The sequence below is a fragment of the Pipistrellus hanaki genome, assembly GCF_964339955.1.
Source record: "Pipistrellus hanaki genome assembly, chromosome: 2".
Lineage (NCBI taxonomy): Eukaryota > Metazoa > Chordata > Mammalia > Chiroptera > Vespertilionidae > Pipistrellus > Pipistrellus hanaki.
In genome coordinates, this window is record NC_140504.1 from 112852043 (window position 1) to 112924131 (window position 72089).

General features: G+C 41.0%; 1 protein-coding gene across 1 annotated transcript; it reads right to left on the reverse strand.

Annotated features, from left to right (window-relative positions):
• Nucleotides 1-12419: 12419 nt before the first annotated feature.
• LOC311615460 (uncharacterized protein) lies at nt 12420-40198 on the reverse strand. The gene is given in 18 exon segments (XM_084870849.1): nt 12420-13299; nt 13303-13707; nt 15424-15591; nt 15678-15820; nt 17549-17666; nt 18221-18358; nt 20030-20204; nt 20761-20831; nt 21355-21405; nt 30445-30606; nt 30610-31008; nt 32911-33078; nt 33165-33307; nt 36027-36144; nt 36702-36839; nt 38744-38918; nt 39484-39554; nt 40052-40198. Coding segments are annotated over 16 exon segments (2730 nt in total). The 5' UTR covers nt 38912-38918; nt 39484-39554; nt 40052-40198; the 3' UTR covers nt 12420-13134.
• Between the last annotated feature and the right edge of the window lie 31891 nt (nt 40199-72089).

Genomic DNA, 72089 nt, shown 5'->3' on the forward strand with positions numbered 1-72089 from the left:
ATCTTACATTTAAGTCCTTGATCCATTTTGAGTTTGTTTTTGTGTATGGTGTAAGTTAGTGGTCTAGTTTCATTTTATTTTTTATTTTTTTTGCATATATCTGTCCAATTTTCTCAACACTATTTATTAAAGAGACTGTCTTGACTTCATTGTATGTTCTTGCCTCCTTTGTCAAATATTAATTGAGCATAGTGGTTTGGGTCGATTTCTGTGTTCTCTATTCTATTCCATTGGTCTATGTGTTTGTTCTTGTGCCAATACCAGGTTGCTTTGAGAACAGTGGCTTTGTAATACAGCTTGATATCTGGTATTGAGATCTCACCTATGTTGCTCTTCTTTCTAGGATTGCTATGGCTATTGAGGACCTTTTTTTATTTCCAGATGAATTTTTGGAGAGTTCATTCTAGGTCTGTGAAATATTCCATTGGAATTTTAATGGGGAGTGCATTGAGTCTATAGATTGCTTTGGGTAGTATGGACATTTTAATAATGTTGATTCTACCAATCCATGAACATGGTATGCTCTCCCATCTATTTATGTCTTTATCTCTCTCTCTCTCTTTTTTTTTTTTTTTTTTTTTTTTTTTTTTTTTTTGGTATCCCATAGTTTTCTGAGTAGAGGTCTTTAACATTAGTAGTTAAGTTTATTCCGTGGTATCTTAAATTTTTTTTTTGGGGGGGGGGGTGGTGCGATGGTAAATGAGATTGTTTTCTTAGTCTCTATTTCTGTAAATTCACTTATAAGAATTTGGGAGAAATGCCATAGATTTCTTGGCATTAATTTTGTATCCTGCTACATTACCAAATTATTTATTAAGTCTAATAATTTTTTTATGGAATCTTTAGGGTTTTTCTAGGTACAGTATAATGTCATCTGCAAATAATGACATTTTTACTTCTTCTTTTCCAATTTGGATGCCCTTTATTTCTTCTTGTCTGATTGCTGTGGCTAGCACTTCCAATGCTATGTTTAACAGAAGTGGTGAAAGCAGGCAGCCCTGTCTTGTTCCTGTTCTTAGTGGAAATGATTTTTAGTTTTTGTCCATTGAGTATGATGTTGGCTGTAGGTTTGTCATATAAGACTTTTATTATGTTGAGGTATGATACTTTGTAGGTTTGTCATATAAGACTTTTATTATGTTGAGGTATTTCCACTTTGCTGAGGGTTTTTATCAGAAAAGTGTGTTTGAATTTTTTCAAATGCCTTTTCTGTATCAATTGATATGATTATGTGATTTTTGTTTCTCACTTTGTTTATGTGATGTATCACATTTATTGATTTGTGGATATTGTACCATCCTTGCATTCTCAAAATAAATCCCACTTGGTCATGGTGTATGATCTTTCTAATGTAAGGCTAGATCCAGTTTGCTAGAATTTTGTTGAGGATTTTAGCATCTTTGTTCATTAGGGATATTGCCCTGTAATTCACTTTCATTGTGCTGTTTTATCTGGTTTCGGGATTGGGGTAATTCTTGCTTCTTAGAAAGAGTTTGGAAGTGTGCCTTCCTTTTGAATTATTTGGAATACTCTGAGAAGAATTGGTTTTAGTTTCTCTTTGAATGTCCGGTAAAACTCCCATGTGAATCTATTTTGTCCAGGGCTTTTGTTTGCTGGAAGCTTTTTGATTACTGTTTCAATTTCATCAGTAGTTATTGGCCTATTCAAGTTTTTTTAGTCTTCCTGTTTGAGTTTTGGAAGCTTGTATTTTTCTAGGAATGTGTTCACTTCATTGAGGTTGTCCAGTTTGTTGGAATAGAGTTGTTCATAGTATTTTTTTAAACAAACCTTTGTATATCTATGGGGTCAGTTGTTACATCACCACCTCTTTCATTTCTGACTTTGTTTATTTGGGCCCTCTTTTTTTCTTGGTGAGTCTGGCTAGAGTTTTATCTCTCTTGAGTTTCATCTTTCAAAGAACCAGTTCTTGGTTTCATTGATTTTATGTATTATTATTATTTTTTTTTTGGTCTCTATGTCATTTATTTCTGCTCTGATCTTTATTATCTCCTTTCTTCTGCTCACTCTGGACTTCTCTTGTTGCTCTCTTTAAGTTGCAAGATTAGGTCATTTATTACCATTTTTTTTTTCTCCAATAGGCTTGTAGATAGAGCTATGAACTTCCTTCTCAGGACTGCTTTCCTTGTGTCCCAGAGATTTTTGGATTGTTGTGTTTTCATTGTCATTTGTTTCAAGGATGCTTTTAATTTCTTCTTTGATCTCTTTGGTAACCCAATCATTGTTTATTAGCAGAGTAGTTAGCTTCCAAGTTTTTTTTTTTTTTTTCTAGTTTTATACCATTATGGTCTGAAAAGATGCTTGTTATGATTTCTATCCTTTTGAATTTGAAGAGACTTTACCTATTTCCTAATATGTGGTCTACCTTTGTAAATGTTTTATATGCACTAAAGTAGAATGTATACTCTAACTTTGAGGTGAAATGTTCTAAAGATGTTAATTAAGTACATCTGATCTAGTGAGTCATTTTCGATTGCTATTTCTTTGCTGATTTTTTTTGTTTGTTTAGATGATTTATCCAGTGGTGTCAGGGGGGTATTAAAATCCCCTACTATGACTGTATTGCTATCAATCTCTCCCTTGACGTCTTCCAGAAGTTGTTTTATGTATTGGGTGCTCCTGTATTGGGTGCATATATGTTTACCAGAGTTATATCTTCCTGATGAATTGCTACCTTTAGTATTATGTAGTGGCCTGCCTTATTTCTTGTTATGGCCTTCACTTTGAAGTCTATTTTATCAAATGTAAGTATTGCAACCCCAGCTTTTTTTCATTTCCATTTGCCTGAAAAATGTTTTTGCATCCTTTCACTCTCAGTCTGTGTGAATCCTTTGTTCTGAGGTGGGTATCTTGCAGACAGAAAATATATGGGAGATGTTTTCTTGTCCATTCTGCTACCCTATGTCTTTTGATTGGTATATTTAATCCATTTAAATTTAATATTATTGATAAATATTTGTTTGTATTGTCATATTTATCCTTAATGTTTGTGTTTCTTCTTGCCTTTCTGTTTATTTTTTTACAGCAGTCCCTTTAGCATTTCTTCCATTTGCTGGCTTGGTATTGATAAACTCTCTTAGCCCTTTTTTTGTCTATGAAGCTCCTGATTCCACCTTCACTTTTGAATGATAGCCTTGCTGGGTATAGTATTCTTGGGTTCTCTCCCTTGCTTTGGATCACTTTGAATATTTCTTTCCATTTCCTTCAGGCCTGGAGTGTTTCTCTTGAGAAATCTATTGATATTCTAATAGGAGATCCCTTGTAGGTAACTTCCTGTCTCTCTCTGGCAGCCTTTAAGATTCTTACTTTGTCATTGGTTTTTGCCAATTTAATTATGATGTGTCTTGGTGTAGGTCTTTTCAGGTTCAACTTGTTTAGGACTCTATGTGGTTCTTGGACTTGCATAGTTTTTTGGTTGTTTTTTTGTTTGTTTGTTTGTTTTTTTTGTTTTCTTGCCAATATCAGGGAAGTTTTCTGTCATTATTTCTTCAAACAGGTTTTTTATTCCTTGCTTATTTTTCTCTCCTTCTAGTACCCCTATTATGCGAATATGTTTCATTTTGTATTGTCCCAAAGCCCCTTTAGGCTCTCTTCTTGCTTTTTAAGTCTTCTTTCCAGTTGCTGCTGTGTTTGTGTGTTTTTTCATACCTTGTCTTCTAATTCACTGATGCAGTCCTCAACCTCTTCTAGTCTACTGTATAAGCCTTCCATTGTGTTCTTTATTGCAACTATGTCGTTCTTCTTCTCCACTTGGTTCTTTTCCATGTTGGTGACATTCTCATTCAGCTCCTTATAATTCTCATTGAGTTGTGTGTATTTGCCACTGAGTTATGTATATTTGTCATCCAGCCATTTGATCTTCCTTAGAACCATTACTCTGAATTCTTTCTCTGATACGTTGTTAGCCTCAAATTCATTTAAATCCCTTTCTAGTGATTCCTCTTTTTCTTTCCTTTGGGGATTTTTTTTTTTTTCGTCTTCCCATGTTTTGTGGTAACATTTTAATTGTAGATCTGATTGCTTTGGTACTCAGGTTCTTTTGGAGATGATGCTACTGGTGTGATCTCTCAGGTATCCTGGGCTTGGTAATCTAGTGTAGCTCCCTACTTGAGCTATTTGGGTTCTCTGAAACCTGGAAGGGCACAATTGCAGTGTCTAGAAGTCAGTAGCCATGAAGTGGAGGTGTACCAATTTTTGCTGTCTTGTGCCCTTGATTAAAATTATGTGTGCCCAGTGGGAACTCACAGTGGCACCCAGGAACCATCTGTTGGGGTGATGGGGCTCAGGGGACTTGAGCTCCAAGAAGGTGTGACTGGTGCTCAGAGTTCTGTAGTTGTGGGGTGGGAAGACTCAGCTTTTGCTTCTGCACCTGGGGTGGATAGAAGCATGCTCTAAGGGACACACTGAAGCACTATAAAGGGCCCTGGCACTAAAACCACATAATTGAGGCATCTGTAGGCAAATATACAGGATGAGTGAATTCAGAATTTCTACTGCCCCTGAAGACAGGGTGGTAGTGCATTCCTGTTTGTCCAAAATCACACCCAGTGAGAGCTCATAGTGGTTCCCAACAGTGCCTTGTGGATAGATGGGCTCTGGCTGCCAGCCCATTAGAAATGCACAACTGTGGCAGTGCATTTTCTGGTGCAGAGCTCTGAAGCACTCTGAGGGCCCGGGTACTGAAGTTGATCAGCTGGGGTGATTGTGGGCAGTTATTCAGGAAGAGGGCATTCAGAATTTTCACTGTGTGGCAGTGTGGCCTTGTCTGTGCAGAATCACACCCAGGGGCTCACAGCAGCTCCCTAGAGTATACTGTGGATAAATGGGTTCAGGGAGCCTGCTCATTGGAAATGTGCAACTATGGCAGTCCCTTTGTCAGCACAGAGCTCTGATGCACTCTGAGGAGCCCTGGCACTGAATTTGCACAATTGGGGTGTCTGTGGGCAGTTATTCAGGAGGGAATTCAGAATTTCTACTGCAGGCAATGTGCCCTTGTATGAACAAAATCACACCTAGCCGGGGCTCCCAGTGGCTCCCAGGCACTGCCTATGGAGTGGTGTGCCCTGGTTGCCTGTGCACTGGAAATGCACAAGTGTGGTGTCTGAAGATCTGCTACTGGGGAGGGGGGAAGTTGCACTAACTGCTGCCAGAGAGGTGTACCTTTGGAGGTGGAGATTGCAGGTCCACGGTTCTATGGGTGGGGCAGTAGAATTTTGGTTGGAGTGGCTGCTGGGTTGTGGGCAGTGTCCAAGGTCTGTCTGGTTGGTGGTGTTGATGAGTTCCTAGAAGAGGCAACTCTCCCCTTCAAGATGGTGTGAGCTCTATGCCTGAGTCCCACAGTCTGGGGAGTTCCCACAGTGGTGGTAGACTCTCCTTACCCAAGAAAGTGTGGTCTGCCAGCACCTATTGCTCCTGCAGGGATTTAACTATCACTCACTCACTCACACACTCATCACACACATCCACACACTCTCCTTTCATCCCCTAATTCAATCACTTCCTTTCACTGATCTCTGTCCTGCCAGCTGCCATTTTATCTCCTCCGCACATCCAGATTTATTCTTTGAATATTGACCTTTACAAATATTATTCAATAAAAATTTAAAATTTTAAGTTTTAATTTACAGGAAAACTTTTGTTTGTCAGATGAAGCAAAGAATCTTCTTATCTGGATTTGTCACTACTGACTTCCAAAATGAGGAAAGTGCTGGTGTAATAAATCTTTGAAGACCTCTTTCACTAACATCCTCTTGTTCTTTCTGTGCATTGCTTCTTCTTTTTTTTCCTTTCAATTGTCTCTCCTATGTATTAGAAAATCACCTTTGGTCCTTGACACAGATGACATTTTAACACTATAAGTCATTTTTTGGCAGAGTAATTTAGCTCTGATTAATTCACTCCACAACACTCTATCCACACCCCATAGATTATACCCTTATCACAGTAGCTACTGACTGATTTTTTTGCTGTGTGTTTTTTCCAGATCAGGAAGTGTCTGCCTTTGAAATTCTGTATATGTAATTAGAACCCAGTGAGTTTAGATGAAGAAATGCTTTTCTACTTTATAATTTGTACTCATTTATGAGTCACTGACCTTTCCAATATTGAAAGGTAATAGATTCTGTCTTAGTCCTGGATTATTTTCTAAAATGACAAATTTGTTCTCTAGTTTATTTCTTAACCTTAATCAGATGTACCCCCCTTTTTTTTTTTTTTTTTTTTTTTTTTTTTTTTTTTTTTTTTTTTTTTTTTTTATCTCTCAGCTCTTTGCAGTGACATTGACAGGGAACAAGGTACTAAACATATGCCATGGAAAAATGATGACCCAGCAGGTTCTACTGAAATTCCATTTACCTCCTGCAATTCCTGGTTACATTCTGCCTTTTCAAAAGCAAGTTTATTTGATATTTAAAAATTATTGAAGAGACAACCAAGATGCCGGCATAGGTAAACACCTGTACTTGTTGCCTCTCACAACCACATCAAAACTACAAGAAAGAGACAAAACAAATATCATCCAGAACCATGGGAAAGCTGGCTGAGTGGAAGTTCTACAACTAGAAGGAAGGAAAAAATTGCACTGAGATGGGTAGGAGGTGTGGAGGTGTGGAGGTGCAGAGGTGTGGAGGTGCAGAAGTGTGGAGGTGTGCGCAAAATGGGCTGGCAACTGGGTGTGCTATTGTGTTTTTCTATTGGGAGGGTGATACTCGCTCTTGATTGCTCTGAACTCCAGTTTTGGGTGAGATTCTGGGGACCCAGACTCATGTGGGGAGAAACTGGACTGTCTGGCATTGGGCCAGAACACAAGGACTACTTTCTCTCAGAGGTGCTCACAATGATCATTGTTCCTGCACAGGGCCATGGGACACAGAGACCTGGGGACCTCTCCAGGGCAGGGCTGACTGGCAGCCATTGCTGTTTGCTCCACCCTGGTGATTCCCTAAGACTACACCCCACTTAATTTACAAGCCATCAAGCTGTGAGCAGTGGCTTTTGCATATGAATGGTGTGTCCTTTTTCGACCTAAAACCAAACAAAATGCAGCTGTGTCAGAGAGCTTCAAAGCTTCCAAAAGAAGTCCTAAGGCCCGGCATCAGCAGCCTGTATTGCTTCACAGCTGGGCCTCATCTTGGAACTTCCAAAACCCAAACAAAGAGGAGGAATCTGCAGATCTCTGTGTAGCTCCTGGGTGGCCTCAGGCAGTGGCTGACTGCAGCTCCTTGGAGATCCAAGACCCAGTGTACCCAATGGTCAGGATGAGAACATACCAGATTACAACTCTTCATATCCATAAGCAACACACTCAAGGGGAAGACTCAGTGAGCAGCAAAGCCCCACTGAAACAAGTCCTGCCCAATAAATGTGAATGCAGCACAGCAGTTCTCCCATTGTAGACACATCCAGTCTTCACAGCCAATTGGCCTGGAGGTCAATTCCTACCAGTGATACCAACAGCAATCAAGGCTTAACTACAACAAGACTGTGTACACAGCCTACAAAGAGGTACACCAAGAGTGTCCACCTCAGGTAACTGGGGAGGCTGAGCCACTGGGCCCTATAGGAGACCTAGCACACAAGGCCACTCTATCAACAAAGGGAAGTAGCCAAAATGCAGAGACAAAGAAACAGGTCACAAATAAAAGAAATGGAGGAAAGCAAATTACTGGATATAGAGTTCAAAACCATGGTTATAAGGTTACTCAAGAATCTTCTAAAAACCTCTGAGAAATTTAGCAAGACCTTCAAGGATATAAAAAAGGACCAATCAGAAATGAAGCATACACTGACTAAAATAAAGAATAATATACAGAGATCTAACAGCAGACTAGAGGATCCCAAGAATCAAGTCAAAGATTTGAAATACAAAGAAGCAAAAAACACCCACCAGAAAAGAAAAAGAAAAAAAAATCCAAAAGTGTGAGGATAGTGTAAGGAGCCTCTGGGACGGCTTTAAGCATACCAACATCTGGATTTTTGGGGTGCCAGAAGAAGAGAGAGAAGGATATTGAAAACCTATTGGAAGAAATAATGACAGAAAACTTTCCTTACCTGGTAAAAGAAATAGACTTACAAGTCCAGGAAGCACAGAGAACTCCAAACAAGAGGAATCCAAAGAGGACCACACTAAGACACATCATAATTAAAATGCCAAGGGCAAAAGACAGAGAGAATATTAAAAGCAGCAAGAGAAAAACAGTTAGTTACCTGCAAGGGAGTACCCATACAACTGTCAGCTGATTTCTCAACAGAAACTATGCAGGCCAGAAGGGAGTGGCAAGAAATATTCAAAGTGATGAATAGCAAGAACCTACAACCAAGATTACTCTAACCAGCAAAGCTATCATTCAGAATTGAAGGTCAGATAAAGAGCTTCACAAATAAGAAAAAGCTAAAGAAGTTCATCACAACTAAACCAGTATTATAATATATTAAATGCTGAAGGGTATTCTTTAAGAAGAGGAAGAAGAAGAAAATGGTAAAGATAAATAATTATGAACAACAAAGTGACAATAAATACATATCTATCAACAAGTGAATCTAAAAATCAAGTGAATAAAAAATCTGAAGGACAGAATGGACTGGTGAATATAATAGAACCAGGGACATAGAAAGGGAGTGGACTGACCTTTCTCGGGGGAAGGGTTTTGGAGTGAGGAAAGGTTGGACAAAAATCGTACACCTATAAACAAGGACAGTGGGAGGGTGGTAAGGGGGTGGGGTGGGGAGGAAACCAGGTGGAGGGGACCTGTGGGGGGAAAAATGAAGAACAACTGTAATAATCTGAACAATAAAGATTTATTTTAAAAAAAGAAAGAAAAAGAAAAGGAATCTTAAAAAAATGTAGAAACTTACTCCTTCCAGTGTAAGATGGATATTCAGAAAACAATACATGATGCTGCTCTTTTATGCAAGATGAAACTAGCATTCCTGTGAGAATGTTATTTATGTTTCATTCTTATCTTCATTCTCATTCTTTGTGGTTTAGTAATTTTATAAAATATATGTCTGGTGCTTTCAAATAAATAAATAAATAAATGAAATAAAAATTATTGAAAATTTTACTTTAATTGGCTGAGATTCGCAGCTGAGGGTGAAACATGAATCTCTTAGAAAAGCTTAGGACACATTTCTCAGCACTCTGCATGAAACCCAATGGTGAGCCTCAGGGATTTCAGTTTATGATGAATCAGGATGGTCTCTTCAAAGCTTTGAGGCAGGAGTCCCCATTCTTCTCTGAGATCCAAAGCAGGTAACTTATTCTCATTTATAGAAAGAACACAATACCTTCTATTTCATGAGGTTGATGTTAATACAAATGTAATGTAGAGAGCTCCAAGCTGGCTTAGTGTCATTCTGTAACTGGACAAACAATGGGTCCATGCTATCTGTCACTACTTGAGCTAATGAAACAGAGACAAGATTGAATCCTATATGAGCGTTTATTCCAATATTTCCAGCAGTATGGGAGAGCAGCAGGTCTTCCAGAAAAATCTGCTCTGTGGTCTCCCATAAGACAGCTGCTTATATACTTAGAAGTTCAAAGGAAAAGTAGGCAAAAGGGCAGTTTACAGATATGCAAAAGGACTAGGGGACTTCAAAAGGCTGAGTGATACATGGGGAAATAGCCAAAGTGAGTGCAAGCAAGCAGGCTGGAGATTTGCAAAGGCCTGCAGGTATGAAAAGGGCTGGGGACATTCAAAGGGTTGAGAATTCTGGTTTTTGTAAACAAACCTGTTCATCTTTCCATGATAATAGGCAGCTCCAAATGAGGAGGAAGGGCTGCATATCCAGATCAGCTCCAGCCAGGGTAGAATGTGCCTTCTTTAATCAGAATAAAACAGTCATGGTTAACAGAGCATGATTAATATTTCTTACAATACTAGTGGGTTCCCCAATATTCTATTTCTGCCCCCTTTCAATTCCTCATTAAGTTTCTGGGAGTCTCTCCCTGCCCTGAGCTGGAAGCCTAATTATAGTGAGACAAGACTCACGTTACCATGTTATGGCTTACTTTGAATAAGGAAAAATTTAGGATGGCAAAAACATGGCAGACTTTCTGAGTAGAGAAAACAAAACAAAACAAAACACAAAACAATGCAGAAACCAAATGGCACATTTGACTTAATTTAGATGATTTTTAAAAGCTGTCTTCATTTTGTAATACCCAGCCAGATTTTCCTTTTTTCTCTCTTCAAGATGGGCTGCCACTTTTTGTAGGTAACCTAAGGCGTTGTTTCTGGTATATAAAAATTCTGAAAATATTTGGAAACCAGTTCTCTCAAACTGTGACTTCACAAAGTCTGGCTGCCTTCCACATATATTTTTAGTGGTAGCCTGTGTCAACTGACAGGCATTGGTGCCAACTCAACGCCAACAGGAATCCCCAATTTGGGTGCAGTGAAGAAGGAAGCTTTACTCAGTGCAAAGCAGCTCAATGGTGACACAGCACTCTGTGAAGGGAGCACAGCTGCAAGGGCCAGGCATCCCTCTCTGGGTAGGTAGACAGCTCTGCTCTGTTCTGCTCTGCTCCTCACTTGTTTGCTCCCTTTGTTGTTGTTGATTTAATTTGAGCCCAGTTAGCCCCTGGGAGCCCTTTTGAGTAGGTATCTTTTGTCTCAGGGTTCACACCTGGGAAATAACAAAGTGGGAAATACTGTAGAATGGCAGTTGTGCCTTGGGGGACATTGTCTCAGATGTCACCCTTCCTTGGGGTGCTGGTCTACCTGGACTGTGCTGAAGCTCGCCTTTCCATTCTCTTCATGATCTGTTCTGCATTACTGAAGTTCGTCAAATGTTTAGGAACAAATCTAACAAAAAATGTGTGTGTGTGTGTGTGTGTGTGTGTGTGTGTGTGTGTGTGTGTGTATGTGTGTCCTGCTAAGAAATCATTCTCTCCACAAATACATGATGATATATTTTCATATTTTCTTCTAAAAGTTTATTGTTTTGCTTTCACAATTAATTCTACTGGCCACCTGATTGGTTTAATGCAGAAATCAGCTTTAATATTTTTCCATATGATTCACAAATGTTACAGAACAATTTACTGAAAACTTTCTCCCTTCACTTCCAACTTTGAAGTACCACATTTGTGAGAAATATAATGAAGATACGATTATTCAAATTACATTTTGAGAGTAAAAGAGGGCATTGCTAATTATTGCAGTAGATCAAGAGACTTAAAAAACAGGCTGTTTTGAGCAAACTGGGATGATGCTCATCATAAAGAAGGGTTCATATTTCTGGGCTTTCTGTTCTGTTCCATTTCTAACCATCTTTGCACAAGAACCCACTTTATCTTATTTCCACATCTCTAGAATAAGTTGTTATTCTATTGAGTATGTCATCTGATTCTTCAATATAGTCTTGGATATTCTTGGCTTTTACCTTGCTATATATTAGTACTAGAGGACTGCCCCGGCCAGCAGGACAGCAACGTGGGAGCGAGGAGACACCTGGAAGGGAATGAGGGAGGACAGGAGATGCGGAGAAATGGAGGCAAGACAGGGTTCTGATCAAGCCTCAAATTTTATTTGTTGCAGCCGCAATATATGTACACAGGTTGTAGGGGGAAGTTGCCGCGGAGACATTCCAGGGCGGGGAGGGTTGTGTATCAGCTGGATGTGTCTGCAGGGGAGGATACAGCAGAGATTCTCCGGGGCGGGGCGTGGAGAGTTATCACAACAGGTGTGCCTTGCTCAATGGCCAGATATGCTGCTAGGCATTTAGATTGTTTCTAGTTAACTGCCACACCGCAGCTTGTCACATGAGTTCTGGTAAGTCAGAAACTCAGTGTCTAAGATGGAGGTGTCTTTTAAGATGTAGTCACTAATTCTTTTTGGCTCCCAACAGAGGACCGGTGCATGAAATTTGTGCACGGGAGTTGGGGGTCCCCTTAGCCTAGCCTTCACCCTCTACAATCCAGGACCCCTTGGGGATGTCTGACTTCCTGGGGATCGGGCCTAAACTGGTAGTCAGACATCCCTCTCACAATACTGACCGCTATCTCCTAATTGCTCACCTGTCTGCCTGCCTGATCACCCCTTACTGTCCTCCCTGCCATCCTTGTTGCCCCTAACTGCCCCCCCCCCCACCAGCCTAGTTGCCCCTCACTGACCTTCCCAGCCTAATTGCCCCCAAGTGCCTCCCCCCTTTCTGGCCCCCAACTGACCCCCTGCCAGGCTGGTCGCCCCTCACAGCCCCTTTAAATGGCCTAGTCATGCCACGCAGCCTGCTGTTCAGTTGTTTAGTCATCCCTCACTAACCCCTCTGCTGGCCTAGTTGTAGACAGCCATCTTATGAGGACATGAGGGTCAATGTGTATATTATCTCTTTATCATATAGGATTAGAATCACTTGCCATGTTTCATCAAATATAAAACAAAACAAATAAAACCTGTGTGTGTGTTTTTTTATTGAAATTGCCTTGATTATATAGGTCAATTGACATTTAAATAATAAATCACGATCAAGCTATAGCTTTCCATTTATTTAGAGCTTTTTTTATTTTCTCTCAATGATGATTATGATTTTCTGTATAGAATTTCTTAACATATTTTGTTGAATTTATTCCTCGGCATTTGAACATTTTTTACATCATTATAAATGCTTCTTAAAACATTTTTTAAAACTTTATAGCTCATATAAATACAAATTAGCTGTGTAAATTGCACTTGTAACCAGCAACACCTTATTTAACTCATTTTTAAATTCTAATAATTTAGACTTTAGATGAAAATATTCATCTGAAATATTATAAGGTTTGCTCTTACTTTCAAATTTTTATATATTTTGTTTTTCTTGAGTTACCGTATCAGCTAGGATTTTCATTAAAATTTGAATAAGTGATGGCAACATACATTCTTGTCAAATAGCCAACTAATTTCTCCTTTAATTTTTTTCTATATTTTTTTGTATAATTTTGTCTCTAAAGAAGCTATTTTATAGCTTCTGGAAGTCTATCTTGAAATAAATTACAGTATTATAATTTTTCTCATTGCTATCAAGAGGGTACAACAGTTTCTTAGTTTACTACACTGTAAAAATCTACATATCTGCTTGGTGCATTCAAAAGCAATCACTGAATTTTTGAATATAAAGAAAGGAAAAAGATACCTATGCCAAAATAAATGGGTGTAAACAACCAACAGAGCTGACAATACAAAGGAAGTTAGAGATTTGTTTGGGATGGTAGATTTGTTGCAGAAGATATATGAAAACTATCACCATTGAAAGGGCCAGTGATAAAGCTTTGAGCTTGGCCTTGGCTTTCCACAGTCTCTATGGGGAAGAAAGTCTGCCTAAGAACAGGATGTTAGTTGAGGGATTGTGTCGAATGAAAAAAATGAATGGATGGTCTGCCACAAAATTTTGCTTTGGCTTTGGCTGAGGCATGCAGTTGGAAACAACTATGGCTGTGGCAGCCGCTGCCTCTGAGCCCTCCTCATTTACTTCCACAAAAGACTTGTGGACAATTTTTGATACAAAAAGATCCCTGGCTCTTGACATGCCAGACAGATCAGCCCTGCTAGTAAAGAGATCCTCTATACCCAGGCTGGCCAGGTGAGAGTTGAGGTTGTAGTTCTCTTCTAGCTTGAACCTGGGCAGGTGGACCTTGACTTCAATGGAATTCAGATTCTCAGGTTTGGTCCACTCGTGCAGTTTTTCCAAGGTCAACTGTTCTTCAATCTGAAGTGAGAATGGACAAAAGAAGAGGTGAGAACTGTTTCACATAAGCAAGGTAATACACATTATTTACATGAATGGACTCACATTATCAGTTGCTAATTTGTTTCTTTCATTTTTGTGCCAAAATAGATTCCATTTGGAGGATTTCATCTTTTCAGCAATTGGTGATAATAGAACAGAGCTGTGTTCCAAGTCATCAAGGGCCCAAGTAACAGGGACTTTGGACATCAGAAGCTTCTACTAACCATCCATTCACCCACTCACCCATCCATCCACCCAGTCTTTCCTAAACCCCTACCACACTGGATTACTGTGATAGGCCATGATGGCTGTTATTCCTTTAACTGGTTGATTGGTGCAAGGTAAAATTCAAAAGTTTTCTTCTATTTCTTCTATTCTGAAGCCTTCTGATCACTGTGGTTTTCTGTGAACTCACTGTGCTGAAGTAATTTCTAATAGATTTAGTTTGTGGGTAAAAAAAAGAAAAGGGACTAGTTCCTCATCTAAAATTGGGAGAAGGGCCGGGAACGGTTTGGCTCAGTGGATAGAGCGTCGGCTTGGGGACTGAAGGGCCCCAGGTTTGATTCTGGTCAAGGGCATGTACCTTGGTTGCGGGCACATCCCCAGTGCGGGGTGTGTGTGTGTGTGTGTGTGTGTGTGTGTGTGTGTGTGCAGAAGGCAGCTAATTGATGATTCTCTCTCATCGATGTTTCTAACTCTCTATCCCTCTCTCTTCCTCTCTGTGAAAAATCAATAAAATATATATTTTTTTAAAAAAGAATATAACTTCTAAAAAAAATAAAAAAAATAAATAAAATTGGGAGAAGGTTAATAATAGTACCAACCTGATAGCATTGCTGTGAGCATTAAATGATTTAATGTGACACTGTAAGTGCCACAAGAATGTCAGCTATTATCCTTAGCATATTACTACTACTATTGGACTAGAATGGACCCATCATTCCACTTGTTCTACTGTTGCTGATTATGTGTTTTATGAAGCTGGAAAATTTCTCTTTTTAATCAGAGAGACAAATATGAAAATACAATTAAAAGAAGGAACATACTGATTTTATTATAATATAGGCTTTAGGCATGCAAATAATTAACATTGTACCTCTTCCTGATAACAGTTTCGTTAGGGAGATGATAGAGAAACCACACAGCTAGTTAGACATTAAAGAAAAACCACAATCTTCACAGTTTTGCCTAATCCTAGCCTGACAAGAAATGTCTTCGCCTTTAACTGAAATAAAATAGAAACATCGTACAGAGTTCATATGAGAAAATAAGCTTAGATTTCTTATGGGTCTTCTCTACCATGTAGCTCTTAGAAATTTAATTCACAATCTATGTGAATTGTGATGGGAATGAGCAGTATAATAATAGGATCTCATAGTACAAGTTGAAACTACTTACTATAAATGTTTAGGGATTTTTAATTTTCATAAATTTGTTCCAATAAAACAATTCTAATTTTACTGAATTTTAAAGTACATTTAAGAAAATTCCTTTGAGCTGCCTCTGACATGTTAAATTTAATATAGATCCTTAGATGTCACCCACCACAACTGTTCACTGACAGTCACTGAAAAGTTAATCTTAGGCTTCAGAGTAGCAAGCATGGATGGGCTACTACCACACAACATACACACAAGCAGAACCCATGTATCAGATGGAAATGGAAACATGAAGCATGAGCGTGGGAGCCGTTACCTTCTTCAGACCCGTGGCCTCGTCCTCGATGTCATCTGGCAGCAGGATGACCATGCTGAGCTCCCTGCCCTGGTAAGGCAGCTCTAGCACCCGGCACTTAAGGTCCTCGATGTAGCCAAATGGGAATTCACTCTTCTGATACATCATTTTCACTGTTTTTTTGTCTTTCTGAATAGTCAAAAAGACCAAGTCACTCACATTATTATCTGCATTCTCTTAGAGCAAAGAGCAATTTTGTAATTACATCATCTCACCTTATTCAATCTGAAAGGTGTATCCGTTGTGGCATTTTGACTGAATTTCTCCTGCCAGTTTCCTTTGAAATAGATGGCATTAACTAGCACAAGTTTAGTCATATTATCAACCACGCCTGCAGCCAACAATTCTGGAATTTTACCTAAAGAAATAAAGTAAGTTTAAAAAAAAGAAATCTTCACATATCAGCATTCCATTTTTGAACTGCATTGAAATGGAATTCAAATTCATATTTTTATTTAATTCCCATTAATGTATTAAGTTAGGAAAGCCCTTCCAGTGTGTTTCAACTGTAAATAAACCAACTAAAGGGTTTAAAAGCTAAAGACAGGACAATCTTCTCTGCATTATATGAGAAAGAATGAGCCTTCTTGGTGAATGGCCATTCTTTGGCAGCATAAAAATATTTCTAATGAAAATGGTTTTTAAATAAGTCATTTATTCAAAGCCTCCCAGTGGAAGCTGCTCCCACAGAAGTATTTAGCAGTACTTATCCGAAGGCGAGGACAGTCAGTCCTCTGAAACACCAGTTCCCCTGTGACCGCAGCGTGGCCATGAGGAATGTTTTGGATGGGAGGCAGGTATTGGGTAGGTGCCTTGTCTCAGACCTTGATGAGGTTAGAGAGAGTTGTGGTGGAGAAACAGCTGAGATGGAGCCACCCCTGACAGCTCAGACAAGACATTTGCCAAAATACTTATGGCCACAGAAGTTTGTGTCACAAGTATGACAACACTAGAGGCCCAATGCACAAAATTTGTGTACGAGGCTCCGACTTCACTGGAGCAGCTGCCACTGCCCTGGCCACCACAGCTTCATTTGGAAGGTCATCCAGAAGGTCACATGGTTTAATTAGCATACTATGCTTTTATTATTATAGTGCCCAAAATTGTTGCACTAGGGGTGTGAAGGTTCCCTCAGCGTGGCCTGCACCCTCTCCCAGTGTGGGATTCCTTGGGGGATATCTTACTGCCGGCTTAGGGACCCCCAACTTTCCATGGGGAATTGGCCTCAGCAGTCAGTCTGACAATCCTAGCACTGTCATGGAGGCAGGAGAGGCTCCTACCACTGCTGCTGTACTCACCAGCCGAGAGCCCTGCTTCTGGTAGAGTGGCACTCCACATGTGGGGGCACACTGAACACCAAGGGGCAGCTTTTGCTTTGACAGGGATCAGGCCAAAACCGGCTCTCTGACATCCCTCAAGGAGTACCGGAATTGTGAGAGAGCCTAGACCAGCACAGTGGAATCCATGAATGTAAGATCAAGGCCAGAGTGGGATGTGGGAGGTTGGCCAGCAAAGGAGGGACCTTGGAAGGGTACAGAGGCTGTTCAGCCAGTCTTGCTCAGTCCCAATCTGTCAAACCCCAGCAGCAAGCTAACGTACCAGACCCAGTGTCTGCCCCCTAGTGGTCAGTGCACATCATAGCGAGTGGTTGAGTGGCCTTAGCGTATCATTTGCATATTATACTTTGATTGCTTGATCAGAGACTGGATGACTGGACACTTAGCATATTAAGTTGGTTTTTTTTTTTTAATATAGCATTTTCCCCACCACAATCTGGGCAAGGATGCATTGTCCTCAAAGCTTTATCCTTTTTATCCTACATTCAATGTTAGTTGTAATTTTAAAATGTGGTTTTCTGAATTTATGGGGGAAATATTTAGCTACTTCAGTAAAAGCATGTTGAAGTTCCCACTTTGAGGAATTTCCACATTTAAAAGCTGTCTGGCAGTGGGCAGTGGCAGAGGTTAGCAGCAAGAGGGTGAGGGTAGAGGAAAAGGGCAGGGAATCATCTGCAGGCTGGGAAAGTGGGAGGAGGAAACAAAGGGCCAGTGTGTAATGAATGACTACATTCGGCCCACTCTCTTACCTTCAGTCTGCCCTTTGACCCACTCGTTTATCACCTTTCTTGCATCTTCAAAGGCTCGCTGAAAATCTACATTGGCCAGTTCAGCTCCATACATTTTCTGGGTTGAAGCTAAGAACTCCTTAAAAAAAAAAAAAAAAAAAAGGTAAAACAAATAAACAAACAAAATCAAGGATAATTCCAACTACATCCAGAATCCAGAACTGGTTTTATAAAATCCTTAAAAGCAATAGAAATTGTCCTAAAAGACATAAATTTCCTGTAACAAAAAAATTCTAACCCTTATACTGTTTGGATCATAGTAAAAAACAAATAACATTAAATTTACCAGCTTGATCATTTTAAGTGTACAGTTCAGTAGTTTTGGTATTGCATAAAATTTACCAACTCTTTTCTAACCTTTGGCTAACATTTTCATAAATAAGTACACAATGATTGTTCTGGGAAGTGAATTATAGAATTCACTCTTGCTTTAGTAAAACAGCCAGGGTCAATCTTTTCCTGTGATGACTATCAAATGTAATTGAATCATTAATAGAGATACTGCCATATGTTTAAATTCTGTATCTTTTTCTGAATGTTTATAAAAATGAAAACTGATGTTGTGACTTGATTGCGCTGGAAAATGTCTGCACTGCTTCGTGAGTTTTAGAAAAGTGAAAGCAAAGTACTCACAGGGAGGAACTCATAGGTTTTCTCTCCATATAACCTATTAGCAAGTTTCAGAAGATAGGGAGCTCTGCGCTTGTTGATATCAGCAATCAGTCTCTGGAAACTGGAATGAATCTCCTTCACCGCATCGAAGTGAAGAGTCTAAAACAGAGAAAACATTCTTTCTGCAGCCATTTATTTTGAAATGGATTCCTTGACATTTGCTTCTATCAAATTAAATTAATGCCTATATTACTAATTATCAATAATCCCAGCCCAATACTTTATTAAAATTTTATTGGAGAACAAAAGAATGGAGAATCTAAAATGTATAGCTTTGTGAGACATAATCACATTAGAAAGTCTTTTTATATCATTGTTTTTATAATAATAGTTCCATGACTGTAAGTGGTTAATAGCCTAAATATTTACCTATGTCTGCTTTTCCTCCAAAGAAAATCATAACTGGTATATTGACATGTAAATTCTGTATCAAAGATAGTTTTACTGAAAGTTCTCAGAAATTAACTGTAAAATTAAGAATCATCCCCTATTTGGGAGCACAAAAGTATTAAAGAATTGAGGGGATCTTTAAACTACACTATTAGCATCAGCAACTTAAAAATAGCATCTATAAACAACATTCAGCAAAAGTTTAATTTTCATGTTACAAATCAAAAACTCTTTATGGTTTTATGAGTCCTGGGCTGGTTCCTTATTTTACACACAAAGAATAAACCTACACAATGTACAGAGCCCAGTTACTCACCACGACAGTGAGTAACAGGCCTATGATATTCTGCTTTGATTGAAAAGCAGGGGAACCCTTAAAACTATTTTCTGCAGAGGTAGTACAGTCAGTCCCTGGATAAACCTCAAAATAGAAGCTGACATTACCCTGCAAGAAGCAACTAACCATTATTACCAGGAAGTAAACTAAAAAGTGGGTTTTGGAAAATATAAAAATGCTTTCATGTCTGCAGTGGTAATGACCATTGGTTTTTCATAAAATGGAGAAATAAAAGATTTGGAGCTGGAACAGATGGATACACTTGAATCCAAGGCTGGACCTCCCCCAGTTACTGGTACCTTGTAATCTTCCCTACTTCAAGGAGCTGGAGTTCCCCTCTCAGAATTCACCAAAGACCACACAGCACAGTGTGCACCCACACCCAGGAAGGCAGGTGGAAGGCCAGGCAGTACTGCTTCTTCTCCCTGTGACAGGGACCTGCCTCCCACCCAGGGCCTGGCCCAGTCCCTGCAGCGGCCATACCTCCCTTCTTTCCTCTCCTTCACTCCCTCCCACCCACACAGGCCCTTGTGCCAGGCACAGGCTAGGCCTCAGCAGTATAGAACCCCACGGTGGCCTGTTCCCTCAAAAAGACAACATCGCCAATGTCTCTCCTTGGTGCGTTCCCTGTGCTATTTCATGCTGGAAGGTAACATTAATAGCAGGCGTTTATTAATGAGGAGCGGGCTGCATGCAAAGCAGGAACTGAAAAGTCTCAATGGAGAGGAGCTGCCTTCAAAGATGTGCCCACGGCACCAGAAGCAGCACAGCACCGGCTTTGGCAGCTTTCTTCACCGCTGTGTCCTCAGCCAAACAAACACAGTGCCTGGCACACGGTATGTGCTCAGTAAGAGCTCAATCATGAGGGAAAGCCTGCATGTAAGTGAACTGTTCTTGGGGCTTTTCTGGAAGTCTGGCCTCGTCGTGTGTAGCTGTGGAACACACAAGCACAGTGTTTAAAACTCCCTGTAGGAGCTCAAAGGCACGCCTTCTTAGCAGGGACTGGCAGGGAAGTCAGGCTGCTTGTGTTGGTTTCTGCTGACCTTGGACATCTGTGCGGCGGTAGTGCCTCTGGTCCCCAGAAAGACCATGGCCAGCGCTGAGGAAATGCTCATGGGGGAGAAGAAGATGTTCCCAGAGGGGTTGCTGTCCTTCAGGGTGCGGAAGAGGTCCAGTGCGAACCGGGTGTTGGCCAAGCTCAGCTGCTCCATGGTGAGGCTGCAACACAGGACAGAGGCCTAGCACCCCAGCTCATTAGGCAATGGCAGGTCTCCAGGTCGTCCTCGCCCTGAAAACCCAGGAAACTTGTACTTCCTTTTCTTTTTTCAGGAGGCCAAGAGCACTGTCTCATGAGCTCACAGGGGAACCGGACAAGGATCCAGCAGAGACCAGGCACAGGACCCAGGGTCCTAGAGGCTCTGACGTGCAGACTCAGCAGCAGGACTGGGCCTTTCCTCATCAGCTGGGAGCACACACATGTCCCACCCTTTACCCGAAATGATAATTTTCTACTGGAAAACCATAGCTACCCACACTGCATTAAAGCAAATTTCAGCAAAGTGATCAATTTTCCTCACTTTCAAGATTCAGATGCTAATGCTTAGAGAGGTGAAGTGTCCCAAGGCTGGAGGCTGGTATAGGAAGTGAGAGATTGAAAACCCAGCACAGGCCTTAGGGTCGGGGTGCAGCCCCCCAGGCGCAGGGGACAAGCATCCTCTCTGACACCCTCAGGCGTGGTGACTGGCCTTCCTCCTCAGCCCAGAAGCCTGCTTACCAACCCTGACTTCTCTCCGAGCTTGTTTCCACAGAGATGGGCCAGGAAGGAGAGCTGTGCTGGCTGCTTCCCTGTGACAAATATATTGAGTCATGACTGTTGTTATTGGAAAGTAACCTCTAGGATCACATTGGCTCACCTCCCTTCCTCCCACCCTCCCTCCTTTCCTGTGTCCCTCCCTACCTCACTCCCTCCTTGTTTTCCTCCCTTCACAGCAATGAAACGCTATGCCTCCAGGGCTGCCTAAAAACTGTCACAAACTGCTCAGGGTGGCAGGGAGCTGAGAAAGAAATAAAAATATTATGATCTCAGGCTAGGCTCTGGCTTCCAGCCACAAGGCTGAGTGCAGTCCATTGCACACCAGCTGGCCCTTGCGTCCCTAATTAGGGGGCTGGATGGAGGGTGTTTTCAGTGTTGCCTCCTACTCAGATAAGCATTGCAGGCAGCAATCCCAGGGAAAGGGCAGGGCTGTGAGTACCCAGGGCACAGAAGGCCAGGGCTGACCCAGGAGTAGGCACCTGGCAGATCCCAGTCCTGCTCAGCCCCGACTGGCTCAGTCCCACTTCCCTAATGGGCCTGGTGCCCAGACCTCACCCGCTGCTGGCTTCTGCCTGGGAGGGACTCAGGATCTGAAGATGCCTGCAACTGCAAGCAAGGCCCTTATATATTCCCTGAGATGGGCGGAGCTCTTGGCCTGCAGGAAGAGGAATGTGGGGGTGGACGTGAGGGTTCGGATGAGGGAAGGGAGAAAGGTGGTGCGGGGGGGTGGGGGGGGCAGGGTGCTGGGGCAGAGGGGCACAAGGAGCAGGGTGGGGCAGCAGGGCAGGCACAGCAGGAGTCTGGGCAGTGCCAGTAGAAATCTAGATGAGGGTGGACTACTCTGGATATTTAAACCTTTTTGAGTCGAGGGAACTCAGATCTTTGGCAAGGATTTTCTGGCCTAGTTAAATGGGGAAAGCCTCAGTCTTAAAGACTGAAATCTATTCTAGGGACTCCTTTCTAAGGGCTGGCTCAGATGCAGGAGCACAGTGCAGGCAGGCAGTGCAGTGCAGTCTTCTCCTTGAAGTGCCCTCCTGCTGAGTCCCCTTCTCCCATAGAAATGGCTGCAAGGGTCTGTCTTATACATTTGAGTCCATTTACCCATCAGGAGTCCTTCTTGGTAGATATCTTCTTTCTCAGGGTCCCCAGTTCCAACCAACAACCTTGGTGTCACTATCTTTAGGAACCAACATGAATGTAGCCACAGTATTCTCCTCATAGTGATGGCTACACCACTATTTCTGTGGGTTGTTTGTTTGTTTCCCACTTTAAGTGTCTGGGGATGTAATTCAACAAACTTTATAGTGGTTGAGGGTCTGAAATAATTCTGCATTCATGAAAATTGTCCCCTGTTTTTTTGTTTTTGTTTTTGTTTTTTTACAAATCTCAACATGAAACAGCAACAACGAAAAAGTCCTAGTGTGTGTGTTTGTGTTTTAGTAAGGACAATATAGTGTAAAAGGGATTGAGATTTTTGTTTGTTTGTTTTTACTCTGAGAACTTGTTTATTAAGGTCCAATAATGAGTGATAAAAATACTCTCTATAGATTTTCTTTTAAGCAGGGGAAGTTTAATAATAAAGATTTTAGACTGATTTATAGCTTATTAATTAAAGAAATTGTTGTAATATTACCACGAATCTCACAAAAGACACCTCAACCAAGAAGTTGAATTACGGAGTCATTTATTCAAAAGCCAGTGTTTATGAGGGAGGCAACAGCACCCCAAATCTCACAACCCCGAAATGCTGGCTACAGCAGGCTTATATAGGCAGAAGAATATCACAAAGGTATTGATTACATCTTTGGGTTTGGAATGAGGAATCTGGTTTGCACAAAGCAGTTGCAGAAGCAAAATTGAGCAAGTTAGTTATCAATAAAGATTAATTATAGTTTTGGTCCTTGAGACCACTGAGTCAACAGAAACACATTATCTGGAGCGACTTAGGCAATTTAGGGTAATTGTGTTGTCCTGGTCTCCAGGTACAAAAGAATATGCTGTGATAACCAGTGAGATCACAGTCAATGAGATATTCAAACAACCAACAATGGAATATTTAATCAATTGGAATAGCATAAATAAGTTCAGAAAATCAAAGTAACTTTTCTATTGTTTTAGCAAGCAAATACTTACAGAAGTCAAAACAGCAGGGTTAAAGTTAAAGTTAAAATTAAAGTTAAACTGCAGTTTCTACCAAGATGATTGCCACCATGCTTCAAAACCAACACTTACTGAAAGCCACTTATTGCTAAATTCAGTGGTTTGATCAAATCTGGTAAGCTCTCCGCCATTTCTCACAGAACCAGAGCACCTCTCTGGCTTCTACAGAGAGGTCAATGTGAGAAAGTCAAGAGAGAGAGGCTGCATGAGAAGTTGTTAAATTAAAATGTGAGACATGTTAATTGAAGAAAAGGGTTTTCTGAATTTTATTTTTTCCTGTAACATGTTGTATTTGTTCTTACCTGGAGTTAGCAATTTGGGTAAAATAAAAAACAAAGCCATTTCCTAATTCAATATGTATACTGTATATAAGGTTCAGACAAAATTGTTCATTTTACATCAATCAATCAATACATTTACTGTCTAGAGTTGAGGCAAAGTAATTCTTCTGTCAAATAACATTGGGTTAATTTGCATACTCACTCCTGATTGGCTGGAGGGCATAGCAGGGATGATCAATTTGCATGTTTATCTTATATTAGAGTAGATATATACAGAGTGGCCAGATTATTATATGTTCAGAGATCATAATAATGTAGCCACTTAGTGTGTATATCAACATATAACTCCATCAATTAAAAAACATCCACATTATAAATTGGTACACTGGGTAGGTAACCTAAGGCGTTGTTTCTGGTATATAAAAATTCTGAGAATATTTAGAAACCAGTTCTCTCAAACTGTGACTTCACAAAGTCTGGCTGCCTTCCACATATATTTTTAGTGGTAGCCTGTGCCAACTGACAGGCATTGGTGCCAACTCAACGCCAACAGGAATCCCCAATTTGGGTGCAGTGAAGAAGGAAGCTTTACTCAGTGCAAAGCAGCTCAGTGGTGACACAGCACTCTGTGAAGGGAGCACAGCTGCAAGGGCCAGGCATCTCTCTCTGGGTAGGTAGACAGCTCTGCTCTGTTCTGCTCTGCTCCTCACTTGTTTGCTCCCTTTGTTGTTGTTGATTTAATTTGAGCCCAGTTAGCCCCTGGGAGCCCTTTTGAGTAGGTATCTTTTGTCTCAGGGTTCACACCTGGGAAATAACAAAGTGGGAAATACTGTAGAATGGCAGTTGTGCCTTGGGGGACATTGTCTCAGATGTCACCCTTCCTTGGGGTGCTGGTCTACCTGGACTGTGCTGAAGCTCGCCTTTCCATTCTCTTCATGATCTGTTCTGCATTACTGAAGTTCGTCAAATGTTTAGGAACAAATCTAACAAAAAATGTGTGTGTGTGTGTGTGTGTGTGTGTGTGTGTGTGTGTATGTGTGTCCTGCTAAGAAATCATTCTCTCCACAAATACATGATGATATATTTTCATATTTTCTTTTAAAAGTTTATTGTTTTGCTTTCACAATTAATTCTACTGGCCACCTGATTGGTTTAATGCAGAAATCAGCTTTAATATTTTTCCATATGATTCACAAATGTTACAGAACAATTTACTGAAAACTTTCTCCCTTCACTTCCAACTTTGAAGTACCACATTTGTGAGAAATATAATGAAGATACGATTATTCAAATTACATTTTGAGAGTAAAAGAGGGCATTGCTAATTATTGCAGTAGATCAAGAGACTTAAAAAACAGGCTGTTTTGAGCAAACTGGGATGATGCTCATCATAAAGAAGGGTTCATATTTCTGGGCTTTCTGTTCTGTTCCATTTCTAACCATCTTTGCACAAGAACCCACTTTATCTTATTTCCACATCTCTAGAATAAGTTGTTATTCTATTGAGTATGTCATCTGATTCTTCAATATAGTCTTGGATATTCTTGGTCTCTTACCTTGTTATATAATTATTAGAATCACTTGACATGTTTCACCAAATACAAAACAAATAAAGCCTGTTTTTTTTTTTTAATTGAAATTACATTAGCTATGTATATCAATTGAGATTTAAATAATGAATCATGACCATGGTATAATTTTTCATTTATTTAGAGCTTCTTTATTTTCTCTCAATGATGATTATAGTTTTCTGTATAGAATTTCTTAACATATTTTCTTGAATTTATTCCTAGACATTTGAAAATTTTTTACATCATTATAAAGGCTTTTTAAAACTTTATAACTCATTAAAATTCAAATTAGCTGTGTAAATTGCACTTGTAACCAGCAACACTTTACTTAATTCACTTTAAAATTCTAATAATTACTTTAGATGAAAATATTTATCTGAAATATTATAAGGTTTGCTCTTACTTTCACATTTTTATATATTTTGTTTTTCTTGATCTTCATTAAATTTTGAATAAGTGGTAGCAACATACATTCTTATCTTGTAAAATTGCCAACTAATTTCTCTTTTAATTTTTTCTTTTTTTTGTATAATTGGAGGGCTTATTATTGGGTGCATACAAAATTAGAATTGTGATATTTTCTTAGTAATCTGAATCTTTTTACCATATGAAGTGTCTGTCTTTATCACTAGAACAGGGAAACCTACTTTACCTAATGTTCACAGCTATACCTACATTTATGGTTAGTATTTGCGTCATTCTTTTTTTTCTAATTCTATTTTTTTATGTTTTAGATATATTTTCTGTAGACACCATACAATATTTTTTCTATCTAGCCTAACCATTTTTGTCTTTTAACTGGAATATTTAGTCATTTCACATTTCTTTTTTTTTTTTTTTAAATATATCTTTATTTATTTCAGAGAGGAAGGAAGAGGAAGAGTGAGAGACAGAAACACCAATGATGAGAGAATCATTGATCAGCTGCCTCTGCATGCCCCCTATTGGGGATCAAGCCTACAACCTAAGCAAGTGCCCTTGACCAGAACCAAACCTGGCACCTTTCAATCCACAGGCTAACACTCTATCCACCGAGCCAAACCAGCTAAGGCTATTCATTTCACATTTAAATAATTACTTAAATATTTGGGCTTTAATGCGATATTTTGCTATTTGTCATTTCTGTTCTGAGTATCTTTTTTTCTCTCCCCTTATTGTATTGGTTGTGTAATTTTGTGTGTTTTTTCTCTTTGGTTTATTATGGAAGTTATAAACCCTTTCACTGTTCTTCTTTTGGTTATCTTAGACAGTACGGAATACATCCTTGACTTATAAAAAATATAATGTAATTGTACAGATATGTGCCACCTACCTTTGGCATATGTTTTAAAAAACACATTGTTAGGCAAGTTTGTGGTAGTGCAAACATCATAAAGTGCCCTTACACAAACCTAGACATTACAGCCTACTCTAGACCTGGGCAATGTGGTGTAGCCTTTTGTTCCTAGGCAAAAACTATGTATAGCATGTTACTGTAAAAAACAGCGTGAGATTAGGTCCAGCACAAGAGAAAATGATTCCATCAAGAAACACAATAAACACAAAATGTATGAGGCTGCAGCCATTGTAACATTCCATACTGTTTTACAGCACATTGATCTTTCATAAATAGAAAAATTACCCAGTCTAAAATAATGATAAAAGTTATATAATAATAATTACATTTGTATCATTATCAAATATCATGCACTATGCATAATTATATATGCTATACTTTCCTATGGCTGGCAGTGCAGTAAGTTTGCTTACACCAGCGTCACCACAAACACATAAGTAATGCCTTGTTCTATAGTGTTATGGTGGCTACAACATCACCAGGCAATAGGAAATTTTCAGGTCCATTATGATCTTGTGGGATCATCATGGTATATGCACTCTGTTGTTGATCAAAATGTCATTATGCAGCTAGTGATGGTAATTTTACTTTGATTATCTTTCAGAAAATGTAAGGACTCCAGAAATGTTACCTCTATTTTTCTTCCCCATCATCTATGATATCCTTTATTTTAATTTTCTGTATGTTTGAAATTCTGCACACATTATTATATTGTTTTATATAGTAATATATATGGTCAATATTTATTTAAATTTATATTTAAATTTTTTCTTGCTCTTGTTCTTTTGTTACAGCTATTATGTTCCTTTTGCATAAATAATATTCTCTAGAATATTTTTAAGTCTCTCAAATTTTGTTTGTCTGAATATATCATAAGGACTATTTTTCTAGGATATGGAATAATTCTGGATTGGCAGGAGTTTGGGGTGGTTAAATCAGCATGTTAAATCAGTCTATAATCTCTGGTCCTTATCATTTCAGTTGATTTATGTATTGTCCTTCTAACTGTGGCTCCTCTGAGGGTACTTGTCTTTTTCTTTGACCTTTTTTATTTCTCTCATGATCATCTCGTTGGTTTTCTGCAGTTTCACTGGGATGTGAGTAGAGATGGATTTCTTTGTAGTATCCTGTGTGGGGGGTGAGCAGGATTTCTAAAATCTGTGAATTGATGTTTTTACATATAAGTTTTAGAATACACATTTTGAATGTTAGATCATTAAATGTTATTCTGCACCGTATTGTCTCTTGCCTTATCTTTTTCTATTAAACATTTTCACCATTCTTATCCTTCCTTTCATCTTTTCCATTCTTTTGTCCTTGTAGGCTTTACTCATTATAGTTGTCTTTCTAGAAGAAATTATGGGTAATTTTTTCTGGTCTGACAATTCACTTTTTTTCTGTTTAATTTGTTGATAAATTTATCTAGTCAGTTTTTCATGTGTTCTATTTTTGAGTTCTAGGTTTTCTATTTTATTTTTGTTCTATTTTAAAAAATATTTTAAATTAATTTCAGAAATAGAGGAGAGATAAATAGAAACATCAATAATGAGAGAGAATAATTGATTGGCTGCCTTCTGCACACCCCCAACTGAGGGTCCAGCCCATAACCCAAGCATGTGTCCTGACTGGAAATCGAACCATGACCTCCTAATTCATAGGGCAACGCTCAAGCACTGACCCTTACCTGGCTGGACTCTATTTCATTTTTATTCAAATATGCGGTATCTTTTAAATTTTTAGCTATCTGCTGAAATGCTTAACCTTGGTTCTTTATCAACTTGATAAAAGTGTTGTTTTATAATTTGTGTGTAATTATTTCTAATATTTAGAGCCCCTGTACTTCTGTTTGCATTATGTTTTTTCATGCTGATTTTTATTCATGTTGTCATAGCTCCTCTCCCATCCCAGTTATCTTTGACTATGTGTAAATAGTGTATTTTAAAAAGCTGATTATAAAAATGATTAGTGGCCCAGTGAACAGATTCGTGCACATTGGAAGGGAAATAATTAGAATAAATTTTTAAAAATATATTTTATTGATTTTTTACAGAAAGGAAGGGATAGGGAGAGTGAGTTAGAAACATTGATGAGAGAGAAAGAAACATCAATAAGTTCCTTCCTACACACCCCCTACTGCGGATGTGTCCACAACCAATGTACATGTTCTTGACCAGAATTGAACCTGGGACCCTTCAGTCCATAGACAAAAGCTCTATCCACTGAGCCAAACCAGTTAGGGCAAGAAATATTGCTATTTGCCCTTTCTCCCTCAGCACCTGGAAACCAGGCGGAGGCTCCGCTCCCCTCAACTTCAGCTAATCACACTTGCCTTGGCCTGGTGCCTGCCACTCACCTGCTTCCCCATCTTGCAGTGGTCCTGCTCTCCTTTCCTAGGGGCCCATCAGAGCAGCAGTGCCTCAACTGCTGTCTGTTACCAGTGCCACATGGCTGATGCCCATCATGTTCTGTGCTGCCCCCTCATGGTCAGTGCACCTCAGCGAGCGGTCAACTCCTGGTCTCCCAGGAGAACTGCTGGTGGAACCACCACCCAAGGGGACAATTTGCATATTAGACTTATATTATATGGAATTTGAGGTTTATAGGCAATCTTCCCTAGGGATGATTTTGTTTGCTTCTTCCATATGACTCTGTATAGTAGCAAACTAGAATAGATGTAATCCAATTCAAGGGACTCAAATTTGGGGGACTGTCCAAGGACTTACATCAGGGCTACATACTAAGCTGCTTTAATCATAAACCTAGAGTGTAGTTCTTATGTTCAAATGAAAGCACGGGGTCACAATGGGGTTCCTATACTTGACAGGCCAAAATTTTGCCTGCCTGACCTTGAACATCATCAAAGCTCTTGCTTCATGCCTTTTTACCCCTGTTGGATTGGAAAATGCCCCTGAAGTAAAAGTACCCGTTTCCATAATCACCAATTTACCCTAGATTGCTGAGTACTTCATAATCATGGCAGCTCCCTTGCCTTTGGGCTCAGGCTTGCTTGGTTTGTTTTTTTGGTTGTGTTACAAGGTCTCAGTTACCTAATTCACCATTACAGTAAAGAATTAGATGTTCTCCACATCAAATATTTATTGAATTCTAGTTTCTGCTCTGAAATGTATTAGTTGTTTTAACCTTCAATAATTTATTTATATTACACGAGCTTGTTCCCTCATATATAAAGAGAATGATTTGAGCAGAGTTACATGTGACCAGACAGTTCAGTTTCTATCTGACTAGCATAATTTACTCTAAACGATTGAGTAGATTTTATTATAAGAGTCCAAAGAGAAGGATTATAGAATGCAGTGACTTGCTTTTCTTGTTTTTCCTATAGCTAAGAGAACCTTGAATATTGTAGGAGGCAGTACTGTATTTTAAGAAAAAGAGGAAGAAAAGCTTGTCAACAGATTTGATAAAATCTTTTTTTTTCCTTTCATGAAGTCACTGACTATCATCATGGATGTGAATATTGTCAGTCCAAGAACCTCATTAGTCATGTCTTTACTGAGATCAGATGGAAACAAGAAGAGGTCTGAGATCAGTTTGGCTAGCAAAATCTTTGAAAGGATTATTAGCCAGCCCACCAGTTTACGGGAGCAAGAAAATGCAGCATTTGAAGCCCCATTCCAAGGAGTGCATTTGACTAAGTTTATAATAATCACAGAGCCCCTCCCCATCCAGCTTTGCATAAAGCCATCCCATTGCTATCACAGTCTGGACTAGATGATGGAAATCAGGAGCCCTTATCAGAACACACACAAGAAGCTGGTAACAGTGTGTTCTTTGCACCCTTCTTCCTTAACTACTCTCCTATTCCACTTCCCTTTTTGTGGTTTCATGGCATATTTTAAGATAAGACTCTTACTTCTTCACTCCTTGTGATCCCACACAAACTATAATACAAACTAGGTGGACAAAGGAAAATAACTCTTTAATAGTTTGAAATCAGAGGGCCTATAATATAATACTAATCCTGTAGAACAAAGGGTCAGAAACACTGGCCAAGGCAAATTTATCTTCATAATCCAACCCTTAATTGGGCTGCTCTCCTATATTTCAATTGAATGTCTGCTTTTAAGCCTCCCTTCAACAATGAATGTCTCTCTACCATAGCTTCCAGAAGTATATCTATGAAATAAATTATAGTATTATAATTTTTCTCATGGCTATCAAGAGAGTACAGCAGTTTCTTAGTTTACTACACCCTCAATAATCTACATATCTGCTTGGTGCATTCAAAAGCAATCAGTGAATTTTTCAATATAAAAAAAAGGAAAATAGATACCTATGCCAAATTTAATGAGTATAAATAGCCAACAGACCTGACATTACAAAGGAAGTTAGAGATTTGTTTGGGGTGATAGATTTGTTGCAGAAGATATATAAAAACTATCACCATTGAAAGGGCCAGTGACAAAGCTCTGAGCTTGGCCCTGGATTTCCACAGTCTCTATGGGGAAGAAAGTCTGCCTAAGAACAGGATGTTAGTTGAGGGATTGTGTCGAATGAAAAAAATGAATGGATGGTCAGCCACAAAATTTTCCTCTGGCATAAGCATGCAGAAGGTGGCAATTCCAGCTGTGGCAGCTGCTGCTTCTGTACCCTCCTCATTTACTTCCACAAAAGACTTGTGGACAATTTTTGATATAAAAAGATCTCCAGCTCTTGACATGCCAGACAGATCAGCCCTGCTAGTGAAGAGATCCTCTATACCCAGGCTGGCCAGGTGAGAGTTGAGGTTGTAGTTCTCTTCCAGCTTGAACTTGGGCAGGTGGACGTTGACTTCGATGGAACTCAGATTCTCAGGTTTGGTCCACTCCTGCAGTTTTTCCAAGGTCAACTGTTCTTCAATCTGAAATGAGAATGGGCAAAAGAAGAGGTGAGAACTGTTTCACATAAGCAAGGTAATACACATTATTTACATGAATGGACTCAGTTGCTAATTCATTTCTTTCATTTTTTGTACCAAAATAGATTTCATTTGGAGGATTTCATCTTTTCAGCAATTGGTGATAATAGAACAGAGCTGTGTTCCAAGTCATCAAGGGCCCAAGTAACAGGGACTTCGGACATCAGAAGCTTCTACTACTCATCCATTCACCCAAACACCCATCCATCCACCCAGTCTTTCCTAAACCCCTACCACACTGGATTACTGTGATAGGCCATGATGGCTGTTATTTCTTTAACTGGTTGATTGGTGCAAGGTAAAATTCTAAAGTTTTCTTCTATTTCTTCTATTCTGAACCCTACTGATCACTGTAGTTATCTGTGAACTCACTGTGTTGAAGTAATCTCTAATAGATTTAGTTTGTGGGTAAAAAAAGAAAAGGGAGTATGCCTCATCTAAAATTGGGAGAGGGCCGAGACCGGTTTGGCTCAGTGGATAGAGCGTCGGCTTGGGGACTGAAGGGCCTCAGGTTTGATTCTGGTCAAGGGCATGTACCTTGGTTACGGGCATATCCCCAGTAAGGGGTGTGCAAGAGGCAGCTGATCGATGACTCTCTCTCATTGATGTTTCTAGCTTTCTATCTCTCTCCCTTCCTCTCTGTACAAAATCAATAAAATATATTAAAATAAAATAAAATAAAATAAAATAAAATAAAATTGGGAGAGGGACCCCAGGTTTGGCTCAGCGGTTAGAGCATCAGCCTGCAGAGCGAAGGGTCCGAGGTTCAATTCTGGCCAATGGCACATGTCTGGACTGTGGGCTCAATCCCCAGTGGAGGGTATGCAGAAGGCAGCCAATCAATGATTTTCTCTCATCATTGATGTTTCTATGTCTCTATCCCTCTCCCTTCCTTTCTAAAATCAATAAAAATATATTTTTAAAAATATTAATTAATTAATTAATTAATTTTAAAAAAATGGGAAAGGATTAATAATAGTACCTACCTTATAACATTGCTGTGAGCATTAAATGATTTAATGTGACACTGTAAGTGCCACAAGAATGTCAGCTATTATCCTTAGCATATTACTACTACTATTGGACTAGAATGGACCCATCATTCCACTTGTTCTACTGATGCTGATTATCTGTTTCATGTAGCTGTAGAATTTCTCTTTATAATCAGAAAAGAGATAAATATGAAAATAAAATTAAAAAGAAGATACTAATTTTAATACAGGCTTTATACATGCAAATAATTAATATTGGACCTCTTCCTGATAATAGTTTGGTTAGGGAGAAGGCAGAGAAACCATACAGCAGGTTAGAGACACTAAAGAAAAACAATAATCTTCACAGTTTTGCCTAATCCTAGCCTGACAAGAAATGTCTTCGCCTTTAACTGAAATAAAATAGAAACATCGTACAGAGTTCATATGAGAAAATAAGCTTAGATTTCTTATGGGTCTTCTCTACCATGTAGCTCTTAGAAATTTAATTCACAATCTATGTGAATTGTGATGAGAATGAGCAGTATAATAATAGGATCTCATAGTACAAGTTGAAACTACTTACTATAAATGTTTAGGGATTTTTAATTTTCATAAATTTGTTCCAATAAAACAATTCTAATTTTATTGCACTTTCCTCTAAAGTTCATTTAAGAAAATTCCTGTGAGCTGCCTCTAAATTTAATATAGATTCTTAGATGTCACCCACCACAACTGTTCACTGACAGTCACTGAAAAGTTAATCTTAGGCTTCAGAGTAGCAAACATGGATGGGCTACTACCACACAACATACACACAGGCAGAACCCATGTGTCAGACGGAAACATGAAGCATGAGCGTGGGAGCCGTTACCTTCTTCAGACCCGTGGCCTCGTCCTCGATGTCATCTGGCAGCAGGATGACCATGCTGAGCTCCCTGCCCTGGTAAGGCAGCTCCAGCACCCGGCACTTAAGGTCCTCGATGTAGCCAAATGGGAATTTGCTCTTCTGATACATCATTTTCACTGTTTTTTTGTCTTTCTGAATAGTCAAAAAGACCAAGTCACTCACATTATTTTCTGCATTCTCTTAGAGCAAAGAGCAATTTTGTAATTACATCATCTCACCTTATTCAATCTGAAAGGTGTATCCGTTGTGGCATTTTGACTGAATTTCTCCTGCCAGTTTCCTTTGAAATAGATGGCATTAACTAGCACAAGTTTAGTCATATTATCAACCACGCCTGCAGCCAACAATTCTGGAATTTTACCTAAAGAAATGAAGAAAATATTTTTTTAAAAAATCACATATCAGTATTCCATTTTTGAACTACATTGAAATGCAATTCAAATTCATACTTTTTATTTAATTCCCATTAATGTATTAAGTTAGGAAAGCCCTTCCAGTGTGTTTCAACTGTAAATAAACCAACTAAAGGGTTTAAAAGCTAACAACAGGACAATCTTCTCTGCATTATATTAGAAACAATGAGCCTTCTTGTTGAATGGCCATTCTTTGGCAGCATAAAAATATTTCTTAATGAAAGTGATTTTTAAATAAGTCATTTCTTCAAGGCCTCCAGGTGGAAGCTGCTCCCACAGAAGTATTTAGCAGTACTTATCCAAAGGTGAGGACAGTCAGTCCTCTGAAACACCAGTTCCCCTGTGACCGCAGCGTGGCCATGAGGAGCGCTTTGGATGGGAGACAGGTGTTGGGTAGGTGCCTTGTCTTAGACCTTGATGAGGTTAGAGAGAGTTGTGGTGGAGAAACAGCTGAGATGGAGCCACTCCTGACAGCTTCGGCAAGACATTTGCCAAAATACTTATGGCCACAACAGTTTGTATCATAAGTATGAGAATACTAGAGGCCATATATATGAAAATCGTGCAACTGGCTCACTCCATCCACAACAGCTGCTTCAATCCTTGCCACTGTGGCTTTCTCCAGAAAATCATCTGGTCTAATTAGCATATTATGTTTTTATTATTATAGACTAGTTGCCCATTGCACAAAATTTGGGCACTCAGAGGGGAGCAGGGGGAGTCCCTCAGCCTGTCTTGCACCCTCTTGCAGTCCGGGAGCTCTTGGGGGATGTCCAACTGCTGCTTAGGGTCCCCTGACTCTCCATGAGGAATGGGCCTAAGTCATCAGTTAGACCTCCCTAGCACTGCCATGGAGGTGGGAGAGGTTCCTGCCACTTCTGCTGCACTTACCAGCCATGAGCCCAGCTTCTGGCTATGTGGTGTTCCCCATATGGGAATGCACTGATCACCAAGGGCAGCCTCTTCATTGAGCAGGATCAAGCCAAAAACTGGCTCTTTGAGCATTAGACTAGGCCAAGGGACCCCAACAGTGCACAATTAGGGCTGGGAAGGGATGTGGGAGGTTTTCCTGAAAGGAAGGGACCACAAGAGGGCAACAGGGCATGTCTGGCCCATATCACTCAGACCTGATAGGCCAGACCCCAGCAGCAAGCTAACCTACCAGTCAGAGCTTCTGCCCCCCTGGTAGTCAGTGCATATCATAGCGAGAGGTTGAGTAATCTTAGTATATAATTAGCATATTATACTTTGGTTGAACAGACAACTGACTGGATGACCTGGCACTTAACATATTAGGCTTTTATTATATATGACTAGTGGCGCCATACACAAAATTCATGCATGGAGAGGGACAGCCAAGCCTGCCCCCTCTCTAATTGGGAAAACATTGAGGGATGTCTGACTGCCAGTTTAGGCCTGAAACCGGCAGTCGGACATCCCTGTCACAATCTGAGACTGCTGGCTCCTAACTGCTCACCTGCCTGCCTATCTGATCACCCCCAACTGCCTCTACGTGCCTGGCTGATTGCCCCTAAACCTCTTCCCACCTGCCTGATCGTCCCTCAATCTTTCTGCCTGCCTGCATGATCATCCTTATCTGCTTCTTCCTGTCTCCCTGGTCACCCCGAACTGCCCTCCCCTGCCAGGCTCATCTTGCCTTCAGTGGCCCTCCCCTGCTGGCCTTATCTTGCCCCCAACTGCACTCCCTTGCCAGTCTGGTTGCCCCCCAACTGCCCTTCCTGCCGTCCTGATCACCCCTAACTGCCTCTTCCTACATGATCACCCCTTACTCCCCACAACTGCCAGTCTGATCTTACCCCCAACTGCCCTCCCCTACAAGCCTAATTTTGTCCACAACTGCCCTCCTCTGCCAGCCAATTTGGTTCTGATTGTTCTGTTTCTGTACCCATCATCATCAAAAGCTCTGCCTCTTAGGCAGTCATTGGTTCCTCAGAGTTCACCCAGATTTGGTTCAGATTGGTTGGTTTCTATGCCAGTCAGCATCTCAGGGCCTATCAACAGGGTCTGGTCAGAAAGGCAGGGCTAATCAGCAGTCCTGGTGGAGGCATGGAGAGAAATGGAGGTGGGACTGCTGGCTAGACCCAGAGAGAAAGAGAGAGGCAAGTGCTGATCAACAGCTGCCAAAGAGACTATGGATCAGACCTTGCTTCTCTCCTCAGGCCTCTCTTCAGGCGTGATTTGCAGCCGCATCAGCAGTCAGTGCTGGTTCACTGTGCCTGCAGCTGTAGAAGTTGGTCACCTCGACAACAGAGCACTGACTGCAGGACTAACTTCTGGTTTGTTGAGCCTCCAGTCATTGTGGATGTGACAGACCTAGGATTCTTTTCCATAATCTGGGCCAGGATGCATTTTCATCAAAGTTTTATCCTTTTTATCCTACATTCAATGTTAGTTTTAATTTTAAAATGTGGTTTTGTGAATTTATGGGGGAAATACTTAGCTATTTCAGAAAAAACATGTGGAAGTTCCCACTTTGAGGAATTTCCACATTTAAAAGCTGTCTGGCAGTGGGCAGTGGCAGAGGTTAGCAGCAAGAGGGTGAGGGCAGAGGAAAAGGGCAGGGAATCATCTGCAGGCTGGGACAGTGGGAGGAGGAAAAGAATGGCCAGTGTGTAATGAATGACTACATTCAGCCCACTCCCTTACCTTCAGTCTGGCCTTTGACCCACTCGTTTATCACCTTTCTTGCATTTTCAGAGGCTTTCTGAAAATCTACATTGGCCAGTTCAGCTCCATACATTTTCTGGGTTGAAGCTAAGAACTCCTATTTAAATAAAAAATATTTTTAAAAAAGAAAGAAAGAACAACACCCTCCACCTTCCACAAATAACTTCTGCTACATACAGAAATGGTTTTATAAAATCCTTAAATGCAATAGAAATTGTCCTAAAAGAAAAAAACTTCATTGTAACAAAAAAATTCTAACCCTTATACTGTTTGCATCATAGTAAAAAACAAATAACATTAAATTTACCAGCTTGATCATTTTAAGTGTAGAGTTCAATAGTTTTGGTATTGCATAAAATTTACCAATTCTTTTCTAACCTTTGGAAAACATTTTCATAAATTACTATATACTGATTGTTTTGGAAAGTGAATTATAGAATTCACTCTTGCTTTAGTAAAACAGCCAGGGTCAATCTTTTCCTGTGATGACTATCAAATGTAATTGAATCATTAATAGAGATACTGCCATATGTTTAAATTCTGTATCTTTTTCTGAATGTTTATAAAAATGAAAACAGATGTTGTGACTTGATTGCGCTGGAAAATGTCTGCACTGCTTCGTGAGTTTTAGAAAAGTGAAAGCAAAGTACTCACAGGGAGGAACTCATAGGTTTTCTCTCCATATAACCTGTTGGCCAGTTTCAGAAGATAGGGAGCTCCGCACTTGTTGATGTCAGCATTCAGACTCTGGAAACGGGAATGAATCTCCTCCACCGCATCGAAGTGAAGAGTCTAAACAGAGAAAACATTCTTTCTGCAGCCATTTATTTTGAAATGGATTCCTTGACATTTGCTTCTATCAAATAAAATTAATGCTTATATTACTAATATCAATAATCCCAGCCCAATACTTTATTAAAATTTCATTGGAGAACAAAAGAATGGAGAATCTAAAATGTATAGCTTTGTGAGACATAATCACATTAGAAGGTCTTTTTATATCACTGTTTTTATAATTATAGATCCATGAATCTAAGTGGTTAATAGACTAAATATTTATCTATATTTGCTTTTCTCCAAAGAAAGTCATAACTGGCATATTCACATATAAATTCTTCATCAAAGAGAGTTTTACTGAAAGTTCTCAGAAATAAACAGTAAAATTAAGAATCATTGCCAAAACCAGTTTGGCTCAGTGGATAGAGCGTCGGTCTGTGGACTGAAAGGTCCCAGGTTCGATTCCAGTCAAGGGCATGTACATTGGTTGTGGGCACATCCCCGGTGGGGGGTATGCAAGAGGCAGCTGGTCGATGTTTCTCTCTCATTGATGTTTCTAACTCTCTATCCCTCTCCCTTCCTCTCTGTAAAAAATAAAATATATTAAAAAAAAAAAAAGGAAGAATCATCCCCTATGTGGGAGCACAAAGGTATTACAGAATTGAGGGGATCTTTAAACTACACTATCAGCATAAGTAACTTAAAAATAACATCTATAAACTTAACACTCAGCAAAAGATTAATTTTCATGTTACAAATCAAGAACCCTTTATGGTTTTATGAGTCCTGGGCTGGTTCCTTATTTTACACACAAAGAATAAACCTACACAATGTACAAAGTCCAGTTACTCACCAAGATAGGGAATGTTTGCACAGTTGCTAAGATATTCTGCTTTAATGGGAAAGCAGGGGAACCCTTAAAACTATTTTTTGCTGAGCTAGTACAGTCCCTAAATAAACCTCAAAATAGAAGCTGACATTACTCTGCAAGAAGCAACTAACCAATATTACAAGGAGGTAAACTAAAAAGTGGGTTTTGGAAAATATAAAAATGCTTTCATGTCTGCAGTGGTAATGACCATTGGTTTTTCATAAAATGGAGAAATAAAAGATTTGGAGCTGGAACAGATGGATACACTTGAATCCAAGGCTGGACCTCCCCCAGTTACTGGCACCTTGTAATCTTCCCTACTTCAAGGAGCTGGAGTTCCCCTCTCAGAATTCACCAAAGACCACACAGCACAGTGTGCACCCACACCCAGGAAGGCAGGTGGAAGGCCAGGCAGTACTGCTTCTTCTCCCTGTGACAGGGACCTGCCTCCCACCCAGGGCCTGGCCCAGTCCCTGCAGCGGCCATACCTCCCTTCTTTCCTCTCCTTCACTCCCTCTCACCCGCACAGGCCCTTGTGTCAGGCACTGGCTAGGCCTCAGCAGTATAGAACCCCACGGTGGCCTGTTCCCTCAAAAAGACAACATCGCCAACGTCTCCCCTTGGTGCGTTCCCTGTGCTATTTCATGCTGAAAGGTAACATTAATAGCAGGCGTTTATTAATGAGGAGCGGGCTGCATGCAAAGCAGGAACTGAAAAGTCTCAATGGAGAGGAGCTGCCTTCAAAGATGAGCCCACGGCACCAGAAGCAGCACAGCACCGGCTTTGGCAGCTTTCTTCACCGCTGTGTCCTCAGCCAAACAAACACAGTGCCTGGCACACGGTATGTGCTCAGTAAGAGCTCAATCATGAGGGAAAGCCTGCATCTAAATGAACTGATCTTGGGGCTTTTCTGGAAGTCTGGCCTCATCGTGTGTAGCTGTGGAACACACAAGCACAGTGTTTAAAACTCCCTGTAGGAGCTCAAAGGCACGCCTTCTTAGCAGGGACTGGCAGGGAAGCCAGGCTGCTTGTGTTGGTTTCTGCTGACCTTGGACATCTGTGCGGCGGTAGTGCCTCTGGTCCCCAGAAAGACCATGGCCAGCGCTGAGGAAATGCTCATGGGGGAGAAGAAGATGTTCCCAGAGGGGTCGCTGTCCTTCAGGATGCGGAAAAGGTCCAGTGCGAACCGGGTGTTGGCCAAGCTCAGCTGCTCCATGGTGAGGCTGCAACACAGGACAGAGGCCTAGCACCCCAGCTCATTAGGCAATGGCAGGTCTCCAGGTCGTCCTCGCCCTGAAACCCCATGAAACTTGTACTTCCTTTTCTTTTTTCAGGAGGCCAAGAACACTATCTCATGAGTTCACAGGTGGGAACAGGACAAGGATCCAGCAGAGACCAGGCACAGGACCCAGGGTCCTAGAGGCTCTGATGTGCAGAATCAGCAGCAGGACCGGGCCTTTCCTCCTCAGCTGGGAGCACACACATGTCCCACCCTTTACCAGAAATGATAATTTGTTACTGGAAAACCATAGCTACCCACACTGCATTAAAGCAAATTTCAGCAAAGTGATCAATTTCCCTCACCTTCAAGATTCAGTTGCTAATGTTTGGAGAGGTGAAGTGAGAGATTGAAAACCCAAATCTTGAGGCTGGTTTAGGAAGTGATTGAAAACCCAGCACAGGCCTTAGGGTTGGGATGCAGCCCCCCAGGAGCAGGAGACAAGCATCCGCTCTGACACCCTCAGGCGTGGTGACTGGCCTTCATCCTCAGCCCAGAATCCTGCTTACCAACCCTGACTTCTCTCCGAGCTTGTTTCCACAGAGATGGGCCAGGAAGGATAGCTGTGCTGGCTGCTTCCCTGTAAATAATACATTGAGTTATTACCGTTGTTATTGGAAAGTAAGCTCTTGGATCACATTGTCCTCCCCTTGTTCCCTCCCTTCCTCCCTTTCTCCTTTCCTTCCTCCCTGCCTCCCTCCCTATTTCCACAGCAATGAAACGCTGTGCCTCCAGGGCTGCCTAAAAACTGTCACAAACTGCTCAGGGAGGCAGGAGCTGAGAAAAAAATAAAAATATTATGATCTCAGGCTTGACTCTGGCTTCCAGTCACAAGGTGGCGTCTATCACAGGCCAGCCAGCCCTGGTGCCTGTGATTAGAGGGTTGGGTGTGGGGTGTCGCCTCCCACTCAGATGAGCAGTGCAGGCAGCAATCCCAGCGAAAGGACAGGGGCTGCGGGTACCCAGGGCACCAAAGGCCAGGGCTGAGAGAGGGGTAGGCAGCTGGCAGGTCCCAGCACTGGGCAGTCCCCACCGGCTCAGTCCCACTTCCCTAATGGGCCTGGTGCCCGACCTCACCCGCTGCTGGCCGCTTGGGAGGGACTTGGCAGTATCACAAATGAGGCCGCTGCAAGCAGAGCCCTTATATAGTCCCTGAGGAGGGAGGGTGCAGCTCTGGGCTCTAGGTGGAGGAAAGGGGTGGGGTTAGAGGACAGTAGAGGAAGAGGCAGCAGGGCGGTGCTGGGGGGCGGGGTCATGGGGCGGAGCCCAAGAAGTAGCAGGGTAGGGCAGCAGGGCGGGCTCAGCAGGAGTGGGCACTGATGCCAGTAGAAGACTGGGAGGAGCCTGGGAGCTGACAATGCTCACAGGGCAAGCTTTCCCTGAAGTGAGTCAGCTCTGGGCCTGCAGGAAGAGGAGAAAGGTGGCTCTGGGGGGCAGGGTGCTGGGAAGGAGCAGGGTGGGGCAGCAGGATGACACAGCAGGAGCCTGGGCAGTGCCAGTAGAAGCCTAGATGAGGGTGGACTCTTCAGGAAATGAGTACCTTTTTGAGTCTAGGGAACTCACATCTCTGGCAACTGATGGCCACTTCTTGCCTAAGTGTGAATCACAAAAAGGACATAATGTATCACCTCTTAGAGGGCAAACTAGCCCCTCTGAATCTCATCTGTGTACTCCGAATTGGTTTTGCTTTTCTGTGCTTTTGTTTTTGTCTTGTGAGATGGGGAGGGACCTCCAGTATAAGATAAAACAGACCTGTCAGCTTTTGGTCATTGGTGTCAGTTCAATGCCACCAGGAATCCCCAATTTAGGGTGCAGTGAAGAAGGAAACTTTATTCATTGCAAACAGTTCAATTGTGATGCAGCCCATTACTAGAATGAAGCAGCAGGTGGCAAGGTGGCCCTCTCTGACCAGCAAGCTCTGCTCTGCTCTGGTCAGCTCCACCTGCTCCATTCCATCTCCCTCTTCCTGTTTCTCCAGGAAACAATTTTGAGTGGAAATAGAAAGTGTGCTCCCAGAGCCAGAAAGAAGCTGGCTTAAATGGAGAGAAGTCCCCACCCCTGGTCTCTGATTGGTCCATCCTCATGCAAGACAAGACTCCAAGTCCTCAAAGTTTGGTTGTCCAAAAAGCACTGTCCTGATTGTTCAGAATGGAGCTGCTCTGATTGATTTAGTGAAAATGCTGTTAAGAAAATAAGTGCACATTTCCAAATGAATAGGGAAAGCCTCAGTCTTAAATATTGAAGTATATTCTAAGGACCGCTTTCTCAGGGCTGGCTCAGATGCAGAGCACAGTGCAGGCAAGCAGTGCAGTGCAGTCTTCTCCTTGAAGTGCCCTCCTGCTGAGCCCCCTTCTCCCATAGAAATGGCTGCAAGGGTCTGTCTTATACATTTGAGTCCATTTACACATCAGGAGTCCTTCTTGGTAGGTACCTTCTTTCTCAGGGTCCCCAATTGCAACCAACAACCTTAGTGTCACTATCTTTAGAAACCAACATGAATGTAGCCTCAATATTCTCCTCACAGTCATGACTACACCACTATTTCTGTGGGGCGTTTGTTTGCTTCCCACTTTATTTTTTTTTTATTTTTTTTATTTTTTAATTTATTTTTATTTTTTAATAAGTTTTTATTTTTCATATTATTACAAATGTTCCTTTTTTTCCCCCCACCATTGCTCTCCTCCACCAGGTTCCCACCCCACCCTCTGCCCTTTCCCCTCTCCCCATTGTCCTCATCCATAGGTGCACAGTTTATGTTCAGTCTCTTCCCACGCCCCCCTCTCCCCTGCTTCCCACTTTAAATGTCTGGGGATGTAATTCACCAAACTTTATAGAGGTTGAGGGTCTGAAATAATTCTGCATTCATGAAAATTGTCCCATTTTCTTACAAATCTCAACATGAAATAGCAACAATGAAAAAATCTTATTGTGTGTGTGTGTATTTTAGTATGGACAAAATAGTGTGAAAGGGATTGTAGATTTTTGTTTGTTTGTTTTTTTACTCTAAGAAATTGTTTATCATGAGAAGGGTCAAGTAAAGTCCAATAATGAGTGATAAAATATCTCAATAGATTTTCTTTTAAGCAAAAAGAGTTTAATAATGAAGATTTAGAATGATTTACATATTATTAAATAAAGAACCAATACTTACTGAAAGCCACTTATTGCTAAATTCAAGTGGTTTGATCAAATCTGGTAAGCTCTCCACCATTTCTCACAGAACCAGAGCACCATCACTGGCTTCTACAGAGAGGTCAATGTGAGAAAGGCAAGAGAGAGAGGCTGCACTGAGAAGTTGTTAAATTAAAATCTGAGACAGATTAATTGAAGAAAAACATTTTCTGAATTTTATTTTTTCTCTTGGCATGTTGAATTTAGATTAAGTAGAAAACAAAGCCATTTCCTAAGTCAACATGTATACTGTATACAAAGTTCGGACAAAATTGATCATTATACTTCAATCAATCAATACATTTACTGTCTAATGTTGAGGCAAAGTAACTGTTCTGTCAAGTAACATTGGCATGTTCTCCTTGTGAATTTAAAATAGAAATGGCCACAATCAAAACTCAGAGATTCTTACACCCTCAGGAAGGTAGGGTATATCTGCCAAAGGAGCACATGCTTGCCCGAGCTCCCATCCAGGAATTTCCCCCAGAGTGAAATGTGCGTGACTTTGCTTGAACCTGGAGACGTGTATAGGAATATTCATAGTCACATGCTTTGTATTAGACTCGCATTTGGAAACCACTTAAATGCCCACCAGCAGAACAGTCTAGCTCAGTGGTCAGCAATCTCAGTCAACAAAACCAAATGTCAAAAGTACAATGATGAAATTTCTTTTGAGAACCAATTTTTTTTAACTTCTTATACCACTTCTTCAAAATAGATTTGCCCAGGCCATGGTATTTTGTGGAAGAGCCACACTCAAGAGGCTAAAGAGCCACATGTGGCTCACAAGCTTCAGTTTGCAGTCCACGAGTCTAGTAAATATAACAGAATAATTTACAGTAATAAAAATGAGCAAACTACAGCAATGCACAGGACCATGTCTGCATCACACAGATGCACTGTTGAATGAAAGAACAGAAACAAAAAGCTGTGTGTTTTGGTTATAGAAAGTTCAAAAACAGGCAGAACTAACCCATAGGGTTTAGTCAGGAGAGAGTTCTTTTCGGAGAGTAAGGGGGATTGTACTTGACTGTATTTTCTGTGTTCTCCGTGCTCTGGTAGTTGAGGCCTCAATTTTGTAGAGAGCACTTTTACCAGCGTTAATTCCTAGAGATAGCAAATGGCCCCCTAATGTCCCTGCGAGTATAACTTTGATATAAATTCAGTGACCACACACTCAAATATCTTCTTTATCAAACTTTTACAGGCCAAATAAATAGTCCCCCTACTCTAAACTACCCCCACACAGGTACAAAACTGCTAGAGACCGCCTTTGTAGCCAGCTCACAGCCCCCAAATTATTTATACTGTCTAATTTAAACCTGGTGTACCTGTCCTGCCCTGCCCATCCCTTCCTGCGAGAATTCCAGAAGGCTTGCCTTTACACCTGCATGCCTCCTTGTAGACTGGGTGCTTCCCAGGTCCCATGTGATGTGGTGTTGAATGCTTCCAATTTCTGGGATCTGTGAATATACATTCTTCCTTTGTGACAACTATTTCCATGTCAAATGTCTTACTACACCCGACCAGGACAAATTCTGGGTCTGATTTTAACAGAGGGAATGGCTTCCAGAGTACAGATAATGTTACATTTCTTGTCATCTGTGGTTATACAAGTGTATTAGTTTTGTCATAGTGCATTGAGCTGCCCATATAATTTATTTATTTATTTTTTTGGTAATTATTCAATTGTAGCAACAAAATATGTTAAATCCATCTGGCCTGTGAGATCCAGTGTTTGATCATTGATCTGTTAACCAGAAAGGTCATGGTTTGATTCCCAATTAGAGCACATGCCTTGATTTGGGGCTCATTAACCAGTAGCAGCATGTAGGAGGCAGCCGATTGATGATGATCTCTCATCATTTATGTTACTATCTCTCTCTCCCCCTCCAATCCTCTGTGAAATCTATAAAAATATATTTTTAAAAAACATTAAACATTAGTGATTGTTCTTTTTCTTGTCTCTTCTTCCTCCTCCTTGCATATACACCCAACAGGATTAATAAGTTGGAAGCTATTTGGGGCCCTTTGTGTCATCCAGCATGTCCACCCCTCACTCTGGTCAGTGGTTTGTGCTCGAATCCTTTCCTATCTACTCTCACTCTGGTGACACATCAATCACTGGTTCAAGATACAAAATAGAGAAGATGCAGGATTAATTTATCTCAGATCCACAGCTGAATCCATAAAATCCATTAGAAGGAGAAATACCAAGCAGGCACTCAAAAGTCCTTTAAACTATCCTTAGTTTTACTTCCTTGGTTAAGTTTATTGCTAAGTATTGCTGGGGGCTAATTCCAGCAAGTCATAAATGCAAGAAGTTCATCAAAAGGTTGGTGAATCTTGAGGCTTCTTCAGGGATGAAGATACATAATATTGCCTGCTGCCAGACAGCTGAGGGCATTTCCCCAAACCTAAAAATCTACTTGTTATTACCTAATGCTGGCCAAACAAATGAACAGCCAAAGGCAGTTCCCCCAACCTAATAATCTTACTGTTTACCAAACTTCACCTTTGATATGTACATCTGCTTTGGTGTGGGCCAAAATGTGTGACTAAAAAGCCCTGGGTACAGAGATTCAGGAAGAACTTGGTTACCATAGCCAAGTCTCCTCTGGCTGCCCCCCAGAATACTTTCCAAATTTATATTTCATGCCTAGGCTCTTAATTAATTCACCACACCCCCTTCTCCAGATTCCTAAACCCTTCCAAGTGCAGGATAGCATCCTAGCATTAATGATGCCCAAGACAAAGATGTTTGTAGAAGAAGTTTTACCTGAGCAAAGAATAGGTATTAATCACTGGTAAAAGGTGGGTCAACTGGTGAATATGGTGGGGAGATTCACTGCATGTAAAGCTTGCACCAAACCTTGGAGGTCATGAATCAAGGTGGACAAGAAAAGTCTTATGTTTTAAGCCAGACTATAATGAGGAAGAATTTGATTCAACAGCAAAAATATAATTGTAATTTTTAGCTTATATGCTCAAGGATAAAGAAATTAGAATGTCAAAAGTGTAAGGATCCAGCTGAGAGGTTTGTGACGCAGAAGCAAGACATGGAATCCAGGCCATTAAAAAGGGGGTGAAGCTCACTGGTCCAAGGGTGTGCCAGGGAAGTTCGCACCAAAAAGCAGCTGCATAGGTACTCCTTTTATACAGCTGCTTAGTGAGCAGAGGGTGGAGGGCTTGGGAGGTGTGGAATTTCTCCCTCGGGCTAGGGGTCTAAGAAGGCCCTAGAAAGGTGCTAGCTAGAAAGCTATCTTTGTCACCATCCACCTTGCAGATGCTTGTATTGGCTCTGGGCTTCCCCTCCTGCCTCAACCTAACAAAAAGATATATTCTAAAATCAGGCTCAAGAAAAAAAAAAAATGCTGTTATCATTTTTAACCATGTGGATTCAAACTGTATTATGCCTTATTTGTTTCGGGGATAAAAGGTCCATAATAAGAAGAAAGCCTTGCTAGATCCTCTGCTTCTGGTGTATAGAGCAGTTACAGGGGGTGGAGCTATCAGCTCTCTCACAGGGAGACTCTCTAATGCTTTGTTTAAAAATCACCATAGGACACCTTAGAACAGGCAGATCTTAGCAAAAATAACTTTAAAAGCTAGTCAATGCCATGAAGAGTGGAATAGGAAAAAAATCAGAATCTGACATTTTATTTCATTTTATATGTTTATTGTTACCTACTAAACATGCCTTCAATTTAATAAGAAAAGAATTTGGCCAGGTTGCTAAACTTTACCAAAACAAACAGAATGTGCGGGAAGGGAGACCCATGGTGATCCTGTAAGATTGATGCTGTAGAGGCTGAAAGAAATAATATAGAAAATTCCCCTGCTAGCCCAGACTTCCTGTGAGAATGTGATCTTTAGAACTGCCCCAGGAAAAACAGGGTATGAGCCACACAGCACCAGACCACCAGACTCAACCCCTAGAGGTAGTAAACTGGATGTATTATCAACTCAGCACCAGACCACCAGACTCAGCCCCTAGAGGTAGTAAACTGGATGTAGTATCAACGTCCTTCGGCGGTTCCACCCTGTTCCTTGTGATAATGTCTATCCTCCCCTCAAGGAATTCCTGTCCCTCTTTCTAGAAGACCCCCTCCCCTTGTCCTTTGTTCTAACTTTGCGGTTTTTGCCTTTATAAGCCTGTAAGAAGTTCTGCTCGGGACTTGACTTGGCTGCTCCTGCGTGAATAACAGGTCAAGTCCCAGCATGCTGGAATTAAATCCTCTTGCTGTTTGCATCAAGTGCCGTCTCTTGTGTTTGACTGGGTCGTCGCTGATCCTGGGTCAGGGCAGGGGTCTCCTTTGGGGGGTCCAACAATGCCCACTCCCGAAAATGCTATTTAAAAAGTTTCATATTCACCATTTTTTTCCTGATTCATAATTTAAAAGTTTTACAAAATTCAGGAATGTGTCTGGGATTTCTGTACTCATAGAGAGAGAAAGCTGACTTAAGACAAATGTGCACACCATCTGATTTTGGATTTTAGGTGGTTTTGAGCTAAACTTAACTCTCTTTATGGACATTACGGAATAAAACCGAAAGCTATTTTCCTGCAAAATAATGATAGCAGATATGACGCAAAAGAAAGATACAGACTGGTTCTAAGGAACAAGATTGGTGTTTTCATAATAGAGGGCAGTTTTGAATAATATTAGACTTTATCCCAAAGTTAACATAAAGACTGCCAAAAAGTCAGTAAATTATCTTTGTTACAGAATTTGCCAAAGTAAAGGCCTTAGATGGTAATAATTAACTTTAAAACCTCAAAAATTGTCAAAATATCCTATATAATAAAGGGGTAATATGCAAATTGACAACAACAAGATGGCCACCACCATGTGGTCAAAGATGGCTTCCCCCATGTGGACACAAGATGCCCGCCACAAGATGGTCATCAGAGGAGGGCAGTTGTGGGCCATCAGGCCAGTAGGGGAGGGCAGTTAGGGGTGACCAGGCCTGAAAGGGAGGGCAGTTGGTGATGATCAAGCCAGCAGGGAATGGCAGTTCTGGGTGACCTGTCTGGAAAGGTAGGAGGGACAAGGCATGCAGGGGAGGGCAGATGGGAGGGACAAGGCCTGCAGGGGAGAGAAGTTTGGGGCAACCAGGCCTGCAGGGGAGGATAGATAGGGGTGACCAGGCCAGCAGAGGAGGGCAGTTGGGGGCACTGGGGTTGGCAGGGGAACAGTTAGGCATCAATCAGGCTGGCAGGGGTTGATAAGGGATGATCAGGCTGACTGGCAGGCAAGCAGGCGAGTGGTTGGGATCCAGCAGTCACAGATTGTGAGAGAGATGTCTGGCTGCTCGAGGGGTCCCAGATTGGAGAGGGAGCAGGTTGGGCTGCGGGGCACACCACCCTCTCCTATGCATGAATTTTGTGCACCGGGCCCCTAGTAGATATATAATATCCTATTTCATAAAAGGGTAACATGCAAATTGACCCTAAGGGTGGAACAAAGGAACAATTGTTTGCTTTTAATGCGTGCTGACCATCAGAGGGCAGACACTTAATGTAGGCACTGTCCTCTGGTGATTAGTGTCCTTTTACAAGAGGAGCACTGCTTAGCCAGCAGCTGGCTCATGGCTGGCCAGCACAGCGGCGCTGGTGGGAGCCTCTCCCGCCTACATGGCAGTGCTACCGATGTCTGACTGATGGCGTAGGCCGCTTCCCCCGAGGAGTGGGCCTAAGCCATAGTCAGACATTCCCCCAAGGGGTCCCAGATTGTGAGAGGGTGCAAGCTGGGCTAAGAGATCAACTCCTGCTACACAAGTGCATAAATTTTCATGCACCTGGGCTCTAGTATTAATTATAAAGGTCTAAGTCACCTGGGGGTGGAAACTGGCTTCACTCTTTGATAAAGGAACTAGTTTCCGTTCCCCTAGCAGAAAGAATATGGCTATTATACATTTAAATATACCAGGCTAGGCCAAACCTATTTCACCAGCCAGTACATGCTTTTTACCTGCCAGAACCTTTTGCAATGTAAAACTTTGGAGTTAACTGAATTAAATAATAAAACTTGTTGAATATCTGGGTATTTTGAAATGAAAAAATACTGAAATATTAATCTGAATTTGTCTTGCATGAATAATCTACAGAATAGAATTGAATCTATTAATTAAATATGTCTTGTATTTTTTAAAATGTAAAATTATTAATCTGAGAAATACTAAGCAATTAACTTGCCACCTAAAATTTAAGGCTTCTAAGAATTTAAAGTTCAAATTAAATCAGAAGAAATCATATAGTTGAGATAACAAAATGCATAAAGAATAGAAATTTCTTTTTGAGAAAATAATTCTTGTATTTACTAGAGAAATTAGTAATTCAAAATATATTGTAGTATGTTTGGTAAAATTTTAACCTCAGATATAATTATATCTAATAAAAGAGTAATATGCAAGTTGACTGTCACTCAAACATACAAGATGGCTGCTCCCATATGAACACAAGATAGCTGCCACAAGATGGCCAGCAGGGGAGGGTAGCTGGAAGGGACCAGGCCTGCAAGAGTGGGAGATTGGGAGCAATCAATTCTGCAGGGGACGGCAGTTAGGGGTGACCATCAGAGGGCAGACACTTAATGTAGGCACTGCCCTACATTAAGGAAAATTGGTGGCAACAATTTTACTGCTCTGCCAGTCTTTTCCTACAGGGAAGGGAAGTTGGGGGGGCCCAGACCTGTAAGGGAGAGCAGTTGGGGGGACCAGGCCTGCAGGGGAGGGTAGTTAGGAGTGGCCAGACCTACAGGGGAGGGTGATTAAGGGCAATCATGCTGGCAGGGAGCAGTTAGACATCAATAAGGCTGATAGGGGTGTGGTTAGGGGGTGATCAGACTGGCAGGCAGAAGTGGTTCGGGGCAATCAGGAAGGCAGACAGGCAAGCTGTTGGGATTATGCAAGGGATGTCCCAGATTGGAGAGGTGCCAGCTGGGCTGAGAGACACACCTCCCATGCACAAAATTCATGCACTGGGCCGCTAGTATTTTATAGTGTCTAATTAAAAAAGGATTAATTCTATGGTCTCAACAAAAATTTAATAAAAAAACCAGTTTAAATTTAATTGATATCTTTTAGAATAATTATAAAAAGTATATAATACAATCTTTGGGATGTATATATTTGATGATCTTTCCAAGTTAAATGTCAAGGCTTTAACCAAGGGATAGCTTTTGAAACATTTCATGAGCCCTGGAGTGATTCAAAGAATTTATTCTCTCTTCTTAAAAGAAATATTTTTTAATTAGGCTGATCTAATATACTTTAAATCACATGGAAAGCTTTATCAAATTAAAATTCATAAATATATTTTATTTATACACATATATTTAAATGTTATAAACTTTGAACATCTGAAGGAAAGGCAAAGTTGCAGAACCAGATTTCTTTAGCAGCAGAATTAAAAAAAAAAAAAAAAAAAAGGAAAAACAGGTTTGGCTCAGTGGATAGAGTGTCGGTCTGCTGACTGAAAGGTCCCAGGTTAGATTCAGGTCAAGGGCATGTACATTGGTTGCGGGCACAAAATGTTAAAAGACAAAAGCCCTAGCATTCTGCACTTCAAATAGGCTGGGAGTGAGGCAGCATTTGTGTCTCATTGATCAGCCATATAAAATTGCTTGCTTTGCTTTTTCTATAAAGATACCTACCTTTAATTACTTAACAAATTAGCTTTACAAAATATAATCAAGGACTCATATATATTCATGAGAAGGAAATATTTTTATAAGCATTAGATTTAACAAAAGCCAAAGTAAAAATTTGCAGGCCACCAGTCCTCTGAAAGTTACTTGGACTTCTGATATGAAAAATCCCTCTGTATATGCAAAATGATGAAAAAGAATGCTGTTTAAATGTAGATTTTAAGATTAATAAAAAAAGGAAAATTTTTTTAAAATTTTTGGAATCTCTCCCACTAGTATTTACATGATAAACTGAAGGTTATTATTCAAGCTTTACATCTCATCAATAGTAGTCACCAAAACTAAGAAAGTCACTTAAATATAAGTAAACGGCCACATCAGACAGCATATGTGAAGCAGCCATGTAGGTTGCTTCATGTAAAAGAAAGAAAAATGTTTTTAAAAGAAACTTTAAAGCTGAACTAGAAATTACTCTGGAAAGAAAAAAAGAGGTTTCCTTCAAATGTCTGAAAAATTGTAATTAAAAATAAATATATTAGGCTTCAAAAAGAAAAATAAGTAACTGTGTTTTTGCCTCCCTAAACAAAGCTTATGTGAAAATACTCAAAAGACTGATAGGAGAAATTAGTATTATTTACTGGTCACAGAGAAAAACTGGTAAAATTTAAAAATAAGCCTTATTTTAGACTAACTTAAGTTGGCAAATTAAAATAAGTGAATATTCAGGGAAACTTAGTTGAACTAGGCAGGAACCTGTTCCTGAAACATTAACTAATTTCTTTCTGGTGGTTTATCTTGTAGTAAAGCTGTTTACAATATAAGAAAAGCAAAGCAGTCATATTTTTGTGCAGAAAATTAAAACTAAAAGCTATTAAGACTACATTGAAAGATTTCCAAAAGCCTCCTAATAATATTTCAATTAAAAGGGAGGGGGTAGTGGAATAACTCCCTGTACAAAAATTACATCAAACCTTAATTGCTTTAAGTTTTCACTTTGAAGTCTTTTTTTCACTTGGTGTCAGAATAAGCTAAAGGAAAATAGTTTGGGCAAGAATGAAAGAATCCCATGACTAGTTTATAGAAAGGATTCCTTTATTAACCTTTGGTTGAGAATATGCTTATATATTTCCAGAAAACTCCTCCAAGCCTATGTGGATTCCTGCAACAATGAATCAGAGAAAGAAACTAACCAGACTACTCCAGCCACAGATGACAAGATTGAAAAAACAGTCCAGAGATGGAGGATGTGAAGATGCCTTGCCATGGCTGCAGGTTGCCAAGAACAAGCCAAAGAATGTCAGACCTGCATTGTCCATCTAGAACTGGAATGTCATTGTTGTCATATCATAGGGGACAGTAATTGGGAAGGGTACCCATGAAAAAAAGTTGAACAATGATTGGGAAGAGTAATCAAAAAACTGTTGACCCAGAAAGGATCTTACTGCAGACTGATTCCTTTGATGCCTGGCAGCAATTTAAAGGGACATGATAGAACTCTATCCTTTTCATTACATTTAAAAATCTTAAAAGGACCCGAGCTCTGCAAATGACATAAATTCTTGTTAAATTTATTAAAACAAAGAAGGGGGATATGCTGAGGGCTAATCCAGCAGATCGTAAATGCAAGAAGTTCATCAAAAGGTTGGTGAATCTTGAGGCTTCAGCAGGAATGAAGATACATGATATTGCCTGCTGCCAGACAGCTGCGGGCATTTCCCCAAGCCTGAAAATCTACTTGTTATTACCTGATGCTGGCCAAACAGCTGAGCAGCCAAAAGCAGTTCCCCCAACCTAATAATCTTACTGTTTACCAAATTTTACCTTTGATATGTACATCTGCTTTGCTATGAGCCAAAATGTGTGACTAAAAAGCCCTGGGTACAGAGATTCAAGGAGAACTTGGTTACTATAGCTAAGTCTCCTCTGGCTTCCCCCCAGAATACTTTCCAAATTTATATTTCATGTCTAGTCTCTTTATTAATTCATCACAGTCCCTTCTCCAGGTTCCTGAACCCTTCCAGATGCAGGATAACACCCCGGCAAAGTATCTTAATTTTTTTGTTGCATTGGCAAATGAGATTATTTGTTTAGTTTGTCTTTCAGATAATTCATTATTGGTATATAAAAATGCCATTGACTTTTGGGTGTTAAGTTTGTAACCTGCTACATTGCTGAATTCCTTTATGAAATCTAGTATTTTTTGTTTGACATCTTTAGGGTGTACAATATGATGTCATCTGCAAATAATGAGATTTTATTTTCTCCTTTCCAATTTGGACGTCTTTTATTTCTCATTTTTGTCTGATCGCTGTGGTTAAGACTTCCAGTACTATGTTGAATAAGAGTGGTGAAAGAGGATATCCCTATCTTATTTCTGTTCTTAGGGTTTTAGTTTTTATCCATTAATTATGATGTTGGCTGTAGGTTTGTCAAATATGGCCTTTATTATGTTGAGATATGATCTTTCTCTTTCCCATTTGCTGAGAACTTTTCTCAAAAATGGATATTGGGACATTACCCATCTTTTCTTGCAAGCTGTCCACTTCTCCCTTACAGCCCTTAGCATATTAATCTCAGTTATTTTAAATTCCTGTTCTGGGGTTGGAAAATGGCAGCCAAATAGGCATACATGCCTTGCACCTCATCACAGAGCAAGACTAGAAATACAACTCAATTGGAGAACATTCTCCTGGAATTACCAAATGAGGTCCAGATAAGAGGAGGCTTATTTTATTTTATTTTATTTTATTTTATTTTATTTTATTTATTTATTTATTTTTTTTGGTGGTGGTGGTGGGGGGGGGGTGGGGGGGATGGTTGCAATTTGAATCGGTGCCAGTAACCTAATGTACATCCTTGATAGCCTATATATAATTAAGTTACTCCCCCTTTCTCCATAATTTGGTCTTGTAAGACCTGTTACCTAAGTACTCCCATTTTACAGAGGCCACAAACCATGAACAATACATAACCCCCAGAGGGGGTTATCACTGCTGGCACCAGGCCAGGCCTTTAGGTGAGGTCTCACAACCCCCATCCCAACACATGCAGCTTTTTGCAAAGCCTGTGAAAGGTCTAGAAGGCCCATCCATATTTTAAAGACAAAAAAAAAAAAAAAAAAAAAAAAAAAAAAAGGAGTAGAAAGGGAGAGCTTCCTCTATACTAGGGGCTCAGGGTTTGGTGAGAAACAGTCTCCCCTGAGTCACTCTACTAGTACATGTGGAACATTTGAAAATAAACCAGTTTTTCCTGTATCTTTGGTACTCCTGTATATTTTTGGTTGCTTGGTAAATTCTGTAACAACATAAAGAAACTAGAGGCTCAGTGCACAAAATTCAAGCACAGGTTGGGAGGTGACCTTTAGCCTAGCCTGCACCCTCTCCAATCTGGGACCCCTCAAGGGATGTCCAACTGCCCATTTAGGCCCAATCCCATATAAACGGGCAGTTGGACATCCCTCTCACAAGCCAGGACTGCTGGCTCCCAACTGCTCACCTGCCTTCTTGCCTGATTGCCCCTAACCTCTTCTGCCCACAGGCCTGATCACCCCCTAACAACTCCATTCCTAACCTAATCGATACCTACCTGCTCCCCTACTGGCCAATTGTCCCTAACTTCCCTCCCCTGCAGTCCTGGTTGTCCATACTGCCCTCCCATGCAGGCCCAGGCCTCCACAACTGCCCTCCCTTGCCAGCCTAGTCAACCCTAAAAGCTCTCCCCTGCTTGTCTGGTTCCTCACAAATGCCTCTCCTGCAGGCCTGCCACCCTCCCCCCCCCAAAAAAAAAAAAAAAAAAAAAAAAACTTTCCCTGCAGGCCTGGTCACCACCAACTTCCCTCCTTTGTAGGTCTGGTAGCCCCCAACTGCCCTCCTCTGCAGGCCTGGTTCCCCACAATTGCTCTCCCCTGCAGGCCTGGTTCCCTCCCAACTGCCCTCCCCTGCAGGCCTGGTTACCCCAAACTGCCATCCCCTGCAGGCCTGATTGTCCACAATTGCCCTCCCTCACAGGCCTAGTACCTCCCAACTGCCACCCCTGATGGCATGATCACCCATAAGTCCCCCCCCCCTCCCCACTTCACCCTGCTGGCCATCTTATGGTGGCCATCTTTGACCACATGGGGCGGCTATCTGTGTGTTGGAGGGTTGATCAATTTGCATATTACTCTTTTATTAGATAAGATAACAGAAAACACCTGGAAACCAGTAGAAGGGTCTAGATTGTGAGAGGAACCATCCCAGCTCTCAGACCTGGCAGACCAGCAGGTTGAGGGAGGAGGGAGCTCCCCTCACAACCTCCACAGCCCAGAGCACCACAGCCAAGAACCCTAGCACATATAACATCTAGTAGTGAAAGGCAAAAGGCTGCTGGCCACAGTGGAGTCTGGAGTCAGCAGAACAGAGTTGATGAGAAAGAAAGCTGCAGTTTTGCGGGGGAAAGGGATTGGTTGTTGTTTTATTTTTTGGTTTTTCCCCTCTCTAAACCCAGAACACAGAAATTTTCATTTGCAACTACTCACCTGAGGCTTTGGTGCAGGGAGGAAGGCATAGACATGAGGTGTTTGAGGACAGGCTGGGATGGGAAGCAAGACAGGGAGATGTGGACAAGCAGTAGCCAGGAGTTCAGCATTTGACCATTCACATGCAGTTTCAAAATGACCATTTTTCTTGAGAGGAGCTAGCCCTGCTCCCAGTAACCCCAAGGCAGGTGATACATCCTGCCTCACCTTCAGGAGTCCTGCATTCCACATCCTGCATTTTGAGCTTTTCAGAGGAAACAAAGGCAGCGGCCAAGCTTGTGGGTCTGAACTGTCTTAAATAGTCTTCAGTGACTGACTTGGAGGAGGGGCCATCTTCCCTATTATTCTGAGAATCAGAATGATAAAAACTCCAATTTCCCAGACGACCCCATTGATTTCCATACAATCTCCGTCCAGCCAAGCGCAGAGTAATAGTTTGGGCCACTCTCAGAGGAGTAGCTCTGACACAGGAAAAAGTACCTCTTATTTCCTGAATGGTAAACAGCACCTCCCCAACCCAAAGTCCTTTCAGAAACAGACTTTTGAGTAAGATTGGTAGCTGGAAGACAGGCAAAGGTGGACAGAGGTGGAGCATGGGGACCAAGGGAAGTTTGTGGGCCCAGCTCTGGGCTTCATGCTGCTAACAAACCTACTTTAGAGGACAGAATGGCGCCTCCTGCTTACAGCCATGGCCTCTGCAGACAAACACAAGCAGTGGACTGGTGGGTTGCTTGGAGCTTCAAGCAGGTTGCTAAAAGACAGTGTCTGGCAGTGGTTAGCAGCTAAGTACCTAACAGGAAGCCCAGAATTGACAGAAGAGTGGGATCCAAAGCCAGTTCCCATGGAGCATTAAAATCATGGCTGAAACAAACACCCTTCACTTTCTTTATTTTTTTTTACTTTTTTATTTTCTCTTTTTTTTCTTCTCTTTTATTTTTCATATATATATATATATATATATATATATATATATATATATGAAACATAAGTATATATATATATATATATATATATATATATATGCTTATGTTTTATAATTTTTGGTATTTTAGTATTTTCTGTACATCTTTTCAGTGTATCTATCTCTGTGATTTTACACATAATCTCATTAGAAATTAATTTCAGCAGTTTAACTTTGAGGCCCAAGATAAGTGGCCCCTACCCACCAGCTCTGTTGTCTGGTATCTCAAGGCCTGGAAACTATACCATGTCCCCAAGTTCCCTGCTGTAAGCTCCCATCAGCTACCTGGGCCCTACAGGCAGGCATTGAGTTGTAAGTTACATGTCAAAATGGAGTTAAAGTTAAAGAATATTTGAGTTTCTCATAACCCACAACTGGTTTAAGATGATGGCCAAGTTGATTTAAAGTAGTTGGTTAGTTGTCCAGCCAGCATGGCTCAGTGATTGAGCTTTGAGCTATAAACCAGGAGGTCATGGTTCAATCACCGGTCAGGGCATATGCCCAGATTGTGGGCTCTGTCCACAGTGGGGGCTGTGTCGAAGGCAGCCAGTCTTTCACCATTGATGTTTCTGGCTTTCTTTCCCTCTCTCATCCTCTCTGAAATTAATAAAAATATATTTGTAAAAAATAGTTGAGGAGGATCCAAGATGGTGGCTTAAGTAAACACACCTTAACTGCTGCCATGCACAACAATTTCAAAACTACAACTAAAAGACAAAACATCTATCACCGAGAACCACAGGAAAACTGGGCTGGAAGGAAGCGCTACAACTGAAAGAGAAAGGAGTATTCAGACTGAAAGAGAAAGGAGCATTCAGGGCACAAGCACTGAAAAACTGAGGTACCTCTAGGCTGTAAGGCGGAAACTCAGGGGAGCGGCCGAAGGCAGTCCTGGAGGTGTGCACATTACACGCAGAGAACGGAGTGTTGACTGTGCCATAGGAAGGAGACAAAAGCTCCAGACTGCTCTGAACCCCACTTCCAACCCCACTTTCAACTGCACTGAACCCCAGTTCTGGGCTTATTGGGGGAGAGCCTAGACTGTATGGTAGCGAGCAAAACTTGAGGGCACCTTTCTCTCAGAGGTGCTTGTAGCAAATACCAAAGGACACTGAGGAACACTGAGACTCAGGAACCTCATAGGGCGGGAATGACAGGAAGTCAAGGCTGTAGGCTCCACCCTGAAACTCCACCCCATCCAAGCTGAGCACAGAGGCTTTGCAATTTTCCAAGTCTAGTCGAATAAGGCTGTCTCCTGGCATAGACAGAGCTGATCCTCACAGCCAATTGGCCTGGAGGTCAGTTCCTCCCAGTGATACCAACAACAATCAAGACTTAACTACAACCAGGCTGTACACACAGTCCACAAAAGGGGGCACCAAGAGTGTCCACCTCAGGTAACTGGGAGGCTGACCAAGTGAACCATATAGGACACTTTAGTGCACAAAGCCACCCTACCAACTCAGGGAAGCAGCGAAAATGCCGAGACAAAGAAACAGATCACAAATGAAAGAAATGAAGGAAAAAAAGTGACTGGATATAGAGTTCAAAACCACGCTTATAAGGTTTTTCAAGAATTTCCTATAAAAGGCCGATAAAATAAATGAGACGTATGAGGATATGAAAAGGGATCAACTAGAAATAAAAAGAGATCAACTAGAAATAAAGAATACATTGTCTAAAATAAAAAATATTATACAGAGTCCTAAAAACAGAATGGAAGATTGCAAGAATCAAGTCAAAGATTTGGAACATAAAGAGCCAAAAGACACTCCTCTGCAGAAGCAAGAGACAAGAGAATCCAGAAAGTTGAAGATAGTACAAGAAACCTCTGGGACAACTTCAAGCATACCAACATCAGAATTATGGAAGTCCCAGAAGAAGAGAGAGAGAACAAGATAATGAAAACACACTGAAAGAAATAATGTCAGAAAACTTCCCCCACTCGGTAAAAGAATTAGACTTACAAGTCCAGGAAGAGCACAGAACCCCAAACAAAAGAAATCCAAAGAGGACCACACCAAGACACATCATAATTAAAATTCCAAGAGCAAAAGACAAAGAAAGAATATTAAAAGCATCAAGAAAAAAACAGTTACCTACAAGGGAGTACCCATACAACTATCAGCTGATTTCTCAACAGAAACCATACAGGCCAGACAGGAATGGCAAGAAATTTTCAAGATGATGAATAGCAAGAACCTACAGCCAAAAATAATCTACCCAGCAAAGCTATCACTCAGAATCAAAGGCCAGATAAAGAGCTTCACAAATAAAAAAAAGCTAAAGGAGTTCATCATTGCCAAACCAGAATTATATAAATTGCTGAAGGGGTTCTTTAGAAAGAGGAAGAAAATAAAGATAAAAATTATGAACAACAAATATGTAACTATCAACAAGTGAATCTAAAAACCAAGGGAAAAATCTGATGAACAATATTAACTGTTGAATATAATAGAATCAGAGGTATGGAAGGGGAGTGAACTGACAATTCTCAGGGAAAAGGGGAGTGAGGGGGTGCGGGAAGAGACTGAACATAAACTGTGCACCTATGGATGAGGACAATGGGTGGTAGGGAAAAGGCAGAGGGTGGGGTGGGAACCTGGTGGAGGGGAGCAATGGAGGGGAATAAATGAGGAACATTTGTAATAATATGAACAATAAAGATTTATTTAAAATAATGATAATAATTGTTTCCTGTGCTTGGGTGCGAGATGCGGGGATGTAGTCAGAGAGGCAGAGATGGCTGACGGGTAGCCAATGCTGTTGGCCATGCCCCAGCCTAGTGACACCCTGAGACTCCGCCCTGAGACTCCACCCCGCACAATCTACAAACACACTCAAAATCCTAGCAGTGTCTTTTGCATATGAATGGCCTTCTCTACTGCAGTTTAACCTAGCAAACTTGCAACTTGGTGCAGACAGCTCTAAAGCTTCCAAGCTCCAAGCAGGGAGGAGAGGACTGTGTTTCTCACTGTAGCTCCTGCAGGGTGGCATCAGATAGTAGCTGAATTGCACCCCATTGGAGATCCAGAAACCAGTGTCCCTAGTGGTCAGTGTGAGATACCAGATTTCAACTCCTCATATCCATAAGTGACACACTCGGAGGTGGACTCAGTGAGCACCAAAGCCCCACTGAAACAAGGCCTGCACCATAAGCATGTCTCCAAGTGCAGCAGTTCTTTCATTATAGGCATAGCGGGTTCTTACAGCCAATTGGCCAGGAGGTCACTTCTTCCCAGTGTACCAACAGCAATCAAGGCTTAACTACACCAAGACTTTGCACTCAGCCCACAAAGGGGTGTATCAAGAGCAACCACATTGGGTGAGTGGGGAAGCTGAGCTACTGGACCCTCTAGTTCACCTTCCACACAAAGCCATTCCATCAACACAGGGAGGCAACCAAAATGCAGAGACACAGAAGCATGTCACAAATGGGAGAGGTGGAGGAAAGTAAACTACTGGATGACACAGAATTCAGAATCACATTTATAAGGATACTCAAGAATCTTCTAAAAATTGCTGAGAAATTTGAAGAGACCTTCAAAGACCTTAATGAATATACCAAAAAAATGGAAAAGCACCAGTTAGAAATTAAGCATACACTTTCTGAAATAAAGAATGTAAAGAAACTCAACTGTAGATCAACGTACCCCAAGAGTCAAACCAAAGATCTAGAATATGAGGAAGCCAAAAACACCCAACCAGAGAGGCAGAAAGAAAGAAGAATCCAAAAGTGTGAGGATAGTATAAGGAGCCTCTGGGACGGCTTTAAGCGTACCAACATCCAAATTTTGGGGATGCCAGAAGAAGAGAGAGAGAAGGATATTGAAGGCCTATTGAAAGAAATAATGACAGAAAACTTTCCCCACCTGGTGAAAGAAATAGACTTATAAGTCCAGGAAGCTCACAGAATCCCAAACAAGAGGAATCCAATGAGAACCACACCAAGACACATCATGATTAAAATGCTAAGGGCAAAAGCCAGAGAGAGAATCTTGAAAGCAGCAAAAGAAAAACAGTTAGTTAGTTATCTACAAGGCAGTACCCATAGGACTGTCAGCTGATTTCTCAACAGAAACTATGCAGGCCAGAAGGGAGTGGCAAGAAATATTCAAAGTGATGAACAGCAAGAACCTACAACCAATAGCTCTACCCAGCAAAGCTATCATTCAGAATTGAAGGTCAGATAAAGAGCTTCACAGAAAAGAAAAAGCTAAAGGAGTTCATCACCACCAAATGAGGATTACATGAAATGCCAAAGGGTATTCTTTAAGAAGAAGAAAAAGGTAAAGGTAAAAACTATGAACAACAAAAAGACATCAAATACATACCTACCAACAAGTGAATCTAAAAATCAAGTGAATAAAAAATCTGAAGAACAGAATGGACTGGTGAATATAATAGAATCAGGGACATAGAAAAAGAGTGGACTGACAATTCTCAGGGGGAAGAGGGTCTGAGGGATGCAGGAAGAGATTGAACAAAAATCTTACACCTATGGATGAAGACAGTGGCAGGAGGTGAGGTGGGGAATCAGGTGGGGAGGAGCTATGGGGGGGAAAAAGAGAAACACCTGTAATAATCTGAACAATAAAGATTTATTATATAAAATTTAAAAAGTTTATTAGTTAGTAATTGCTGTATATCAGACAGTAAAGAATTCTTCATCTTCTTGAGCTTGTTACCAGTTGTTATCTGCTATTTGAGTAATTTTGAAGTGCTAAAATACTTTGTTCTTAGTATATTTTGTTCTATCTCAAAATGAAAACAAAACTTGGTCCCAAAAGTCTGTGCTATAATAAAATGGCTAAACAATTTATTCCAGAAGGGAGCCAACTGAATGGAGCCAACTAACTTTTTTAAATTAAACGCATAATGCACTTCCAGGAAAAAGGAAGTTAGAAGCCTATTTTTAATTTGCTTACATAGATAATCTTCAAAGAGAGGCTTGTTGTTTTGGCTAAGCAAACATTGGAATGTTTTTGAAGTCTACAAAACAAGAGATCTTCCTCAGAGCACAAGGCTACCTTTGAACTCTCTTAGATGCTGAGTTAGAGTTAGAGGCCTGAGGAAGACAGGTGAGTCCACAGAAGGCATGCTCCACAATCTTAGGTGAAGACCTTGGTGCGGCTGTGCTGCTCAGTGTTTTAGGGAGGGCAATAGATTGCAGGCTCTGGGCTGCTTTGGGGAAGCAGCAAAAGGGAACTAACTGCCTTGCGGGAAAGTGAGGGTGGGAGGTGATGTAAAGAGAGGGTCTCCAGAAAATATCATTGAAAAATGAGTTAAGTTAGCTGCACAAACATCTTTTAACAAAAGGGACTCTAGCAAGAATTGGAAGAAACTGGACCCTTGTACAATCTTAGTGGGAATATAAATAATGCAGCTGTTATGGAAAACAGCAAGGAGTTTCCTCAGAAACTCAAATATGATCCAGGACTTTCACTTCTGAGTATACACCCTAAAGAATTAAAAGCAGGGTTTCAAAGAGATGTTCGTACACCCACATTTGAAGCAACATCATTCACTATAGTCAAAAAGGTGGAAGCAAGTCAATGGGTATGGACAAAATGTGTCTTATACATCCAATGGAATGGTCTTTACAAGGAAGAAAATGCTGACATATGCCGTGACCTAGATTACCTTGAGAACATTATGCTAAGTGGACTAAGCCAATAACAAAAGGACTAATAGTCTGTGATTTCATTTTTATGAGGTCCCTAGAACAGTCAAATTCATAGAGATAGTAGACTATAAATAGAAGGGTGGTTGCCAGGTGCTGGGGAAGAGATGGGGAGTTAGTGTTTAATGGGCAGTTCAGTTGTGCAAGATGAAGATATTTCTGTGATGGATGGTGGTGATGGTTGTACAACTGTATGAATATACTTACTGCCTCTGAACTGTATGCTTAAAATTGTTCAGACGGTAAAAAATTATGTTATATGCATGTATTTCACAATAAAAATGGGGGGGGAATAAAAGATTAGTAAAGAAGAAAATAAAAGGGTTCTAAAGATGTGACCTCAGCCCTAACCAGTTTGGCTCAGTGGATAGAGCATTGGCCTGGGGACTCAAGGGTCCCAGGTATGATTCTGATCAAGGGTATGTACCTTGGTTGCAGGCACATTCCAAGTGAGGGTGTGCAGCAGGCAGCTGATCAATGTTTCTCTCTCATTGATGTTTCTAACTCTCTATTCCTCTCCCTTCCTCTCTGAAAAACAAAAACAAAAAATCAATTATATATATATATTAAAAAGATGTGATCTCAACTGTATCAGCGAAAGTATCTTCTTCTTACCCCTCCCATCCCCAAATACTATTGCCTATTGTTTGTTGGCGGGAGGGAGAAGAAGGGTGCAGCACTTTGTGTCATTGCTTCTAACCCTTCCCTCTTGAGTCACCTGCCAAAGGCCAGGCTGGATGTGCCACATGCCAGTGGCTGAGGTGGGGCTATGAGACTACACAAATCACTGTACTTCTGCCCCTCTGCCTAGGGGCTGGCCCTTCTGCCACATTTTGTGACAGGACATTTTATGGGTTGACTGCCAGAAAGCTACTTTTGAAAGTACCTTCTGCACACTCCACACTGGGGATCCAGCCTACGACCAGGTCATGTGCCCTGACTGGGAATCGAACTGTGACCTGCTGTTTCAGTAGTGAATGCTCAACCACTGAGCCACATGGGCCGGGCTCAACAGATATGTTTCTTTTTGAGGTTTACACTACTTTCTTGTTTCTTTGTGGCTTTTGGATATTCTGCCTTATAGCATTTTAAAGGTTTGAGGTTGTAAGACATGTGAGCCTCTGGGGTGTCCACTCCAACTCCATTTTAAAGTGGCTCTGTTTATTTATCTTTTACAAGGAGAAGTGTTAATTCAGTGTTATTGATAAAAACAAAAAACACATGTTGTGTCAAGCCCTTCTTCAGTTTTGGACAAAATTGGTGCTGTCTGCCTGTCCATCAGACAGTCCAATGGGTTGGAATTTAAATAACCTTGTCATTGGTACAGACCACTCACTGTAAGGAATGGGAGGGAGTCCTAACTGGTTTGGCTCAGTGGATAGAGTGTTGGCCTTCAGACTAAAGGGTCCCAGGTTCTATTCCAGTCAAGGACAAGTACCTTGGTTATGGGTATATCCCTAGTAGGGGGTGTGCAGGAGGCAGCTGTTTTTCTCTCATTGATGTTTCTAACTCTCTAACCTTCTCCCTTCATCTATGTAAAAATAAATAAGATATATTAAAAAAAAAAAAGAAAAAGAAAAAAAGAAAAATAGAGGGAAAAGGGAGGATATATAAATAAATTGTTTGGGGCCCAATTCAGCCAGGAAGTCTGGTGAGTCTTTCCGAAAATGTGTGTCAAGGAACAACAAATATAAACAAGAGGCTATAAACTACTTTTATGTTTGCATGAGGGGATGGACATAGACCAGAGTTCCATTCCTGAGGTGGGAGGAGAGATTACTGCTTAAGTGGAAGAAAGGAACATGAAAAATTCCCCTTTTTAGGGTTATCTGTATTTAGTCAACAAACCAAGGGTGATAGTTGCAATTACTTCCTATCTTTTCCTCCCTCCTTCCCTCCACATTTCTCCTTTTTCCTCCCTTTCTTTCCTTCCTTGCTCTCTCCTTGGCTTCTTCCCTTTCTTCCTATTCTATTTATTTATTTTTTAAATCGTGAACTGAAAAAAAAAAATGTTCTGACTCAAGGTCTGCAAGAAATAGTTTGGTTAATTATGTTTTCTACAATTGACCACAGGCAGCTTCCTGGTCAAAACACACTGTCTTCTTGAGCAAAGTGTTGTCAGTGGAGGTGGGTCCTTGATGCATCACAAGGAAAGCATTCCAGGAGACCCACAGGGAGGATTGTGAATGCAAATTCAAAGGCATTTCCCTGTGTTCCCAATGCCTCATCTCTATCCCTCTGTGGGAAAAGTTCAATCTTACCTTCATCAGGCCCAGAAATAGGGGAAGTGTCCAGATATTTTGCACCAGGCCAAGGTTTCAGTCCAGTCCAGTCTTTTTCACCATCCGGCTAGCTTAGCCAGTGTTCTGAGCTGCACTTCATTCAGCTCAGGATTGAGTTCTGAGTCCCATAGCCATTGGGGCTGCTGGCAGCTGCTAGTCCTACATGGCTGCTATGGAGAAAACATGCAGACAAATGGGACAAGTGCATTATCGGGTGAGAGTGAGAAGTGGAAAGGCTTCTTTATTAAGCTGATAATATTACCTCCAGTTTAGGATGGACCAGGTGCTTTTCCAAAATAACCAACTTCCTGAACTTTCCAGGTTTCTGATGGTCCATGCGCTAACCAGTCCACTCTTTCTAGACTGACAGGCCTCTCTATGCACCATCTTAGCTCCTACTGCACATATGTTCACCTGTCCCACTAGAGGTGAACATATTGTTCTACTAGAGGCCTGGTGCACGAAATTCACGCACTCAGAGTGGGGGGTCCCTCAGCATGGCCTGTGGCCTCTCACAGTCTGGGAGCCCTCACGGGATGTACAACTGCCATGGAGGTGGGAGAGGCTCCTGCCACTGTGCTGAGCTTGCCAGCTGTGAGCCTAGCTTCCCCTTGTGAGAGCACACTGAACACCAGGGAGGTAGATCCTGCATTGAACGTCTGCCCCCTGGTGGTCAGTGTGCATCATAGTGACCATTTGTTCTCCCATTTATTATGTAAGATCCCTTCCCCCAGTGATATGTTGAATGACGGGCTTCCCTAGGGAGTGTGTGAAGCTATAACTTCCTCAGGAACCAAGAAGGTTCTGCTCCTTAGGTTAATTGTACTTAATAATGTCTGATTCCATTTGCTCCCTTTCTTTATTAATAACTAGCTACGTATGCTAACAAAAGCACTGTCAAATTGGCTTTCCACTTCAGTTCAGGCCCTCCTTACCTCTACACCCACACCCACACCCACACCAACCACTGTCCATTACTGGATCATCCTCTGAACCAGGGCCTCAGTGGTTTTTACAATAAACATTCATAGTGCACTTTTGATCAACATATCAGGAATCAGGTTAGGTTTGGAAAAACAAGAATTAATAGTGATCCAGTCTTCAAGGTTATGTTTCACCTTTGACCATAAGCAAGGCCTGGAATTAAGTACAAAGGCAGTATGATTCCATTCCTTACACCTTGGTCCTCATCGCTTCTCTGTCCCTTTGACTACCATTTCCTGTTGCTGTGGGCGACCTGTGAATGAGGACCACCAGTCAGCCAAATTGGAATTTAGGAAGCCTTTATTACGAACTCGAGTCCGGGCTCAAGTCTCAACTGACACAGCAGCGAGCAATGAGAGCCCCGACCAACTCTAAGCATGCTACTTTTATCCCCATCTTAGGGATGCCTGGCAGATTATGATTGGATAAAGTTTTAACAAAGAAAGGTCAGTCATAAGTTATAGAAAAATTCCACTAGTACAGTAACATTTAAAGTTTATTCAACACCTGGGGTAGGGGGTTATTTTCAGCTTAAGCAGTCTCTGTTTGACCTGGTTTGGTCTGTTTGTTCTGCCTTGCAGCTACTGGAAACAGAACTTGCCTGCCTGGGGGTTGAGCCTTGCAACAGAACTATTTTATGACTAACAGTTATGCTTAGCTAAAGCATATCATGCTACATTCTTTGTTGTGGGTCTGGTTGCTTGTTCCTTCCCTGGCCTGGAGCCCTGCTTCGACAGGGTCTTGCTGGCCATCTCAAGCCCTGCCTCAACCGGGCCTTGCCGGCCACAACACTGTTTTCCTTTCCACACCATTGTCTTAGAACACCCTATTAGATTTTCAACTCCTTAGTCTTTTTTCTGAGGTTTTCAGCTTAACCTCTATCTTCCTCTCTTGTTTGTCTCTTTCTGTAATCAAACACCTAAATCTTAGCCCTGAGTTCTGCCACTTACTATCTGCAATTTTTTAAAATGTATCTTTATTGTTGAAAGTATAACAGATGCCCTCCTTTTCTACCATTAATCTCCTCCATCCAGCTCCCAGCCTCCCCAAGCCTTCACCACATTATTTTCTTTGTCCATGGGTTATGCATATAAATTCTTAGGCAAGTTGCTAAACATTATTGTCCTGAATTCTTCTTTAAATTATTTATTTCAGAGAGGAAGGGAGAAGGGAAGAGAAAGAAACATCAATGATAAGAGAAAATCATTGATCAGCTGCCTCCTGCACACCTCCCCACTGTGGATCAAGCAACCAGGCATGTGCACTGACTGGGAATCAAACTGTGATCTCCTGGTTCCTAGGTCAATGCTCAAGGACTGAGTCAGGCCAGGCAGGCCTGAATTCCTCATTTTAAAATAAAGATAATTGTTCCTGCTTTTCCTATGGCCTGGAGTTGTTATAAAAATCATGTAGACAGCCTGGCCAGTGGGGCTCAGTTGGTTGGGGGCTGCCCCTTGTACTAACAGGTCACCTCTTCAATTCCTGATGATCTTCATATTTCCCACAGTTTCTAGCACACTTCAATAATGCTTCAGTCCTCATCCAGAAGATGAGCAGGACCACAAGGTACCCACCTCCAGGGATAACATGCCCAACACACATTCAATGTAAATGACACCCTCAGAACTGTGCAGACAAATCAGGCCCTCCGCTCACTAAGACAAGGATTCTATGTCCCAGGAAATGCCTAAGCCTGCTCTGTCAAGAGGGTAGTTTTATTTAATTTTTGAATAGTCTCTAACCCCCAAGAACAGGTACTCAGAAGGGGGTGTGTTGTATGTAGGTATAGAGAGCACAATTTCAAATGATGACTCAGGACATTTAATCCACATTGCTTTCAGAGAGGGGAATGATCGCACTCAGCTTCACAGCCACATGGGGAGCTGCAGGAACTGGGCCTCCCCCTCCTGCACATAGGACAGAAGAACCTGAGCTGCTGATATATCATCTCACCCATTTATTCAAGTTCCAAAAGGAAGCAGATGTAATTGAAACCAGATGACTATGTATGAAAGAGGAGTTCTATGGGAGGTAACCTCACAAGTGATCTGATCGTAATTTTTTAATAGATCAGATAAAGGTGGACATTTATGGCCCAGGGCTATAATTTATTTAGTGAATGGTTTAAGCTAACCCTGTCTGTGTTCTTGTGCATCTATGTTAACATATCTTAGAAATACCGGAAGTAATGTCCCTCAAAGAGGTAACCACCCTCAAGTGAAAACATAACCTTAACTATCCTATAATGGATCCCTGCCTTGCTTTCTCTTACCTTTATGTAATCTTCCTTACATTCCGTCCTTTATTCCAAATGTATAAAAGAAATTGGCAACTATTATTCTCTGAACCATCTGAGATCTTGCTTTCTAACAATTGTCATTTTTTGCTCCAATAAACACTTATAAAATTTTTTTAAATGTTTGGACATTTCTCACATCAACATGACCACAAACACATGATCAAAAAGGAAGGCAAAAGATCTGAATTTACAGATATATAATCTTGACCCAGAATATTTACATGATATGGATAAAGAAAAAATCATTTCTGCAGTTTAGTTACTCATTTGCATTTTAAAAACCCAAAAGAAATAATTGTATTTCCTGAAATCTGAATTAGTTCCTTGTGGCTACAGAGTAGCTTAAACAACAGAAATTTATTTTCTCATAGTTCTGGAGGCTGAAAGTATAAGATCCAGGTGATAGTAAGGCTGGTTACTCAGAGGCCTCTCTCCTTGGTTTGTAGATGGCCATGTCTTCATGTGGTCTTCCTGCTGTGTCTGTGTTCAAATTTCCTCTTTGTTAATGAAAGCATCACTCATATTAGGTTAAGGCCACCCATGTGACCTTGTTTTACCTTAATTACCACTTCATTCATTTTAAAAAAAAAATATTTTTGGTAGTTTGATGATAAGCTTCTTTTTTTAAACTAAATCTTTATGGTTGAAACTATTGTATCTCCATTTTTCTTCTTATTAACCCCTTCTAGCCTGCCTCAGGCCTTCACCACCCTATTGTCTGTGTCCTTGGATTATGCATATTTGCATACAAATTCTTTGTTTGATCTCTTTCCACCCATCAGCCCACCATGCCCCACATTCCCCCTAAGATACCACAGTCTGTTCTGCCGGAACCTGCTAACAACGAACAGTACCTGAATGAGGGGGTGAGGATAAGAAAAAGACAGACAAGAACAGATGGGGTCCGGAGGGCTCAGACCCGAGGTCTGCAGCCCCAAATTTTATTTTCCCAACCTTTAAATACAATTCTGAAGGAGGAAATATTTTATTTCAGGCAATAGTGCAGGTGGCCATTTCTGCTAACATGATGAGTTCCTGTACAGATAAGTTCCTTCAGCACCTGACCTTTTACAACCATCTGACCTCTTAACTCGCAGCTCCTTCTGCGTCAGCAGGCTCCTATCAATTGTTTTACCCTAAAGCAAAGACATCTGCAGTTAGCAGCATTCCTAGGGGTAGTAGTAATTTTCCACTTAGGTTAATGGAAAAGGGGGGCACATGGAGAGCTGTGTCCTACACCCATGCCTGCATTCAGGGATATAGGACCCCTGCATTCAGGGCAGCTCCCCACACTGTTCTATGCTTCTGTGTCTCTAAATCTATTTTGTTTGTCAGTTTATTTTGTTTATTAAATTCCACATATGAGTGAGATCATGTGATACTTATCTTTCTCTGACTGACTTATATCACTTAGCATGATACTCTTCAGGTAACTCCATGCTGTCTCTCTCTCTTTTTCTTTTTCAAGGCAAACATACTTACTTCTATGTAGAATGGTGTACATACATGTTCTGGAAGTGCATGCACACCAAGCAGGTGGGCCGCTCGGGTTTATAATCCCTTATGCACCTGACCTATCCTTTGCTCTTGATTAGAACTCAAGTGTACATGTACAGTCTTTCCTTCTTTTTTTAAATCAATTAATTTATTTTTATTTCTTTTTTAAAAATTTCATTGTTCAGATTATTATAGTTGTTCGTCTTTTGTACTCCTCAAAGCTCCCCTCCACCTGGTTCCCACCCCACCCCATGACCTTACACCCCCCTCACTGTTCTCATCTATAGGTGTATGATTTTTGTCCAGTCTCTTCCCACACTCCCCACACCCCATTTCCCCCTGAGGATTGTCAGTCCATTACCTTTTTATGCCCCTGATTTTATTATAGTCAACAGATTATTCTATTCATTGGATTTTTTATTCACTTGATTTTTTGATTCACTTTGTTGATAGATATGTATTTTTGGTTCATAATTTTTATTTTTACCTTTTTCTTCTTCTTCCTCTTCTTAAAGAATATCCTTCAGCATTTTATATAATACTGGGCTGGTGGTGATAAACTCCTTTAGCTTTTTTTTTAAAATCTGTGAACCTCTTTATCTGTACTTCAATTCTGAATGATAGCTTTGCTAGGTAGAGTAATCTTGGTTGTAGGTTCTTACTATTCATCACTTTGAATATTTCTTGCCACCCCCTTCTGGCTTGCATAGTTTCTGTTGAGAAATCAGCTGACAGTCATATGGGTGCTCCCTTGTAGGTAACTACCTGTTTTTCTCTTGCTGCTTTTAATATTCTCTTTGTCTTTTGCTCTTGGAATTTTAATTATGTTGTGTCTTGCTATGGTCCTCTTTGGATTCCTTTTGTTTGGGGTTCTTTGCACTTCCTGAACTTGTAAGTGCATTTTTGTTTTCACCAGGTAGAGGAAGTTTTCAGTCATTATTTCTTCAAATAGGTTTTCACTATCTTGCTCTCTTCTTCTGGCACCCCATTATTCTGATGTTGATATGCTTGAAGTTGTCCCAGAGGCTTCTTACACTATCTTCCTACTTTTGGATTCTTTTTTATTTTTGCTTTCTACTTGGGTGTTTTTTGCTTCTTCGTATTTCAAATCTTTGACTTGATTCTTGCGATCTTCTAGTCTGCTGTTGGATCTCTGTATATTATTCTTTTATTTCAGTCAGTGTATTCTTAATTTCTAGTTGACCTTTTTTCATATCATCAAGGGTCTCATTGAATTTATCGACCTTTTCTAGAAAATTATTAAAAAACCTTATAACCGTGATTTTGAACTCTATATCAAGTAGTTTGCTTTCCTCCATTTCTTTCATTTATGATTTTTTTTCTCCACATTTTGGCTGCTTCCCTGTGTTGATAGAGTGGCTTTGTGTGTTAGGTGTTCTATAGGGTCCAGTGGCTCAGCCTCCCCAGTTACCTGAGGTGGACACTCTAAGTGCACCTCTTTGTGGGCTGTGTGCACAGTCTTGTTGTAGTTAAGCCTTGATTGTTGTTGGTATCACTGGGAGGAATTAACCTCTAGGCCAATTGGCTGTGAGGATCAGCTGTGTCTACGATGGGAGAATTTCTGTGCTGGAGACACATTATGAGGCAAGATTTGCTTCAGTGGGGGTTTGGTGCTCACTGAATCTGCCCTCTGAGTGTGTCCCTTATGGATCTGGGGAATTATAATCTGGATGGTCCTACTCTCACCCCTAGGTACACTGGCTATTGGATCTCTAAGGAGGTACTAATTTAGTCTGCCTGAGGCCATCTAGCAGGAGCTACGAAGAGATCTGCAGATTCCTTTTGTTTGTTTGGATTTTGGAGGTGCCCAGATGAGGCCCAGCTGTGAAGTAATGCAAGCTGCTGTGGGGCCTTGGCCCATCTTTTGGATGTTCTGGGTCGCTCTGACTCAGCTACAGTTTGATAGGTAAGTTTATATTTCAAAAGACCAGTCCATTCATATGCAAAAGCCTCTGTGATCAGCTTGGATGGGGTGGAGTCTCAGGGCAGAGCAAACAGCAATGGCTTCCCCTCAGCCCTGCCCTAAGAGGCCCTTGGGTCTCAGTGTCCCTTGGTAGTGGTTGTAAGGACCTCTGAGAGAAAGTCACCTTCAAGTTATGCCCACTGCCAGACAGTTCAGTTTCTCTTTGTATGAGTCTGGGTCCCCAGAGTCTTGCCAAGAACTGGAGTTCAGAGCAGTCGGGAGCTTGTATCTCCCTCCAGCTTGAAAAAGCCACCTGAATATTCAGTTGCCAGCCCTCTCTGTATGCATGCCTCCATACCTCTGCACTTTACTTCCACAGCTCCTCTGAGTCTCAGTGTGCTTTTCTCTTTTCTTCTAGTTATAGAATTTCCACTCAGTCAGCCTTCCTATGGTTCTAAACGATGTCTGTTTTGTCTTTTAGTTATAGTTTTGAAGTGGTTTTGCAAGGCAGCAAGTTTAGGTGTTTACCTATGCTGCCATCTTGGTTTCTATCTTCCATGCTGCCTCAAAGGGTAAAAGATTCTCCTTTTTTACTGCTGCATAATATTCCATGGTGTAAATAAACCACAACATTTTTATCCACTCATCCACGATGGATACTTGGGCTGTTTCCAGATCTTAGTTACTGTAAATTGTGCTGCTATGAACATAGGGGAGCATACATTCTTTCTGATTGGTGTTTCGGATTGCTCAGGATATATTCCTAGAAGTGGAATCACTGGTTCAAATAGAAGTTCCTTATTTATTTATTTATTTATTTATTTATTTATTTATTTATTTGGAAACTCCCTACTGTTTCCACAATGGCTGGACCAGTTTGAATTCCCACCAGCAATATACTAGGATTCCCTTTTCTCCAAATCCTTGCCAGCACTTGTCATTTGTTGATTTGTTGATGGAAGTCATTCTGACAATTGTGAATTGATACCGAATTGTAATTTTAATTTGCATCTGATGATCAGTGACTTTAAGCATTTTTCATATGTCTCTTGGCCATCTGTATGTCTACTTTGGAGAAATGATTATTTGGGTCCTTTGCCCATTTTAAAATTGGATTGTCTTCCTTTTGTTAAGTTGTAAGAGTTCCTTATGTATTTGCAATATTAAGCCTTTATCAGATTTATCATTGCCAGATATGTTTTCACATGCAGTGGGCTCCCTTTTCATTTTGTGGGTGGTTTCTTTTGCCTTGCAGAGCTTTTATTTTAATGTAATCCCATTTGTTTATTTTCTTTTTAGTTTCATGTGCCCTAGGAGATGCATCCATAAACATATTACTACAGAAGATGTCTGAGATTTTGCTGCCTATGGCTTCTTCTATGATTTGTATGGCTTCACAACTTACATTTAAGTATTTCATCCATTTTGGGTTTATTCTTGTGTTTGGTGTAAGTTGGGGGTCTAATGTACCTTTTTTGAAAGTATCTGTCCAATTTTCCAAATACCATTTATTGAAGAGACTGGCTTGACTGCATTGTATGCTCTTGCCTCCTTTGTCAAATATTAATTGAGCATAATGGCTTGGTTTGATTTCTGGGGTCTGTGTTTTGTTGGTTGATATGTCTGTTCTTGTTTCAGTACCAAGCTGTTTTCAGTACAATGGCTTTGTAGTATAATTGAGACCTGGTATTGTGATTCCTCAAACTTTGTTCTTCTTTATCAAAATTGCTGTGGCTATTCAGGGTCTTTTAAGCAGCTAGTGATTGTAACTGTACTTTAATTCTCTTCACAGAAAATGCAAGGACTCCAGAAATTTTTACCTCTATTTTTCTTCTCCAACACCAATGGTATCATTTCTTTTATTGTCGTGTATGTTTGAAATTCTGCAGACATTATTACTATTGTTTTATAATGGTCAATATTTATTTAAATTTATATTTAAACTAGAGGCCCAGTGCATGAAAATTCATGCACTGGAAATTGGGGGGAGGTCCCTCAGCCTGGCCTGCCCCCTATCACAGTCTGGGAGCCCTCAGGGGTGGAAGGTGATCCAGTGATCAGGGGAAGTCGACGCCCCATCACACCTCTGCTATTGCCATTGCCAGCATATCAATCCTCAGCTGGCCTTGATTACCTGAGACTCAGG